Source organism: Microtus oregoni, unplaced genomic scaffold (assembly GCF_018167655.1).
Source record: "Microtus oregoni isolate MIOR12 unplaced genomic scaffold, Mior012 000024F_ref0000369, whole genome shotgun sequence".
Taxonomy (NCBI): domain Eukaryota; kingdom Metazoa; phylum Chordata; class Mammalia; order Rodentia; family Cricetidae; genus Microtus; species Microtus oregoni.
Genome location: NW_024543083.1, coordinates 24,832,954 through 24,903,696, shown reverse-complemented (window position 1 = coordinate 24,903,696; position 70,743 = coordinate 24,832,954). Strand labels below are relative to the sequence as shown.

Below are 70,743 nucleotides of genomic sequence, written 5' to 3'. Positions count from 1 at the left end.
ACCCCACAGGCGTCCCCGCGTCCCCTGACGCCCCTAGGCTCGCCCGGGGCTCGGCACTCTAGGTGCAGATTCCACAGCACGCGGCGCGGGCAGAGAAGCCAGCTTTTGTTTATTTTGGCCGCGCGCGCCCCGCGAGCGTCCGGGGGCGGAGACGCGCAGGCGGACGCCCCGCCCACTGTCCCCGGCCCCGGGCGGACGCAGAGCGCGGCGTCACAAAGCGCCGCCGGAACGCCGAGGCCCAGCCGCACCCGGCGCCGCGCGGCCTCGCAGGGTGGCGGGAGGACGCCTCCCCCTCGTTCGCCTCCTCTCGGCTGCCTCAGCCCCGCCTCGGCCGGGCTCGTCCTGCCTCCGAGTGGCAGGCGGCTCGGCGTCGCCGCAAAGCACCCCGGGAGAACGGGCTGGCGCCGGAAGGACGCGCGAGCGCGCGGCGGCGGCGAGGTGATAAAAGGGAGCGGGCCGGCGGAAGTGGGCGGTTCGTCGGCGCCGTGCTCTGTTGTTTGGGGTTCGGGCTGCCGGGAGGGGCGTTCTCGGGAGGTTCGCCGGTGCAGGCCGCGCTGACAGGGCCGCGCCCCGCCGCTCGGCCGCCCTTGGCTCGGTGCGCTTGCGCTCTCCTCGTCCCGCAGGCCCAACATGGCGCAGGACGTGGCCGAGTACCTGAGCCAGAACCCGCGAGTAGCCGCCTGGGCGGAGACGCTGCGCTGCGAGGGCGAGACGGACAAACACTGGCGCCACCGCCGGGAGTTCCTGCTCCGCAATGCCGGAGACCTGGTCCCCTCGACGCCCGGGGAAGCCGCGGCCGACGCGGAGAGCGGAAGCCGCCGTCGGCAGCTCCAGCAGCTCGTCTCCTTCTCTATGGCCTGGGCAAACCATGTCTTCCTGGGGTGCCGGTGAGTGAGGGAGCGGGAGGCAGCCGTTCCGGGCTGCCCGAGGGGCTCTGCCGGGGATCGGTGTCGCAGCGGAGGGCGGATCGGGAAGCGCGGGAAGTTGTGGCCCTGGCGGCCCTCGGAGGGCGTCCGCGGCAGCGCCGACCTCAGTGTTGGCGGGGGACCCCGGGGTGTGTGCAGCCGACGGTACCCTGGAGACCCCCGGTTTAGGGGGTTCGCCTCCCTAGCGCCGGAGGCATTTGTTTGTGGCATCTCGGGAAATAAAGTCGCACGGTTGGTGCGCTTTGATTGCAGCCAGGAACTGCAGTTTTCCGAGGGCCCGCACCTCGCACACTGCCAGTCGTTCCGCAAAAACACTCCTTGAAAGCGACTTTTTGCTTCTTTTTCAGGTACCCTCAAAAAGTTATGGATAAAATTCTTAGTATGGCTGAAGGCATCAAAGTGACAGATGCTCCAATCCATACCACACGAGATGAACTGGTTGCCAAGGTGAAGAAAAGAGGGATATCGAGTAGCAATGGTTAGCAGATCATAGATGTGAACATACATAGGAGTTTAGAAAATAAGCTTGATATAATTAGGAATTGCTGTCCTTACTAATTTTTAACAAGCCAGAGTTTGTATGATGTATTAATCTAGTTGACATGTTAAAGCTAAACTGTGTGTGTCTGTCTGTTTTCGGTGCTGAATTTGTTAGTTTCCTTTGACTGCTTTAGATTTTAAAGTCCAATGTCTGACGCTGTTAATTTAATATTAGAAATTAATCCTGTTAATACTGTAAGATATTAATGAAGTTTTTTCATGCTTTAAAAGAAGCTAGTCCTGAAATATTTTTATTTGTGCTTTTTATTTATTATTTTGGTTTTTCGAGGCAGGGTTTCACTGTGTAACAGCCCTGACTGTGTTGGAACTTGGCTCTGTAGACCAGACTGCCCTTGAACTCACAGAGACTCGCCTGCTTCTGCCTCAATGCGTGTGCCACCACTACTGCCCAGCTCCTCTTTGTGCTTTCTTTCTTTCTTAAACAATTTATCTAAGCTTATTTTATGTGCCTTGGTGTGAGGGTGTCAGATCACCTGGAACTGGGATTACAGACACTTGTGAGCTGTCGTGTGGGTGCTGGGAATTGAATCCAGGTTCTCTGGAAGAGCAGCTATTGCTCTCAACTAACTAGCCATCTCTCTGGCCCCCCTCTTTGTACTTTTTGGAGGGAAGGTTTCTCTTTGTAACAGCCCTAGCTATCCTGGAACTAGCTCTTGTAGAGCAGGCTGGCCTCAAATGCACAGAGATCCACCTGCCTCTGCCTCCCGAGTGCTGGGATTAAAGGCATATGCTGCCACCATCTGGCCTTTGTGCTTTCTTAATGAATGTTTCTTAATGAATTGACATCTGTGTGGGACTCCTAGTGAAATACTTGTGTTTTTCTTCTTTCTAGAAGGGATAGAAGAGCCATCCAAAAAACGAGTCATAGAAGGAAAAAACAATTCTTCCGTTGAGCGAGATCATGGAAAGAAATCTGCTAAAACAGATCGTTCGTCAGCTCATCAGGAAAACAGTTCGGCATCCACAGAGTCGTCCACCAAGTCAGAGAGTAGTGGGGCGTCAGCTAGGAGCAGCTCTGGTGTCTCTAATCAGAATAGCTCCACAAGTGAAGGAGATAGATCTGTATGCAGCCAAAGCAGCAGCAATTCCTCTCAGGTAACAACAGCAGGGGCTGGAAAAGCTTCTGACCCAGAAGCTGCAGATAAACATGGCTCAGCATCATTTGTTTCTTCGTTGTTGAAATCCAGTATGAATAGTCATGTGGGCCAGTCCACTGATTCCAGACAGCAGAGCGGATCACCTAAAAAGAGTGCTGTGGAAGGTTCTTCCGTCTCGGCTTCTCAGAGCAGCTCTGAGATCGAGGTGCCCTTGTTGGGTTCCTCTGGAAGTTCAGAAGTAGAGTTGCCATTACTGTCTAATAAGTCTAGTTCAGAGACAGCCTCAAGTGGGTTAACATCCAAAACTAATTCAGAGGCAAGTGTTTCACCTACAGTTTCTAAAAACAGTTCCTCGTCAGGCACCTCTCTACTAAATCCCAAGAGCAGTTCAACCAGTTCTTCACTGCTGACTTCCAAAAGCACTTCTCAGGTAGCTGCATCACTGTTAGCTTCCAAGAGCAGCTCCCAGAGCAGTGGCTCTATGGCTTCCAAAAGCACTTCCTTAGCAAGCGTGTCTCAGCTAGCTTCTAAGAGTAGCTCTCAGAGTAGCGCTTCACAGGTGCCTTCCAAAAGTGCCTCACAGTCCAGTGAGAGCTCAGTCAAATTCTCTTGTCGGAAGTTAACCAATGAAGATGTAAAGCAGAAGCAGCCTTTCTTCAATAGACTGTATAAAACAGTGGCGTGGAAGTTGGTAGCTGTTGGTGGCTTTAGCCCCAGCGTGAATCATGGAGAGCTGCTAAATGCAGCTATTGAAGCTCTGAAAGCAACACTGGATGTGTTTTTTGTCCCGTTGAAAGAACTGGCAGATCTGCCTCAAAATAAGAGCTCTCAAGAAAGTATTGTTTGTGAGTTGAGGTGTAAGTCGGTGTATTTGGGCACTGGCTGTGGAAAAAGCAAAGAAAATGCAAAGGCAGTTGCATCGAGAGAAGCACTGAAGTTATTTCTCAAGAAGAAAGTGGTGGTAAAGATATGTAAAAGGAAGTACAGAGGCAGTGAGGTAGAAGATCTAGTACTCCTTGATGAAGAGTCGAGACCTGTAAACTTGCCGCCCGCATTGAAACATCCTCAAGAATTACTGTAATGTCTCCAAGTCACCACTGCATCCAGTAGCTGGTGTTTGAAGAGAACTGGCTTTTATATGATATAAAACACTGGCTTTCACAGATTTTGTATTGCTTTTTTCCAGTTTTGCAGAAAATTTAAATTGTAGTTCTCTTCAGTAAAGTAGAAGTTGTAAATAATTTATGAATGGCAGTACATATTAAAGGGTGTACACTGACAGCATACCAATGTGCTGTTGTATTTGCTGAAGAAAATACCGTCTTCTATTTTTAATGATATATTAGGTACGATGTGTAGTTCTGTAGAACCTTAAATTTTTGTACTACTTCCAATTTGGTGGAAATGTATTAAGTTGTCTACCATGCTTTTTTTCCTCTAACTTGATTAAATCCCATCAAAGAAAAGGGGACCACAGTATTTGAATGTGTGAAAATCTGTAAGACAAGGTTTTAAGAATGTTACTCATAATGTTGAACATCTGTTAAAGAATAAAAGAATGGTTGCCTCAAACTATTTTCATGAGAAGTTGTAAACTTTTTTTTTAGATACAAAACAGTATAAAGTACTTATTGTTATTTTATTCTGATGTTTAAAATTCTCCATGATTTTGACTGCTGCTGATTCTTAAGCAGGTTAATTTATGTTTTGAGGTAAAATGCAATTTACACTTTCTTAAAACAAATGTGGGTTTCTATATTAAGCATATTTTGTGACTACTAATTATTAACAGATTGATTTGTTTAGATATTAAATGCTTTAAGCTATTTTACCTTTTGAAGAAGTTGTGTTTTTTCCCTCCGGCCCTGAAGTCCTAACCCAGCCTTGCCACTTGGTTTCTCACTACTATTCAAGGTAAACTACAACCAAGTAGTTTTCCTAGTGATACATATATTTTTATTGGTAGGGGAGTTAAAGCTTATATCTAGAACCAGGTGGGTTTTGTATTTGCAGATTTCAGAAGAATGTGGAGAAGACTAGAGAGCCATGGTCAGTTCTTTAATGATTGTACCCATGTGAATTGCATCTGTTGGTAATGAAGTAGATAGAATCTCGTTTGTGTCTTAGGTGGTTCCTAGGTAGCCTTTGGCTCTGTAGATGTTGTGCACTGAACAGTAATGGTGATAATATATAGAAAAGAAGAGGCATCTCTTATTCACTAGTTGTTTTGAACTTGGAGGGTTGAAAATAAGCACAATTTAAGTTTGTAAAAGTTATTTTGTAGTTTAGGAATAATAAGGATGCTTAGTTTCCTGTGCTTGAACTGAAATAATCAGGGATGTTTGTATTTTGCCAGATAACCTTTTAAAATTGTTTTTTGGGGATGGCTCATTGGATACTAGGGCAAAATCTATATTCTGTAAGTTGACTATCTTTATATATTGTGGAGAGCAATAACATAAGTAAATTGTAAAACCACCTTCAAGTTTCTTCTGTGCTGTATTTTGTGAACCAATGCTTACCAGAAAAGTGAGCCAGACATTAGAATAAATACATTTCTGAAATACATCTGATTAGATGATTTGGTGATTTTCTAAAATGGCATGTTTCAAGCAAGTTTATGAAGGCTATTGTACTGAAAGTCTTTTAAATTAGAGTAAACTTTGATGTGGGAGAGTCTGCTCTCATAGGCCTGTAATTCCAACTACTGAGGCTGAGTCAGGAAGAACTGAAGTTAAAGGCCTTGGAGCTTCACAGCAGTTTGTGGCTCTGTCTGAAAAAAGTAAAAAGATCTTGGGATATAAGTCCAGTGATCGAGCTGATATAGCACACACCTTTAATCCAAGCACTCGGGAGGCAGAGGCAGGTGACTAAGGCCAGCCTGGTGTACAGAGAGTACTAGGACAGTCAGGGCTACACAGAGAAACCTGCCTAGAAGCCCTCAACCCCAAAATGTAGGTGACAGAATGCCTATTTAGCATGCAAAGAGGCCCCAGATTGGATTTCCAGTATCTCCAAAATGCAAAACATGAATGAAAATGTGATATTTTCCTGGTTTTTGAGAAGGTATGTTATGTAGCCCTGGCTGGTCTTGAACTTACAAAGTATTTACAACACATGTATACTCGTAACAAAAATGTACGAGCTGTGGAGCTGGCTCAGTGAGTAGAACACTTGGTGCTTCCATGTAAACACTGGGTGGCAATGCAGGTCCATGTGTGATTGCAGCACTGGAATAGCAGAGATGGGATCCCAGGGAGCTGCAGGCTCAGTCAGAGACCCAGCCTCTGTAAGACGGAGAGCAATTTAGAAGGATGCTTGAGGTCAATTTGACTTAACATTTACACCTTAATGTGTAAACATACACGTGCAAAAAAGAAAATTCAAGGTCTCTGATTAAAATTTGTAGCTTCCCACTACAGCTGAACAAATTGCCAAGGACACAAATGATGGTTAAAATGCTAAGTTGCACTTTGTGTGGTCTTTAACAAAGACACCTGGGCTTAAATGTGGAATGACCTTGGGCATTTTACAGGGGGATGGGGTGGTAGTGGAACCTCTGAAAGATGGAACCTTACTGGAGGACATGCCTCATTAGAAGTGGGACTTTAGTGTCTTGACCACATTTTCTTTGAGATGGAATCTTAACTGTAACACTAAGTGACTTGGAATTATATAGATATAGATAGGGGGCTGGAGAGATGGCTCAGTGATTAAGAGTACTGCCTGCTCTTCCAGAGGTCCTGAGTTTTATTCCCGGCAACCACATGGTGGCTCACAACCATCTGTAATGAGGTCTGGTGCCCTCTTGTGGCCTGCAGACATCCAGACAGACAGAATATAGTATACATAATATTTTTTTAAAAAAAGATATATCAGGCTGGCTTCTCATGTCCTGTTTCTTCCTGGTTAGATAGATGTGACCTGCTGGCCCGTGCCCTTGCCACTATGCCTTCCCTGCCTAGATGGGTATGTCCCATTGAGCTGTAGGCCAACAAAAGCACTACAGTATTTGGTCATGGCACTGAGAAAGGTAGCCGATATTACACAAATTTAGAATTACATTGCAAAGATCCTAAAAAAGTAAGATGGTAGCACATTTCACTCCAGATTATGTACTTTTACAATAATTACTTTTGCAGTTTCCTTCTGTCTGAAAATAATTTATGAATGACTTTGTTGTTGAAGTTAAGAAGGTGTCTTACATATCATTAGTTTGGGTGGTTTGCAAATGGCTGAAGATGTCATCATTGGGAAAGCTGTGACACACCCGCCGAGTCGTGCCACCTTGAGTACCCATCCAAGTTGTGCTCTGTTGCAAGTTCTTTAAAGATTGATATTATGTATATAGTGTTCTGCCTGCATGTGTCCCTGCAGGCCAGAAGATGGCACTGGATTTTAAGACAGATGGTTGTGAGCCACCATTTTTGCATTTTATTTTGCGTGTGTGAAATAGTGTGTGCAGGTTGTGTGACTCTGTCTTCTGCCATGTTGGTCGCAGGATAGAACTTAGCTCCATCAGACTTGCCATCATACACGTTAGCCACTGAACTTGTCAGTCCCGGATAACAACGCAAACAGCAAAACGAGTTCATACATTCCTGTTAGCTTTAGCAAAGGTGACAGTTTGAATTCTAAGTCATGTTGTTAGAACAGAGATCACTTATCTCTTGAAGTTGACAGATCATGGGACCACAGAATCATATGCACATCATGATCGTAGTTTCATTTTAGACCGTATGACTGGGTATGGGTATGTTGTAATGTTAGCTGCTCACAGAGGCAAGCGCCTTTAGACAAGATCTTGCTATGTAGCTCTGGCTAATCTAGCACTATGTAACCTATGCTGGCCTGAAACTCTGTCCCTCCTGGCTCAGCCTCCTGAGTGTTTGATTTATAGTTGTGTTCCTTATTCCTGGTTCAAACTTATCTATGTTCCTGTTCCCTTGACGTGTTCTTCAAGAAGAGTGTGCACAGAGGCGCTCCTGTCTTCTCCCTACTCCTTTAAATGTGTGCCCCCATGGTCTTGAGGCATGCGCCACCACGCCCAGCAGCTCTACTTTCTTTGACTTTGTACTCACCACAGTTTGAACCTATTGCATCAGATTAGAGTGGGGACAGTTCAAAGTTCTCAGTGCTCCAAGGGTAGCTTTCCTGAGTGAAGCCTTAACTACAAAGGGATGTGTGCTGTGCAGGCCAAAGTAATGCTCAGTGTCAAAATGTGGCCGCTGAGACTTCAGCCAGTGTTTGCCTTCCCCCACACTAGGAAGAGGACCACCAAAGAAAGCCATCTGCACACTCCACATTTTGAGTTTCTCTCCCATCTCACATTCTTTCCTAAGCCCCCAAATTATGCTCCCGAAAGAAAACTAAAGCTTGGCCTATGGCAGAGCTTCCTCTGCTTCCTGTGTTACTTGTCTGCTGGATTTTGAGCTGCTTTCACATCTCAACTTTGCTGCCTAAGCTGCCTGTATGGCAGATCCCTGCTGGTTAAAACATTGGTAAAGTGGCTGCAGAAAAAGGTCAACAATGTTACATGGGCTTTCTTAGTTCCATACGCTAAATTTTCCCCTATCATCACTTTCTGGAGAAGCTGTTCCCACTAGAACTGTGTGTTTCCAATCCAGTAGTTATATGGCAATCACAAACAGAGCATACTCCCTTAAATCTGACTACTTGTGAAAAGAATAAGTCATAGGATCTTCCCTATTATGCCCTTACTGAAAAATTACTTGTGATAGAATGGCTGACCAGTAAGAGACACAGGAATAAACTCATTTAGACAAGGTCACTTCAGTTTTCTTCCACGAGAAAGTCTTAGTATTCTCGGCAATATCCTGTTTAAAAGAGCTAGCTGGAATAAGCAGGCAGCACGCTGGTATTTACTGAGTGTTCATAATACAAATGGGCAAGCAAAAAATCAAAACCATTAAAGGAGCGGTCAAGTGCTTGCATATGATAATTACTGTTAAAATGTTGACCAAAAGTGAAAATGTACCAAGAAGAAAGAAGTTAAACTACTATTAGAAATGACCCAATTGAGATTAAAAAACGAATTTATGCCAGGTATGGTGACTCGTGCCTTTAATCCCAGCACTCAGGAGGCAGAGGCAGCCAATCTGAGTTCAAGGACAGCCTGCTCTACAAAAGCAAGTTCCAGGACAGCCAGAACAGTTATACAAACCCTGTCTCAAAACAAAACAAAACCAAGAACAGAACAAAACAAACACAAATTCACAGTGTATGTATACTAGTTACCAATAGTTGAAATATTAGAATGCTGACATTCAACGTAAGAGTAGGAGGTACCGGAAGATCAGACATGAATATTGATGGTTGTCACTCACATCTCTAGGTCAGGGACATTAGTTGAATGAAAAAGGCTGCTGAGGCTGTAGACAATAACAGAATACACCAAATGTATATCCAAACATCACTCGGACTCCTGAAAAGGCCAAACATCTACTTTTACAAGCACTTATAGGACATTTACTAAATAAACAGTAATTGTTATAGACCACAGGTTCAATGCAATGCAGCTAAATTAGAAATAAGATGTCTTTCAAGATAGAATCTTATTACATTGTCAGAATGACCTCCAATCTAATTCCCAGTTCTACCTGAGCTTCCTGAGTAGCTGAAACAGTAGACATGGGGCACTAAGCTCAGCTTGGCATCTGATTTCATCTGAAATCTTTAGGGACTCTGGAATGAAAGGCAGAGACTACAAATTAGCTAACAAAACGAATACCTTTGAATGTATAGGGCATAGTTCAGGTAATGTCTATACCTCTAATGCTTTGTTAGTGAGCCAAGCATAATATATATATATATATATATATATATATATATATGTGTGTGTGTGTATGTATAACCTCAGCCAAGATGGCCCACGAAAAGGAACTTTAGCTTAGTTTCAGTTAAGAGCAGCAATATACTACAAAGTAAATGTTAATAAACTCTGGCAGTGCATCGAAAGAATGTGTCATGAGCGTCTGAAGTGTCTCAGTAGGTAAGGTGCTTGCCACCAAGACGACCTGAGTGTGATCCCGCAGGACTGACTCACACAGGGAAAGGAGAGAACCGAGGCTTCCACAAGCTGTCCTCTGACCTTTGCACCCACACCGGGGCGTGTGCACACACACACACATACAATAAATGTTCCAAGAAACCAACAAAAAACTGCAGTGTTTTAAAGAATAAGGTCCTAGAAAGATGGCTCAGCAGTTAAGAGCACTTGACAGCTCTTGCAGGGAACCTGGGTTCAGTTCCCAGCGCTCACATGACAGCTCACAACTGCCTGTTACACCAGTTCCGGAGGATCCAACAGCCTCTCGTCTTGGCAGGTACCTGTATGAATGTGGTATACATAAACACACATACACACACATGAATTTACAAAAAAAAAAAACCTTTAGAAAAGTATATCATGATCAAATGGAGCTTATTCTTAGATTCTAAGTTATGTCAACTATTAGTAAATCCGTTTCTACAGAAATATTGTTCATCATAAGAAAAGCTATATACTAAAAATGGCTATTAAATGCATTTTAAAAGTCTCATGTTCTTTTTTTTAAGATTTACTGTTTATTTTAGGTATATGTGTGCTCTGTCTGCTTGTATGCCTTCATGCCAGAAGAGGGCATCAGATCCTACTATAGATGGCTGTGAGCCACCATGTGGTTGCTGGAAATTGAACTCACAACCTCTGGAAGAGCAGCTGGTGCTCTTAACTGCTGAGCCATTTCTCCAGCCCCTCTGTCCCCACCATGTTCATTCTTTGTTTTTATTTTTCCTCTTTTTTTTTTCTTTGAGAACAGGTCTCACTATGCACCTCTGGCTGTCCTGGAACTTGCTGTGTAGACCAGGGTGAGTTTGAAATCACCTCAAACTCACAGACATGCTTGTCTCATGGGCACTAGTAGTAAAGGCACATACCACCTACCACACCCAGCACCACTGACAAACACTCCCAAAGATCCATTTTTTAAAGGAATTATTTCTCTTTTTCTTATGTATATGAGTGTTTTTGCCTGCGTGTGTGTGCACCACGTCTATCAGAGGCCATCAGAGGGTATCAAAATCTCCTGGAATCAGAATTCAGGATGGTTATGAGTGGCCATGGGGATGCTGGGAACCAAGCTAGGGTCCTCTGCAAGAGCAACAAGCATTCTCCAGCCTTGACATAAACTCTTAGTAATAATATACATATATGTGTGTGTGTTCATATGTATTCATATATACATATACATTAACATGATAAAATGGGCTTATCTCAGTCACAGAGACAAAATTTGATTAAGATGGAAATGTTTAAATATTGGAAAGATTAAATTATTTATTAGATTTGATATCATGCTATTCCAATTTTTAAAAAAGTAATAAAATTTAATGAACCTTGTCTGTTTAGTTTGAGTACTTTTAACAAAAAGAGGTTACATTTCTTTAGGGTTATTTTTAAATTTTAATTAGCTTATATTAATTGTACAAGGCGAGGGCTTTTGCTCCATTTTCCATGTACTCACAGTGTAGTTTGATCATGTTTGCCCCCTGGGAGACTCCACCGCCCCTCCCCTTCCCCTTTCCCTTCTCCATTCCACTTCTAGTTTCTCATCCTTTTGTTCCCCTTGTTTCCACGTATAAGAGCGGTCGTGTGCTGGGCAGAAGATGGTGTATCGACCACAGTGTGTGCACAGCGGTGACCTGGAGAGCTTTGCAGATGTTTCTGAGTGCTCTGAAGATAACGGCAACAGAAACTAGCCGGCTCATCAAAGCCCTCACCACCTGAGTCTCGTTGAACAGGTGTCTCTGAGACCTTTAAGAAAATGTGTCTAAGTTAGGACTTCTTAAATGTCTTCCATTTGCAAGACTTGTCTAGAAATTAAATAATAATAATAATATAATAATAATTATATAATATGAAACTTTTAAAAACAGGTAGCCTCCAGCTTACTGAATAGCTGAGGATGACCTTGAATTAACTATATCCCTGATTCTATCCCCTAGTGCTGAAATTACAGATGTGCACCACCATATCTGTTTTATGTGGTGCTGCGGATCAAAACCAAGGATTTGCACATGCTAGGAAAGCATTCTAATACTCTATACCCCAAGCCCTACTGTAAACCCTGGGTATATAGGTATACAGTACTTATACAAATCAAACATTTACTGATAATTACAATTTTATTTTTTCTTTTAAAAAATCTGTGTGTGGGGCTGGAGAGATGGCTCAGTGGTTAAGAACATTGCCTGCTATTCCAGAGGTCCTGAGTTCAATTCCCAGCAACCACATGGTGGCTCACAACCATCTGTAATGAGGTCTGGTGCCCTCTTCTGGCCTGTAGGCATATACACAGAATATTCTATACATAATAAATAAATAAGTAAATAAATAAATATTTTTTAAAAAATCTGTGTGTGTGTGTGTGTGTGTGTGTGATAGTTTCACAGAGAAATGTCCTCCTTAGGGATCTGAACACTTGGTGGTGCTATCTGGAGAGGTTTGGGGGAGGTGCGGCATTACTGGAGCAGGTATGTCATTTGGAGAGGGCAGGAGAAACTTTGAAGTTTTAAGCCTCGCCACTTGCAGTTTGCTCTCTCTGCTTCCTACCTGTATTTGAGCTCTGAGCTTCCTGTTGCTGCTGCCGTGCCTGCCGCTTATAGCTACCTCCCTGCGGTGCCTGACACTTTTATCGCTACCTCCCTACCATGCTGGACTCTTATCTCTCTAGACCCGTAAACCACAATAAACTCCCTTCAGTTCCCTGGTCATGGTGTTTTATCACAGCAACAGAAAAGCAACCAATACAGTTTTTTGTTCTTGTTTTTTTTTAATATTTATTTATTATGCATACAATATTCTGTCTGTGTGTATGCCTGCAGGCCAGAAGAGTGCACCAGACCTCATTACAGATGGTTGTGAGCCACCATGTGGTTGCCGGGAATTGAACTCAGGACCTTTGGAAGAGCAGACAATGGGGCTGGAGAGATGGCTCAGAGGTTAAGAGCGCTGGCTGCTTGCTTATTTTTATAGAAATAAATCTTGGCTAAACGTTTGTTATTGAAGGACACAGACATTCTTCAATAGTTCTCAGGGCTTATCAGTACTTTGATTTTAGAATTGCCAATGCTGAATATACCACTTTACATAAAGATTCCATTGTTTCCCATACTGAAGGGCTTCATGGGGTTAGCTCAAACTGCTCAGCATAGCCCAGGACCAAGGGGGTTAGGGGGCGCACCTGCCGCTGGAGCTGGCAGACTTTGCACCAGCCCTGAGGTACAGCTCTTGCCTTTCCCTTTACCTCAGTCACATTTGACTGCTGAGTGGACCTAAGCTAGGTGAGAATTCACCACTCCAAGCACACATCTTTGCAGAAAGAAATGTACACAGCCCACTCTGAGACTGCGCACTCTGGAGCAAGTCTTTGTTGTTGTTTTGTTGGGGTTTTTTGGTTTTTGTTTTTCGAGACGGGGCTTTCTGTAGCTTTGGAGCCTGTCCTAGACCTGGCTCTTATAGACCAGGCTGGCCTCGAACTCACAGAGATCCATCTGCCTGCCTCTGCCTCCCGAGTGCTGGGATTAAAGGTGTGCGCCACCACCGCCCGGCTCGCAAACTTAGTCTTTTCCCCCTGTGCTGTTTTACTATTTATGCCTTTCATGAACTGTTGCCGGACTTTTAAAGCCTTCCTGAAGCTTATAGGCACAGATAGCATTTGGCTTTCTGTCAAATTTCCTCCTAGCAACTCCTATTGGTGCAAATCTTGCCACATTTGCCTTTGAGTAAGGCCAGATGACCTTTTTGTCTGCTTCTCTATTCTCTTATCACAGGGAATACAACAAAACCACTTATTCCCAAACTAGTCCTGTAGTGGTATGAATGAGAATGGACTATATATATATATATATATATATATATATATATATATATATATTTGGTAGAGTTTTTTTTAAATTTTTTTATTTATTACATCTCCAATGTTCTGCCTGCCGGTATGCCTACAGGCCAGAAGAGGGCACCAGTTCTTATTACAGATGGTTATGAGTCACTATGTGGTTGTTGGGAATTGAACTCAGGGCCTCTGGAAGAGCAGTCAGTGCTCTTAACCCCTGAGCCATCCCTCCAGCCCTGAATACCTGTTCTTGAGAGGTAGAATCGCTTGGGAAGGATTTAGAGGTGTGGCCTCGTTGGAGGAGGTATGCCACTGGAGAAGGACTCTTTCTTCCATTCCCTGTATGTTCTCCGTCTGCCTTCTGTTTATGGGTTGATAGGTGAGCTCTCAGCTCCCGCTGCCACACCTTTGCTCTGCCAGCATAGACTCCAGCCTTCTGGAACTCTAAGCCCAATTAAGCTCTTTCTTTTATAAGTTGCCTTTAGTCCTGGTGTTTTACACAGCCATGAAAAAGTAACTAAGGAAAGTCCCAAGAGGCTCTGCTGAACTATTTTCTTAGTTCTTCTGTGAACAGAATCCTGTCAGGCCCATTGAACTGGGCATCAAAGATTGCTCGTCTCATGTCTATTATTCCATTATGCCTGTACTTCCTTTTCATCTTCCAGTCCCCAGTACTCACGGGGACTTTAGCTAGCAATAACCCCATGTCCTTAACGATTCAGCAGAGACTGAGTTCCTCGTATTGGCTCAGATGATGCACTTTGTATCAAGAGGGATGTGTAGTTTTGCTACTTAACTCCTGTGCTTCTGTGATGCTCACACTGCTTCCATCTGCCTGCACGTCTACAGGCTCACAGGCCAGATGTGAATGTTCTCTACCTCAGAAGCCTTTCCCAGTCCAAGCAGTTCAGTGGTAGAGCCCTGACCAGCGTAGTTTCCTGCCCTAGTCCTTTAGCAAAGCCCTCATCTGTATACTGCATTGCGATTGTCTTGGCTTCCATATTAAGAAGACCTGAGGGCTACCTTCTGTCACTTCTGTCCCATGCCTTCCTTCTTCGCTATCCAATTCTTCCCTCGGGCTCCATGTTTTTGGGTCCCAGCTGGAACTCTCTATTCTCTTTCCACCTTTGCTCCCCACCCTCACCCAGCTGTAGGGAGCAGCAAGCAGGCACCTCTATCTCATCCTCTCTTTTCCATCCACCATTGTATTTGGTAAATGAGAGAATAACGGGGCGGGGGGGGGTAAGGGGGGGTGCTACCCTGTGGTTTAATGTCCCTCTGGCCTGGTGCCAGAGGATAACAAACAACCTCCACTACCCATGAAACCCTGCTGGGTTATACCTGGTCTTCCTTTGTGTTACAAACATCTTTTGTTGTCCTATGTGACTCTTGACTGGGAGTTTCCCATGGATACAAAGCCTATGCAAAACTTGACTTACAGGAAACGGGGGAAAACCGTGGTACCTCATGAATCAGCAGGTATTCGCACCTGGCCTTGTATTGTCAGAAGCTTCTATCAGTTTGTTTTGAGTTATGGAAATCTATTAGCTAAAGTGTAAATACAGGAAAAAATAAAGATGCCAAAAGGCGAAGGGAAAGCTTCAGTTCACTGGGACTGAGCCTGTGGCAGCCACAGAGGCTAGGTCCATTCTCTTGGTGTCTCTGAGACTTCATTTCACGGACCTGCCCGAACCCACTAACCAGCGCCCCATTACATGTGACACTATCCATATGTCCCCTTTGGTACATCCCTTATACGAGCACATCTCCCCTGACAGCCATTTTGTCCTCAGTACCAAGTCCTTTTATTTTTTTTTAATATTTATTTATATATTATGTATACAATATTCTGTCTGTGTGCATGCCTGCAGGTCAGAAATGGGCACCAGACCCCATTACAGATGGTTGTGAGCATCATGTGGTTGCTGGGAATTGAACTCAGGACCTTTGGAAGAGCAGGCAATGTTCTTAACTTCTGAGCCATCTCTCCAGCCCTCAACAAGTCCTTTTATGCCCTGCAGCTGTCACATCAACAGTCACAGTTTCTCATCAGCAATCCCATATTTGATACTTCCAGGGACTGCAATGTATTCTCTTGTCATTCAATCACTTTCAGGGCATCCTCAAACACGTGGTGAACTTCACTCACTGTGGGATCTGTTTGGGTGGAAGCTTCACCTCAGCCCCTGGCATCCATATATTCAAAGAGTCTGGAATGTTTGGATGCTCCATCCTAAGACCCCTCCCCTGGGAGTTGCCTCAGTCCAGACTCCACCTTCAAGAAAGCCTGCCAAAAGGTGACCCCTCCCCAGAGATGCTCAAGACCACTCCCACAGGCTATTTGCCTCCCAGAGAACAAACACGTGGTTCTCTGGTCTTCCTTCCCAGTCTCCTCTCTTGGGAGCTGGAAGGCCACCCAGGAGCACTGGTATCCTTTAAACCTGGGCTTTTTTTAAAAATTCGTTTTGATTTGGTCTGATTTGGATTATTACATCGGCGGAGAGATATATCGGTCTGCAGAAACTTTTCAGGATCCTCTTCATGATACTCCACTTCAATATGGCTTAGTCCTTTTCAGTTGAATGTCTTGCTATCAATAGCAGGGCTCTTGTCACTACTATCATAGCAAGAAAGCATGCCAATATATTCTACATGGGAAGGATGGCCTTATTAGAATATCTCTCACAGGGCTGGAGAGATGGCTCAGTGGTTGAGAGCACTGGCTATTCTTCCAGAGGTCTTGAGTTCAATTCCCAGCACCCACATGGTGGCTCACAGCCATCTGTAATGAGATCTGGCGCCCTCTTTTGGTCTGTAGGCATACATGCAGAGAGAACACTGTATACATAATAAATAAATCTTAAAAAAAAAAAAAAGAATAGGGGGCTGGAGAGATGGCTCAGCAGTTAAGAGCACTGACTGCTCTTCCAGAGGTCCTGAGTTCAATTCCCAGCAACCACATGGTGGCTGACAACCACCTATAATGAGATCTGGTGCCCTCTTCTGGCCTACAGGCAGGATACTGTATAAATAAACAAATAAATCTTTAAAAAAAAAGACTATCTCTCGCAAACACTCTAATCAGTCACATACTTTGCTACCATAACAAGGGCCGTGTGATAACTCCCCCAACTTTATCTTTACTTATGTCATATTATATATTTTGGTGTAGCTGATGGTGTCTCAGTTTGCTTTCTCTTGATGTGAGAAATCCTTATTGTTAAGTTGGGAGCGTATGATAAAAACAACTTGAAGAAGCATTTATTTGGTTTGCACTTCCATACCACAGTCCATGGCTGCTGGAAATCAAGGGAGGAACTCAAGCAGGGCCCTGGAGGCAGAAACTGATGCCCAGGCCCCAGAGGGGTGCTGCTCCCTGGCTGGCTCTTCACGGGGCACTCTGCTTGCTTTCTTATTGAACCCGGGACCACCAGCTCAGGAATATCACTGCCCATGGTGGACGGGGTTCTCAGCCCTCCCACGTCAATCATCAATCCAGAAAATTCACTGCAGACTTTCCCACAGGGCAATCTGAAGGAGGCATCTTCTCAAGTGAAGTTCTTCCCAGACGAATTCAGTTTCTGCCAAGTTGACAAAAAAAAAAAAAAATCAATAAATAACTAGGACAGATGGCTGTTCTACAGAGTGAGTTCCAGGACGGCCAGGGCTGCACAGAGAAACCCTGTCTTGAAAAAAAAAAAAAGAAAAGAAAAGAAAAAGAAAGAAATATTTTACTATTAAGTAGTGGGAATTCTTTTTTTTTAATATTTATTTATTTATTATGTATACAATAATCTGTCTGTACGTCTGCAGGCCAGAAGAGGGCACCAGACCTCATTATAGATGGTTGTGAGCCACCATGTGGTTGCCGGGAATTGAACTCAGGACCTTTGGAAGAGCAGGCAATACTCTTAACCACTGAGCCATCTCTCCAGCCCCCAAGTAGTAGGAATTCTAAGTCTTCCCATACATTCTTAGTTTTAAAAACAGTATTATTGTGTGCGTGTGCGTGTATGTATGTGTGTGTGTGTGTGTGTGTGTTGTCATCCAGGTCCCACAGCACCACTTTGTGGACTCAGTGCTCGCCATCCGCTCATCAAACTGATGCTATCAGGTGTTTGTACCTGCTGAGCCATATTGTAGTAATAAGGGCGGCGGGGCTGCGTTCCCAGCACCCCGGCCGCCTGCACGGCTAGCTTATGCCCAAAATAACAACACACAAGCTGTATTCATTTAAACACTGCTTGGCCCTTTAGCCCTTACAGGCTAATTCTGTTATCCCGATCAACCCATCTCTAATAATCGGTGAGCATCGGTCTTACCGGGAAAGGTTCAGCATGTCTAACCTGGCGGCTTGCTTCATGGCGTGTGTCTGCCCAAGAGCGGGGCATGGCGTCTCTCTCAGGCGTCTGCTCCCGAGAGGAGAGCTGTGGAGTCTAAGCTCACTTCCTCTTCCTCCCAGCGTTCTGTTCTGTTTACCCCTCCCACCTATCTTCTAACCAATAAAATGGGCCAAGACAGTTCCTTTATTAGCCAATGACCTTCCTCCATCACCATATTGCCTCCAATCTCTCCTTAAATCTTTCTGTTCACCTTCTCCTCCCTCCCATCTCTTCACCCCCATCCTGGCTTCGGTCTTCCCATTCCCAGCACCCACCTTTTCTTTCCCATGTGGGCTGCTATTCCCATCCTCTCCTATGGCCTTTCTCCCTCTCTCCCAGGAGCTCTTTCTAGCTTCCTGGTCTCTACAGACACTTCAAATTAAACAAACAAATGTAAACATGAAAACCTGGGCTCGGCATATGAAAGAGGACATTTGGAGCCTGGCTTTCCGGGCCTGAGTTACCTTGGCATAGTTTCATAGCTGCACCTACTTTCCTGTGGATCATTCCTTTAGCCCATCTGTGCTGTCCTGTTTCCTAGCTACTGTAAATAGAGCAGCAGTGATTACGGATGTGTAAGTGACTTTGTAGTAGGATACAGACCCCTTTGGGTACATGTCCAGAGTGGTTCTTTTAGCTTTGTGAGAAATGTCCACACTCTAGTGTCTGCACCAATTTACACACCCGACAGTGGAAAACGGTCCCCCTCTCCCACAGCCACACCAGCTTTTGTTAAAACACCTTTCAACAACTCTGCATGTCTAGGAAGATTCTTTGTTTCTTCTGCTTTGCTGAGAACTTGAATCGTAAAGATATTGTTAGCGACCAGGTGTTCTCCCAGCCTGCCTTCAGCCACTCAGGGTCAGAAATCATATCTTCATCTGCTGCCAAATGCCACACTGATACCCTTTGAAAGGTCCCCACTATCACAGACCACTCAAGCTGTCTGTCTGTCTCTCCCTGTCTCTTGCTGTCTCTCTCTTGAACCTGCTCCAAGATGGACTTTTACTCCCTGCCCCCAATAAATATCTTGTATGAGATCTGTTGTGTGGTGTGATCTCTGTGGCTCAGATCTGCCAAGGTACTCTTCCACATAAACCTTAATTATTACTTATTTTATGTGTTATGGGTGGGTTTTTGTTTGTTGTTGTTGTTTTTTTTTTTTTTTGGTTTTTTGAGACAGGGTTTCTCTGTGGCTTTGGAGCCTGTCCTGGAACTAGCTCTGTAGACCAGGCTGGTCTCGAACTCACAGAGATCCGCCTACCTCTGCCTCCCGAGTGCTGGGATTAAAGGCGTGCGCCACCATCGCCCGGCTGTTTGTTGTTTTGGTTTGGTTTTGGTTTCTTGGAGACAGGGTTTCTCTGTTTAACAGCCCTCGGTGTCCTGGAACTCACTTTGTAGATCAGGCTGGCCGTGAATTCATAAAGAGCCACCTGCCTCTGCCTTATAAGTGCTGGAATAAAAGACATGAGCCACCACTGCCCAACTTTTATAAGAATATATATAATATATATTATAAAAATATGAATATATAAATAATATATCTATAATACACACATATATATGGATGTTTTGTCTGCATGTACATCTATCTGCACATCAGAAGAAGTCAATTGATACCATTAGACTACAGTTATAGATGGTTGTGAGCCATCATGTGGGTGCTGGGAATTGAACTCAGAACCTTTGAATCAGCTGTGTTATGGGTGTTCTGCTTGCATGCATGTTTGCATACCATGAATATGTATGGACCTGGGGAGGCCAGAATAGGGGATGGAACCCCTGAAACTGGAATTGCTGATGCTTGTGAGCTGCCATGCTGAGAATCATACTTAGATCCTCTGGGAAAATATTAATGAATAAATAGTAATAAAAATAGCATTAAAGGATATCGGTAGTGTAGATGAAAAATTAGTTTCAACTCTTTTTATATTTGATTTTCTTATTCTTATCTAATTGCCCTAAAAGACTTACTATTAACATGTTCAGAGGTAATAACTCATGATATGTACTATATAACAAGTGTTATTAGTTTATTAGTAAAAGCAGTTTTCCTCCATATTGAGAACTATAATGAAGTGTTTTGTTTGTTTGGTTTCTGGTTTTTTTTTTTTTTGGTTTTTCGAGACAGGGTTTCTCTATGGTTTTGGAGCCTGTCCTGGAACTAGCTATGTAGACCAGGCCGGTCTCGAACTCACAGAGATCCGCCTGCCTCTGCCTCCCGAGTGCTGGGATTAAAGGCGTGCGCCACCACCGCCCGGCTTGGTTTCTGTTTTTTTGAAACAGGGTTTCTCCATGTAGCCCTGGCTGTCCTGGAGCTTCCTCTGTAGACCGGGCTGGACTTGAACTTACAGAGATCTGCCAGACTCTCTGCTCTTTATTCTTTTTCTTTTCCCCCTCCAGTTTTGGGGGTTGAAATGAGGACTTTACATACACATCACTTTTTTTATTACATGTGTGTGCACACACACACATATGCACACATGCACAAAGAACGTTCTGTGGTAGTCAGAGGACGCCTGCTGTAGCTAGTTCTTCTCTTCTTCCACCCTGTGGGTCCTGTATCTGAGGGAGCAGAAAAGCAAGCGCTGAGATGGCTGCTCCATGGCTGAGGGAACAACAAGACATCCAGGGGCTTCGGGAAGAGTCTGGAGCAGAGAGGCTAGAGGGGACAGAGGGCATCTGAGGCGAGAAGGGCCGGGATGCTAGCTAGTGTGGGGCTTTGAAATGTATAATGGGCACTTGGGACTGAAGGAGCCTGGAGGCCAGCAGGAACTTTGATATGCTGATAGCTGCCACAGGTATAACCAATGAAGAGCCATGTCCCTCTGCCAGAGGCAAGAGAGATGACTCCTTTTGGTAGCATCCTGTTTCATAAGGTTCTGAGGGATGTTGGATTTAATCTAACCATCAGAAATTCTGCTTGGTTTCAGTTCAAGTTCAGCTTGAATGGAGTCTAGACTCAATTTTGGGCCAAGTTAGTAGGCCTGCCCCTTTGTAGGGAAACGGGGTACCCTTTGGACCTGTCAGGTCTCAAGAATGAAACTCACATTGTTGGGTTTAGGATTAAATTCCTTTACACACTGACTCCTCTCACTGGCCTTTTAGTGTTCTTTGTAGGGAAAAAAGACTACACAAAGAGACCCTTGGTTCCCTAGGTTACACTGCCCTGCCCCAAGAAATTCGGGTTTAAGTGGAATGGCCGAAGAGGGATCATTTGGCCATTAGGGGGCACCATACAGGCATGATTTCTCAAATTTTAAACGTAAGGAAAAAGAAGGCCACTTCTTAGGAAAAAAAAAAAAACAAAAAACAAAAACTACATTGGATATACAATGTTCCAAATATATTAGGACTACTTTAACCCTAATATTTTGCTTCCAAAATTACTAATAGTTTAGCCTTTTACCTTTTGAACACATATATTTTTCTCTTATTTCTAGCCTTCATTTCTGCTATTAGTGATATTTTTTTGTTTCTTGTTCTCTTTTTCTTTCTTTCCTTCCTTCCTCCTTCCTTCTTCCTCCCTCCTCCTTTATTTCTTTTTCCTTCCTTCCTTCCTTCCTTCCTTCTTTCCTTTCTCCTCCCCCTCTTCTCCCCCCTCCCCACTTCTCTCTTTCTGGCAGAATCTCACTATGTAGCCTAGGCTGGTGTGAACATGAAGACCAAACAGGCCTTGAACTCCTGGGGATCCTCTTGCTCTCCCTTCCAGTGCTAGGCTCCCCAGCACACTTGGTTGCCTCACTTTTAAGTGGGTGATCGTTTACAGAGGCTCTGTCATGTCCTAAGTGAACAAAATAACTGTCACTCTGGGCCATTCTTTTTTTTTTTTTTTTTTTGCCATTCTTTATTGTAGCTATCGTCCCATCCTTTTCTCCCTGTGACATTGTCAGAACTTGTGTATTTACTCTGGCAGCCTACACAAGCCTGCGCTAATTATCGTCTTGTTCTTGCTAGCGTGTGGCGCAGTCACCTAACCCACCATTTCTTTCAGGCTGCGTATGATCCCGGCTTGTCTAATTGCTTAGCTGTGCTGGCCTCTTCTCTCTGAAAGCATGTAGTCTTTCCGCCTCCCAGGGCTTGGCTCCCCGGAGATCTGTTCTCGTCCCTTAGCTCTCTTCTCAAGAACCAGTATCTACAAGGCCATATGCCATGTAACCTTTTGGTGAAAATTTCAAACTCTTCAATGAAATTATTTTATGTGCAGACTAAATAATTGCACACAAGCTGGCAATACCCTCCCTTTTTCTCTCTCTTTTTTTTTTTTTTTTTTTTTTTTTTTTTTTTGGTTTTTCGAGACAGGGTTTCTCTGTGGCTTTGGAGCCTGTCCTGGAACTAGCTCTTGTAGACCAGGATGGTCTCTTTTATTAATTTCGTAGTCTATAAGTTCTGACTCCTTTATTGGTTCCACAAACTACAAAGCACTTTATAGTACAAGGGTTCGTGCAATGGAGTGGAACATGGGCCGAAAGGTAAGAGTGTCATTGGCTTTGGTAACTGATCAAATACATCATTAGTTCTTTTTGTTGTTGTTGTTGTTTGTTTTGTTTTGTTTTGTTTTTCGAGACAGGGTTTCTCTGTGGCTTTTGGAGCCTGTCCTGGAACTCGCTCTGTAGACCAGGCTGGCCTTGAACTCACAGAGATTCACCTGCCTCTGCCTCCCGAGTGCTGGGATTAAAGACGTGAGTCACCACTGCCCGGCACATCATTGGCTTTTTAGAGATTTACTTTTACTACTTTAAATTATTTGTATGTGTGTGTGGGTACATGCATGTGGCTATAGGTGCCCCTGGAGGCTGGAGGCATCAGATCCCACCCCCCCCACCCCCAAGCTGAAGTTAGAGACGGTTGTGAGCTGCCCAGCAGAGATACTAGGACCTAAACTCAGGTCCTTTGGAAGAATATATGCTCTGAACCACAGAGCTATCTCTCCAACCCATTACAGTCTGTACTATCACATTGTATTTGTTTCATCAGAACATAAAAGGCAATTGCCTCAATCTTGTGTGTGTGCGGGTGCGCGCGCCGATATGCAGGTGCACGTGTCTCTGTAGCACACAGACACAGGAGGACACTGGGTAGCCTGTTTACCATTCTTCACCCTAGTTCCTTGAGAGAGGGTGCTTCACTGACCCCGGGGGCTAGGCTGAGGCCAGCATGACCAGCAATCCCTGCCCCCTGCCCGTTTCCCCTCACCAATACCGGGGTCACGACCAACATTTTAAGTGGGTTCTGGAGATTTGAACTGAGGCCCTCAAGCTTGTGCAGCAAGTATTCTTAGTCCGCTGAGCCATCTTCCTAGTCCAAACTGCCTTAATCTTAACTTAAAAATAACACACTAGACAGCAATTTTTTAAAACTAATTAACCTTCTTAGAAAATTGTGGTAAACCGGGTAGTGAAGCACGACTTTTAATCCCAGCACTGGGGAGGCAGAGGCAGACGGATCTCCGGGAGTTCAAGGCCGGCCTGATCTACAAAGCTAGTTCCAGGACGGCCAGAGTTGTTACAAGAGAAACCCTGTCTCAAAAAACCAAAATAAATAAATAAAATAAATAAATTTTAAAAAAGAAAGAAAGTTGTGTTAGGTCGCCTAATTATAAACTTTTCTCCGAGTTAAAAATCTCACAGGGATGGCGAAAACCTTCGGGAGTTGAATGTCCTGCGAGGTTCCATGGGGCCCGGTGTGGGTACTGGACAAACCGTGTGACGTAGCAGCGGGGAAACAGAAGGGCATGCAAAGCGCCGCACTAAACCCACCGGTTTGTGACAAGACAGGGCACGCTCTCAGGCCATCCTTTGTTCCCTCTGTGAAAGTGTCCCCTCTTTCTTGCCAGGAAAGCAAAACAATCTCCACCACGGAAGGGAGAGACGAGTGCGGACAAGTCTGCCTTAGGAGTCTCACGTTTCACGTGTTTTATTTATCTTTCAGTTATTTACCAGGGCAGTAGTCCAGATGCAAATCCTGGGCTTTTCTTTTAGGTAGGGCTGTGGCTTAGAACCGCAGGGGCCTCTGTGCCAGCAGACCGTGCCACTGAGAAAAATAGGAGATCCCATTGGGCAGAAAACAAAATCACGGTGGGGGTGACAGGAAACAGTCAGACGTGCATGCTGTAGAAAGCCTAGGTGGGATGCCCAGGAGGAAGACAGGAACATCTGAGTGTTCATCAAGGTGTGGAAAGCCTCAAGCGCCCCTAGACATTCTCTTTAAGGGTCCTCCACTAGAGAAATATTCCTAAATATATAAAAATAGGCAAGCATGTGATGGTCATTTAAACCTCATATAAGAAAAACTAAAACCAACCTGGATAACCAAGAAATGGAAAGTAATCGGTACTGTTTTTCAAACGATGGGGTTTTATTTGGCCATCATAAAAAATGCAAATGAATATGTACATTGGCAATCCAATTATTGTCAACGAAAGAAAGTACAGTTGTGAAAGGTGGCTCAGAAAGACCACAGTAGCATAAGTACGGAATTTACTTCATTTTTTTGTTTAAGGTTCTCATGTAGCCCAGGTTTGCCTCAAACTCCCTTTTATTTCTATTTATTCTGCCCTAATCAATGTCATTTTTAGAATCAAAATAATTTTTCATTTATACCAGGATAAGAGTTTAAAATTTTTTTCTAGATTTATTTATATTACTTTGTGTGTGTGAATGTTTTGCCTGCAAGTATGTACCCTACATACATATAAGATCCTCTACAACTGAAGTTACAGCGTTTGTGAGCAGCTGTGTGGGAACAAACTCAGGCCCTCTGCAAGAGCAGTAAGTGCTCTTGACTGCTGAGCCATTGCCCGGCACAGAAAAATAGACTTTTTTTTTTTTTTTTTTTTTTGTTTTCTTAGACAGGGTTTGGGTTTCTCTATGTTACAGTCTTATCTGTCCTGGAACTAGCTTTTGTAGACCAGGGTGGCCTCAAACTCACAGAAATCCTCCTGCCTCTGCCTCCTGAGTGCTGGGATTAAAGGCCTGGCTTGGAAAATAGACTTTTATTAGGAACTGAAGACCTTGTGTATTAGCCGATGTTTGATCAGAGGCACAATCTACTGTGATTTCAGCTGCTGCTGGCTTTTTCTCAGCACACTTAAGAATCCACCTTTGCTTCTCTTTGCCTCAGATGCAAGGCATTTTTGAGCCTAGGAGACAGACGTTATTGGTGAAAGCGCAGCCCAGTGGCAGGAGGGACCCCAGTAGTTTTGGAGATGCCAGCAGCAGGGCACAACCACCAAGGACAGCAGCAGCGGTGGCGTGGAGCCTTCCGAAGCCTTGAGGATAGTTGTATCCTGAGGAGGGCAGGGCCAGAGAAACGGGCCACGCCCCTTGGAGGAGCCAGATTTTCAGTGAATCCTAGACATTGGATGTTGAGTTATTTACACTGCTGGAGTTTGGTTTTGCTTGGCTCAGGCTATGACTGTGCCCTGGTTCCTCCTCTTGAAGTGGGAAGATATTTAACTTAATCTCAATTTTTTTTTTTTTTTTACAGAAGCCCACAGCTCTAAAACTTTGGGTTTTAAAAGAGATTGGATATTTTAAAGAGACTGAAGTTTTGTTTTCTATTTTATTTTTATTATTTTTATGTGCACTGGTGTTTTGTCTGCATGTGTGTCTGTGTGAGGGTGTCAGATTCCTCGGAAGATGGGTGGTGGTGGCGCACGCCTTTAATCCCAGCACTCGGGAGGCAGAGGTAGGCGGATCTCTGTGGGTTCGAGGCCAGCCTGGTCTACAAGAGCTAGTTCCAGGACAGGCTCCAAAGCTACAGAGAAACCCTGTCTCGAAAAACAAAGCAAAAAAAAAAAAAACCAACAAAACCAAAACCAACAGATTCCTTGGAACTGGAGCTACAGACGGTGGTGAGCTGCCATGTGGATGCTGGGAATTGAACCTGGGTGCCCCAGGAGAGCAGCCAGTGCTCTTAACCACTGAACCATCTCTCCAGCCTGAGACTGAAGTTTTAATATGTTTGAATTTGTAAGGACTGTGACTTTTAAAGATATTTATAATTTATATTGTGATACTGATATTCACATGTCATTTGTGGGATACATGAGAAAAGAAAGGTTCTAATTGAAAAGTGAGATGCTGAGCTGGTCCTGATGGTGCATGCCTATAATTTCAGCATCGGGAGGCAGAGGTAGGCAGATTTCTGTGAGTTTGATGCCAGCCTGGTCTACAAATTGAGTTGCAGGACAGTCAAAGCTGCTATACAGAGAAACCCTGTCTCCAAGAAAAGAAAAAAAGAAAAGAAAAGAGAAGCAATGTGTTTGTGTGTCAGCTGACAAGGCTCAGCTGTGCTGGACAGTTTTATGTCAGCTTGACCCAAGCTAGAGTCATCTGATAGGAGGGAACCTCACCTAAGAAAATGCTCCCATAAGATCAGCCCGTGGGCAAGCCTGTAGGGCATTTTCTTAATTAGTTATTAATAGGGGAGGGCCTAGCCCATTGTGAGTGGTTCCATTCCTGAGCTGGTGGCCCTGGGTTCTATAAGAAAGCAGACTGCACACGTCACGAGGAACAAGACATGAGTAGCAAGCCAGTGAGCAGCGCCCCTCCATGGCCTCTGCGTCAGATCCTGCCTCCAGGTTCCTGCCCTGCTTGAGTTCCTGCCCTGACTTCGCTCTATGATGAACTGCAGTGTGGAGGTGGAAGCTGAACACACTCTTTCCCTTCAGTCATGGTGTTTCATAGGAGAAGACGAAATCCTAAGGCACAGGGTCTCACTGTGTAGCCTTGGCTGGCCTGGAGTTGCTATATAGACCAGGCTGCCCTTGAACTCAAAGATCCACCTGTCTCTGCTGAGAGTGCTGGGCATGGCCATTTCTGGTCCAAATTTGTCCATTTCTATGAAAGTTTAAAAGCAGCATTATGTATCATTTGTGTCTGTATGCATGCATGGAGGTCAGAGAACAATCTGGGCTGTCAGTCCAAGCCTTTCACCTTTTTCGAGCCCCTCTTGTGTTCACCTCCCATTTTGTCCGAGGAGTACCAGGATTACAGATGGGGCTTGCTGGCTTTACATGGGTTCTGGGGATCCAAACCCAGGGCCTCGCTAGTGTTTCAGCCACTGAGCCAGCTCCCCAGCCCGTCTATGTAGATTTTAGTAGTCCTATGTGACACTGCCTGGAACCTTCCCTCTTGACTAAATGAGGTTTTTTTTTTTTTAAGTATAATTTTTTTTTGAGACAGGGTTTTTTTTTAAAGTATTTATTTGTTTGTTTGTTTATTTATTATGTATACAATATTCTGTCTGTATGCCTGAAGGCCAGAAGAGGGCGCCAGACCTCATTACAGATGGTTGTGAGCCACCATGTGGTTGCTGGGAATTGAACTCAGGACCTTTGGAAGAGCAGGCAATGCTCTTAAACACTGAGCCATCTCTCCAGCCCCTAAATGAGTTTTTATAGGAAACTCTTGAACAGCCAACTCCTAAGTATAGACTGTTCTCTAGACTCCCCCTTCTTTTTTTCCTCTCCAGGGCCTTTTGGTAGTTTAAATATTTTATAAAGCTTTTTTTATTTGGCCAAGGGTTGATTCCATAGGATCTACTTCGCAATTACTAGAACTTTCAAAGTTTGTTTGTTTATTTATTTATTTTTGAGGCAGGGTCTTAATCTGGGTTATGGGGATTCTCCCTGCAAGGGTTAGGACTGTGTGCAATTAGATGTCAGCAAGCAGTTTAACTAAACTGCTGAAGAAGTTACCAAGTACAATCAATTTACTGATGATAATACGTATTGCTGCCGAGCCTTTGGAATGAGAATATTAATCTGCACCTGAAATTCCTATCTAGAGGGTTCAAAATGTCATCATATGAGATACTAACATTTGGATGTAGTAGGAATTTTGGTTACATACAATTTATTCAAACTTGAATTGGACTCGGGACATATTAAGATCCATGAATTTTTCATTTACATCTTTCACATAGTGCTGAAATGCATACGAGGGAGAAAAGGAAGCTTGGTTCTGTCTATTCTGAGGTCTACCCCTTTCCTGAACCTCACTTCACTCCCCATTTACTCTGTCTTTAGTTCTGTACTTACCGCCAGCGGACTTTTATTTATACTTACACCCATAAGCTTTTTCCCGGTGAGCTCTGCATCCCTATAGATACTTTAAACGTCTCCTGGACGTGGATCAAAACCTTGAATTGAAACTCACACACATTCTCACATGTGGTGACTTTTTCCCCCTTCTCAGTGATTCTATCAAGACTCAGTTGGACACGTAGATTTTTTAATTTATTCTGCCTTATGTATATGGCTGCTTCCTTTGGTGATTCCAGGACTCAAAAGACTCAATAGTTAGTATACATGGCTGGCATTTATTAAAGCGACAGTTACGGAGCTGGGCTGGAGAGACGGCTTGGGAGGACAAGGGCTTGTTTTGCAAGCATGGGGACTTGAGTTTGAATCCTGGAATCCATAGAAAAGCCAGGCATGGTTGCTTCCATCCGTAACATCAGAGCAGGGTGGGACTGAAGGTGGTGGGTGGACACAGGCAGAGCCCTGGAGTCCACGGGCCAACAAACCTAGCTGGATTGGTGAGCTCCAGGCTCAGTGAGAGACCCTGCTTCAAAACACAAGGTGGGAAAACACATTCATGCACACAGTTACCGAGCAGAAACACCAGGAAAAAATATATCAATGGAGATCAGAGAGAGCCAACATAGACTTTATGATGTCCTTTGTCTGAAGCTAGACAGGAGCCCCCCTCCCTCCCTCCTTTTCTTCCTCCCTCCCTCTCAACAAGCTATAGATCTGTGAACACCACTGGGCCACAGCTCCCTTGAGTCTTTTGCAGGGAGCTGCTTTCATGCATTTTCACTACGCAATAAGCGATAACTAAATTACTAATAATCGGAACCTCAGTAATAAAGCCATAATAAATCATAAGTTGAGATTGATGTTTGTGTGAAACAATTTGGCGAGCCAATATGGAGTGGGCCATTTCTCTCTCTCTTATATAATAGTTTTATATATATATTATTAATTATTATCATTAATAATATTCAGAATACTACAGTTTTTTTTCCCACAGGGTCTTTTTTTTTCCCTCGGGGCTGGCTGAGGGTCAAAGGTGGCTCTCTTGGGGACATGCCAAGAGGAAACAACCAGGTCTGTTCAGCCTTGCTTCTCACTACCAATCCTTGCTTCCTATGGGGAATAATATAAAGCTAACGACGTCTGGCACATAGAAGGCAGCCTGCAGACCGCTTGCTGTCTGTTTCCTCTAGCGCCCCTTCTCAGCTCAATGTTCTAGCCTCCAGTTTCTCTGAGTCTTCCTCACAGACAGGTTGCGTACAGGAAATAGTTTATGCTATTTGGAAGAGAACCCCAGAGATGGATAGAACTGGCTGTAAAAACTGCAGGCCTTATCAGTTTTGTATAATTTAATTTCTTTATGTTTTACCTGCAAATTTGCTTTGATGCCTAGATTTTCTATTTTCTCTATCTTTGCTGCTACCTTTGGCTCAACTTAAAACCCTTGAGTTGACATCTTCTCTCTGCTTTTAACTCCAATCACCAAAGCAACGGATGTCACCGCCTGCAAAGGTCCTCAAGTTGCTCTCCTTCCCGCCTGACCTGATAATCTCTCCTTTCTTGCTTCCCCCTTCCCTCCAAGGACGACAGCAGAGTTGGCATCCTCAGCCTTTCCACAATACTGAAAATCACCTCTTACATTCCGAAGTGTCAGAATCACTCAAATCATTTTTATTATGCTCCTGTGTCGCTCCCTGCCGTCCCCCTCCACCGTGCTGGCTAGTTTTATGTCACTATGACACAAGCTGGAGTCATCTGAGAGAGGCATTATTAAGAAAAAGCCTCTAAAAGATCCGGCTGTAGGCAAGCCTGTAGGTCCTTTCCTTGATTAGTGATCGATGTGGGAGGGCCCAGCTCATGTGGGTGGGGCTTGTGGTCCTGCGTTCTCTAAGAAGGCAGGCTGAACAAGACAGTAGCAGCACTCCATAGCAGCACTCCTGCATGGCTCTGCATCAGCTCCTGCCCCAGGTTCCTGCAGTGTTCGAGTGCTTGTCAGTTTCCTTCAGTGATGAACTGTGATTAGCCAACTAAATTTTTTCTTTATTTTTTTTTTTTTACAATGTTGAGGACTGGACCCAGAATCTTAAGTATGCTAGGCAAGCACTCCATTCCTGAGCCACATCCCAGCCAGTCAGTGTCTACCAGTATCTATTTTCTTAGAAAAATAATTTATATTTCAAATTGAAAAAGATGTTCTGTGGGAAACTCAATTTCTTGGAGTTCTGAGTTGTGTAACAAGTAAACGCTGCTTCCTGTGTCCCTTTGCTTTATGACATTTGGAGCTTCTACCTGCCCCTGTCCTTTCCCAGTCACCTTCTTATGATGTCATGCAGTGTCTTGTTTCCTTTCCCAGTCGCCTTCTTATGACATCATGCAATGTCACTTCCCTGTCTATTTCCTTTCCCAGTTGCCTTCTTATGATGTCATGCAGTGTCATCCCCCTATTTCCTTCCCCAGTCACCATTTTATGACACCATACAGTGTCATCTCCCTGTGTGTTTCCTTCCCCAGTTGTCTTATGACATCATTCAGGGTCTTCTCCCTGTCCCCTTCCCCAGCTGCCTTCCTCCGAGTCTTCTTGATTAGATATGCCTGCCAAATTTCATTCCTATAACAAGAGCTCAGTGTACGACTTCAGGAAGAAGTTCTCTGGGGGCAGCTCTATTTCCTAGGTCCCCTCTGAGATGGTAGGTAGCTACAGAAAGCGTAAAGATGTAGCTTCCACCTTAATAGCTACTTAAAGACACGTGACCCACAAAAAGAATAAACCTTTTCAGGTTTTAACTCGAAACCCTGAAAAGAGAGCCCACAAATATTAAACAAGATCTTAACCACAAGTTTGGAATTACACCGAGTCAAAGATTACCTAAAACCTCTCTCAAACTGCTAAAAAAAATGTAGATTTGAAAGAATTTGCCTCCCACATATGCAATTGTAGATTTTTGTCCCTGGATATTGGTACTAAAGCAGAAAGTCCAAATAAATATATTAGTATCAGGGAAATGTTCTGGTATAAGCAGTGGGGATGGGAAGTGTTATCTCCTATTGACCACACTACTTAGGACCCACTGCACGAGAGGCACAGCATCCAGGGGAACGGCCGCCAACAGTGCTGGGCCTGCATGTGATCCAAGTCTATAGTCCTCTATAGAGCGCGGCTGCTTCAGACTTGGTTTGGGGGCTAAAATGAGGTTTGTCTTGCAATGAATGACCTGGCTTTATCAGATGCACATCAAAGAACTGTTTAGACACTGTGTGGCAAGACCGTAGGCAGTGACCATGGTATGGGTGACATCCTACTAAGAGTGTTTTATGTGACTTCTGTAAAATGTAAGAGTGGAGACATGTTTTCAGGAAAATATGGAAATTTTACAAATGATTCCTTGCAGAGATACTCATGTTTCTCAGGCTAAAGACACAGTGCCGAGGACTGAGTTCAGTTCCTAACACCCATATCGGGTGGCTCACAAGTTTGTGTAACTCCAGCTGCAGGGAACCTGATATCCTCTTCTGGACCCTGCAGGCATTGCACCCACATAACCCATACATAGACACACACATATGTACATAACTGAAAATAAATCTTTATTTACTTATTTATTTATTTTGGTTTTTCGAGACAGGGTTTCTCTGTGGCTTTGGAGGCTTTCCTGGAACTAGCTCTTGTAGACCAGGCTGGCCACTAACTCACAGAGATCCTCCTGCCTCTGCCTCCCAAGTGCTGGGATTAAAGGCGTGCACCACCACTACCTGGCTTAAAAAAATGATTCTTACCAGGCAGTAGTGACGCACACTTTTAATCTCAGCACTCAGAAGGCAGAGGCAGGCAGATCTCTGTGAGTTCAAGTCCAACCTAGTCTACAAGAGCTAGTTCCAGGAAGTTAGGGCTGTTACACAGAGAAACCGATCTGTTTTGAAAAACTAAAAACCAAACCCAAACAAACAAACTAACAAACAAAAAACAAAGTTGATTCTCAGTTGTGGTCTTATAAAATCTGTTTTTATAAAACCAGTCCTTTAAAATGGCTGGCTAGGGCTGGCGAGATGGCTCAGCGGCTAAGAGCACTGACTGCTCTTCCAGAGGTCCTGAGTTCAATTCCCAGCAACCACGTGGTGGCTCACAACCACCTATAATGAGATCAGGTGCCCTCTTCTGCCCTAGAGGCAGGATACTGTATAAATAAATAAATAATTAAAAATAAAATAAAATGACTGGCTAAGAAGGTGCAGTGGGTAAGGAGCTCGTGCGAGCATCAGGACCTGAGTCTGGGTCCCGGAAACTCATATCAAAGGTGGACTGCAGTAGCACACGCCTATCATCTGAGAACTCCTACAGCAAGATAAAAGGTGGAGGAGAAGCTTCCAGAAGCCCTGGGGCCAGCTAGCCAGCACACACAGCCAGGAACAATAGGGCCTGTATCAAACAACGTAAACAAAAAGCAAAAATGCTGGCATCTTAGGTTGTCCTTTGACCCCCACACATAAACATGCACTCTCACAAGAATACCCACACATACACACTTGGATTTAAAACATTATTTGACAGCCCGGTGATGGTGGCACACGCCTTTAATCCCGAGCCGAAGCAGGTGGGTCTCTGTGAGTTCAAGGCCAGACTGGTCAACAGAGCCAGTACTGGGACGGAATCCAAAACTACAGAATGAAACCCTATCTTGAAAAACAAAAACAAACAAACAAACAAAATTATTTGATAAAATAAAGCTTAAGGGCTGGAGAGATGGCTCAGTGGTTAAGAGCATTGCCTGTTCTTCCAAAGGTCCTGAGTTCAATTCCCAGCAACCACATGGTGGCTTACAACCATCTGTAAAGAGGTCTGGCGCCCTCTTCTGGCCTTCAGGCATACACACAGAGAGAGAATATTGTATACATAATAAATAAATAAATATTAAAAAAAATTAAAAAAAAAAATAAAGCTTAAACATAATTTCCCAGAAGCCTTTCCTACATATGTTGTATAAGTGACATATACTACTTTCAGGTACAGAAGTTGTTGGGAAATGTCTGTTTATGGAAATAAGTGTTTAATAAGCAGTTTAAAAAATCCTTTTCCTGTGAAAGATATTATTCACCAAAATCTGGATTAATCATGTCAAAAGCAGTCAATGTGACAATAGCTCCAACAAGTAATTCATACCAGCCAGGCGGCGCAGGCCTTTAATCCCAGCACTCGGGAGACAGTGGTGGGTGGGCGGTGTCTGTGAGTTTGAGGCCAGCCTGGTCTACAAGAGCAAGTTCCAGGACAGGCCCCAAAGCAACCCTGTCTCAAAAAAAACAAAACAACAACAACAAAAAAGAATTGATTAAAATTCCCTCTTTAGGTTCTAGAGATTGAGATAGGCCCTCACACACCACTGAGAGTGCACTCCACCTGCGGCCCAATTAGAATAACTTAAAAAGAACAAAAGACTCTAGCTCAGAGCACCTGGCCAATGGTATTAGTTTCGTTTTGTTTGTTTGTTTGTTTGTTTTTTAATTTGCTTGTATGTTTTTGTTTTTCAAGACAGGGTTTTACTGTTTAGCTCTAGCTGTCCTGGAACTAGCTCTTGTAGACCAGGCTGTCCTAGAACTCACAGAGATCCACCTGCCTCTGCCTCCCAGGTGCTGGGATTAAAGGCGTGCGCCACCACCGCCTGGCTTATTAGTTTCATTTTTAAAAGACAAATTTCCAGTTAGGGCTGAAGGCTCTTGAAAATAAGTCTAAGTAATTTTGACTGGTATTTAGACAGGTATTTTCAGTTTAGTGATAGTTTGAAGAGAAAATCGCCCTTTTTGGGTGATTCTGTTAAATTTGCTAGAAGACTTCACAGAAAAAAAAATTCCTAAAATCCCAAGTCCTTAATTTTCTTTCTATTGGTATTTTTCTTTCCAATAATGATTTTCAGCCAGAAAGTCAGATGAAGTTTTGTTTCAGTCTTTTGGTGTATACTTCCTTTATGTACTGCTCTGGGACGCTGGGCGGGTTTACTGTTCTCTGTCCCATCGTCACCTGTACAACATGTCTGGAGGCGACGTGTGTATGAGCACAGGTGTGCACCTGCCAAGGCAAGCTCGTAGGGGTCAGTGGACAGTTCTCAGGGGTCAACTTTCTCTTCTACTTTGTGGGATCTGGAGAGGGAACTCGGGTCCCTGTCAGGGCTTCAAACGCCTCACTTGGCTGAGCCATGGCATCAGTTCACGTAGGCAGTTTTGTAGGGCGATCTTCAAACTCTCCTACTTGACTCCAGGACAGGCACGGTAACTCTGGCAGCTCCTAAGTGAGGCTGCCTGTTAGGTGCACTCTTCTCCACTGAAGAACCAGTGATCCAGAACAAAGGAAGGATGGAAGTGCACTGCAGGCACACCTAACTCAGGGATCATTGCAGAAGAAGGGCCGAAAGACTGCAAGAACCAGAGGACCAGGCTTTGGCTGTGAGGTCAAGTCTCCTAAGAATGTCAAAAGATGCCCCCAGAAGCCGGGCGGTGGTGGCGCACGCCTTTAATCCCAGCACTTGGGAGGCAGAGGCAGGCGGATCTCTGTGAGTTCGAGACCAGCCTGGTCTACAAGAGCTAGTTCCAGGACAGGCTCCAAAACCACAGAGAAACCCTATCTCGAAAAAACCAAAAAAAAAAAAAAAAAAAAAGATGCCCCCACTAAGTCTCACCAACAAGACTGCCTAAAATGTGAGCTAAACAAGGACGACACCAATAGACATGCACAGTGGACAGGGGAAGCCCATGTGGCCTCAAACCTATACAACAAACTATAGGTAACTAAGCAATGCTGGAGCGAGAAAGCTGCTCCAGGAGGGCATACCAATTGCCTATCTAACACCAAGTGGTCAGCCCTGAAAACATACATACATTTTGCAGACTGAACAGTTTGTATTTACGTATTTAGAAATATGTGTGTCTGTACGTATTGTATATAACAACAAAGAATGATAAGAGGTCGTGAATTTGGAAGAGAGCAAGGGGGTTATATGGGGTTGGAGGGAGGAAAGGAAAGGGGGAAATGTGATTATAACAAACAATAAAAGAAATAATTGATGGCATAAGAACAGACAGGAGGACCAATGGAACCAAATAGAAGACCCGGATATCAATTTACACATCTTCGAACACCCGATCTTTGATAAAGAAGCAAAAAATGTCAAATGGAAAAAAGAAAGCATATTTAACAAGTGGTGCTTGGCATAACTGGATATCAACACGTAGAAGAATAAAAATAGACCCATATCTATCACCATGCATAAAACTCAAGTCCAAATGGATCAAAGACCTCAACATAAAGTCAGCCACACTGAACCTTATAGAAGTAAAAGTGGGAAGTACACTTGAACTCATTGGCACAGGGAACCACTTCCTAAATATAACCCCAGCAGCACAGACACTGAGAAAAACAATAAATGGGACCTCCTGAAACTGAAAAGCTTCTGTAAAGCAAAGGACACTGTCAACAAGACAAAACAATAGCCTACAGAATGGGAAGAGATTTTCATTAACCCCACATCAGACAGAGGTTTGATCTCCAAAATATACAAAGAACTCAAGAAACTGAACACCAAAAGATCACATAATCCAAAAATGCAGTACAGACCTAAACAGAGAACTCTCAACAGAGGAATCTAAAATGGCTGAAAGACACTTAAGGAAATGTTCAATATCCTTAGTCATCAAAGAAATGCAAATCAAAACAACTCTGAGATTCCATCTTACACCTATAAGAATGGCCAAAGTCAAAAACACTGATGACAACTTATGCTGGAGAGGTTGTGGGGAAAAAGGAACACTTCTGCATTGCTGGTGGAAATGCGAGCTGGTACAGCCCCTTTGGATGTCAGTGCCGCGATTTCTTAGAAAATTAGGAAACAACCTTCCTCAAGACCCAGCAATACCACTTTTGGGTATATATCCAAAGGATGCTCAATCGTGCCACAAGGACACGTGCTCAACTATGTTCATAGCAGCTTTGTTTATCATAGCCAGAACCTGAAAATAGCCTAAATGCCCCTCAACCAAAGAATGGATAAGAAAAATGTGGTACATTTACGCAATGGAGTACTACACAGCAGAAAAAAAAATAATGACAGCTTGAATTTTGCAAGAAAATGGATGGAGCTAGAAAACATTATTTTGAGTGAGGTAACTCAGACACAGAAAGACAATTAACACATATACTTACTCACAGGTGTTTTTTAAACATAAAGCAAAGAAAGCCAGCCTACAAACCACAATCCCAGAGAATTTAGACAACAATGCAAACACTAAGAGAGACTTACATAGATATAATCTACATGGGAAGTAGAAAGCAGAAAAAGACAAGATCTCCTGACTAAATTGGGGGCATGGGGACTTTGGGGGAGGATTGAAGGGGAGAGGGAAGAGGCAGGGAGGGGAAGAGAAAAATGTAGAGCTCAATAAATATCAATAAAAAAAAAGAAATAATTGAAACAAGAAAGACGTGGAACTGGGAGGGAATGGGAGATAAGGAATGGATCTGGGAGGAGTGGGAATAAATATTATCAAAATATATTGTATGGATATATGACGTTTTCAAAGAATGAATAAAAATGTATTACAAGAAGGATGGCTCTCAGCACAATTCCCTCTGTGGATATGGTAGCACATGCACTTAATCCCAGCCCTTGGGCAGCACAATTCCCTCTGTAGATATGGTAGCACATGCACTTAATCCCAGCCCTTGGAAAGGAACAGACCGATCTCTATGCGTTCCAGGCCACACCATCTAAGAAACAATCAAAAAGCCTCACTCTCTTTCCTCCCCACATGCTTTCATTTCCACTTGATGATATCTGTAGCAAACCACAAGTACACAAGTTAACGAGTCCAAGGCAGTATCAGCATTTCGCAAACGACGGACAGTGTCTCACGGGTATCCTGCCACGCTTTCTCTCAGGCTGTGGAAGAAGGTATGAGAGCCGCAGTTCCCACGTGTACGTCTGACCACTCAGGTCCTCGGGCAGCTACGGGGTGTACAGGTTACTGGCAAAACATCTCCGGAAAGACAGCCTACTGGGATGAAAGGGTTATCGGCAAGGACAGAATGTTCTGGTATCTTTTAAAAAACGGCACTTATGGATCTACTTACTACAAAGTTGAGCAACGCATCTACTATATAAATACTTTGATTTTGGACCAAATTTTAAAGTTTCACAGGCAAAATCAGACCATAATTTCAATTTGAACACACAGCATAAATCTCTCTTCTCTAAATTTCAAACCTTTCCTCTGCTTTTAGGAAACATAATTGCATAATTCAAACTCCTTCAATACTGTGACCTAGTTCCCCCTCTTGATGTTATAAATGGCTCATGTAACTATGGTAACCATCTAGGGAAAATGAATGTTTTTCTGGTCAGCATTATGCAAAGTATAACATATGCGTTATTTTTCTCTGTGTGATAACCAAGGGGACAAAATGTTTGCCTTTTTCATAGTTATGGGAATAGTATGCTTATGCTGAATTTCTGGCTCCTTAATTCACATGTTTTAGGGTAACTTTTTGCTATTAGTAGTTAGTTACCCTAAGTGTTGAACAAACTGCTATATAACCCAAACCTGAAGTAGTTAGACTGCATGTAGCATTTTCAACAGAGTAGCTGGTATTTCCCTAACTTTGTCCTATTCTAGCTAATGTCTTTTCTTATTTTTAGTTTTGGAGCCTGTCCTGGAACCAGCTCCTATAGACCAGGCTGGCCTCAAACTCACAGAGATCCGCCTGCCTCTGCCTCCTGAGTGCTGGGGTTGTTAAAGACATGCACCATCACTGCCCAGCTGTGTTTTCTCAAATGAAAAAAATTCCTGCTAAAATGAAATCACATCTCAAGGGTACACTTCCTTCCTTTACCAAATATGATTAAATCATGACGTCAAGATTTAGTGTAAGCATTTTTTCATTTGCAGACGAGCAGCACAACGTCCAAATGGGTCCAGTCCAATCTCCATTTCCCAGATACAGTGGATTTGGTAAAAAGGACACCAAGTTACATAGAGCTTATTCTTATTGGGTTTTTTTGGGGGGAGGGGCAGTGGGGGACACCACTTGTAAGAGGTTTTGTCAGTTGGTGAAGACTTTTATATAAATATTCTTTTTAATTAACTAGTGTATGTTAGCTGTATTTATAAAGCAACTAACATGTCTTAAAACTGAGCTCAGGGGGCTGAAGAGATGGCTTAGAGGTTAAGAGCATTGCCTGCTCTTCCAAAGGTCCTGAGTACAATTCCCAGCAACCACATGGTGGCTCACAACCATCTGTAATGGGGTCTGGTGCCCTCTTCTTCAGGCATACAAAAAGACAGAATATTATATACATAATAAATAAATAAATAAATAAATAATAAAAAAAACCTGAGCTCAGTCGGACTGTGTTGGCTCACGCCTTTAATCCCAGCACTCGGGAGGCAGAAGCAGGTGGATCTTTGTGAGTTTGAGGCCAGCCTGGTCTACAAGAGCTAGTTCAAAGAAACTTTGTCTCGAAAAACCAAAAAGAAAAAAAAAAAAACTGAGCTTAGTGGAGATCATTAATTCGCAAGTTTATTGGTTGTTTTCTGTAGTGATGAAGTTTTGGGCTTTTCGAGAGAATTTAAAATCTTCACAGGACCATCCAGAACAATTATCTCTAAAATTAATACAAACTTCGAGATTTCAAGGACTCGTTTGCATTAGGTACAAATACATTTCTATGGAAAGTTGTCAACTGGTGGCCTTTATTATGTTTTTTTTTTTTTTTTTTTTCGAGACAGGGTTTCTCTGTGGCTTTGGAGCCTGTCCTGGAACTAGCTCTGTAGACCAGGCTGGTTTCGAACTCACAGAGATCCGCCTGCCACTGCCTCCCGAGTGCTGGGATTAAAGGCGTGCGCCACCACCTCCCGGCTTCTGCCTTTATTATGTTTTGAAGACAAGGCCTCTTTGTGTAGCTGGCCTGGAAATCCCTAAGTAGAAAGGGGCTGACCTTGAACTCACAGACTTTTACCTGTTTGTGCTTCCAAAGTGCTGAGATTAAAGAAGTATGCCACCACACCAGATTTGGTGACCTTTTGATATGAGATTTTATTTACAGTAATTTCTCCCCATGTTTTTAAGAGTGCTTTTCAACCATCCAAATATCAGAAAAACACTGCCGTTTCATTAAACTCAAGAAGGAATTAACTGCTCTTACTTGTTTGGGAAAGACCTCACTAACCAAATGAAATGTTTGAGGCTTGATTGTATTCTGTTAAATCAAATGTGGAAAGATTAAATGAGACAGGAGATAAACACGAAAATTTAAATTATAAAAAAAATGAGTTAGGGTAATAGCAATGTATGTCTAAAATCTTGTTATCTCTTATCTGTTCATAAAGTATTTTCATGTAAGTTTTTTTATTGCACACGTTGGGTATTTTGCTTGCACATATATATGTGCACCATGTGGGTGCCTGGTACCACAGAGGTCAGAAGACGACACTGGCTCCCCCTGGGATTAGAGTTATAGATGACTGTGAGCCACCAACACATACCACGAGATATATTCCCCAAATTTCCATAACAAGCAATTCTTTTTCTACACATCATTTATACAAGACTTTACTGAGGGGAATTTGAGCAGAAAGTAGAAGTAGGGATACAGCAAGGGACCCTAGACTGCTAAGACACTAAACACTTTGGCTGACTGTTCAGGGGTCTTATAGAGGTCCTGCCTTTAAAATTTTTAAAAATTATTTTATGTGTATAAGTGTTTGCCTGCATGAATGTAGGTGCACCCATCGATGCCTGTTGCCCACAGAGGTGAGAGAGGGAGTCAGATTGCCCTGGAACTGGAGCTAGGGGTGATTGTGAATCACCTTGTGGGTACTGGGAATTGAACCCAGGTCCTCCAAGAGCAGTAAGTGCTCTTAACCACTGAGCCAACTCTAGAGCCTCTCACATAAGATTTTAACAATCCACTGAGGGTTAAAAAAGAACAAGGGTTATAGATTAAACAACACAATGACAATGTTGACCGTGGGTGGACGGTATACATACTTTTGTGTTTGGAAGTTTTCATCATAAAAATATTTAAGAACATTAAGCTGGGCTGTAGTGATATTTTGTTTATGTTTTAACAAATAAAGCCTGCCTGAAGATCTGAGTGCAGAACTAAGCCATGAGAGGCCAGGGAGTGGTGACATATACCTTTAATTCTAGGACTCAGGAGACAGAGGCAGAGAGATCTATCTCTGTTAGTTCAAGGCTACCCTGAGCTACACAAGATTGAATCTGTCTAAAAGAGAAACAGAGTTCACACAAAGGTGATCCCCAAATTGGGATCACGGGCCTTTAATCCCAGCACTAGGGAGGTGGAGACAGGAGTGATATGGATGGGTGGAGAGAGGAATATAAGGCAGGAAGAGATGGGAGCTCAGTGCAGTCTGAGGTTTGGCAGAGACAGGATCGCTTTTTCAGTCTGAGGATTTGGAAGAGGTAAAAGGTCTCTCCAGTGACCTAATATCTAACTCCGGGTTTTTATCATTAAGAACAATTAGAATCCAGGCCACACTGTGCACAGTAGCACAAGCCTGTACTTCCGGCACTTGGGAGCTAGACACACCAAGACACCCTCAAGTCTGAGGCCAGCCTGGTCTGTGACACATTTATATGAGGATGGCATGATGAAACCCTTTACTTTGTATACTAACCTAAGAAGCACTGTTAAAAAGCAAAATCCAAAAAGTTAAAAAAAAAATTCAGGGCTGGAGATAAGGCTCAGAGAGTAAGAACTCTTGCTGTTTGTTCTTACAGAGGATCTGGGCTGGTCCCCAGAACTCACACGGTGGCTTACAACTGTTTGAAATTCTAGTCCCACAGGGTCCGACACCCTTTTAGGCCTCCTTGAGCACCAGGTATGTACATGATGAACATCCACGCAGGGAAGACACTTACAAAACTTTAAAAAGGAAAAAAATAAAAAATTAAACAGTAGAAGAAAGGATTTTCTAATTTAATTGGCTTGATTTAAAGCAGAAGCTGATTTTTTTTCCCTAAGAACTTCTTCCTAGTTTGCTTTTAATTAGTTGAGATTGTTCCTCTCATATAATATTAACAAAGGATAGAAATGTTTTATTATAAAGGAAATAGGCTTGGAGACATTTCCCATCAGGGGCCTAATGAATGGTATATACTAGATTTAGTCCAGTAATTTAAAGTCAATTGAACACTAACTTGGGGGCATCAGCTGTTTATCATTTTCAAGGTCAGTATAAGAAAAGAACAGAAGCCAGGCAGTGGTGGTACAAGCCTTTAATCCCAGCACTCGGGAGGCAGAGGCAGGCAGATCTTTGTGAGTTTGAGGCCAGCCTGGTCTACAAGAGCTAGTTCCAGGACAGGCTTCAAAGCTACAGAGAAACCCTGTCTTGAGAGAAAAAAAAAAAAAAAGAACAGAAGACCAAAGAAAAATACCTCCCCCCACCACAATTAAATATGATCAATTTCTATATTGTAGAGAGTGGGGATTTTTTAAATTCTGCATGTGGAAGGGCTAGGAAACAACCCAATTTGAAGAGGCCACATGACTGGCTACTTAGAAGAAAAGGACAATGATAAATTAACTAGGGCCAGGAGTTGGGTTGAGGAACTATGCCCACTTGCCATCCCCAGGCAAGAGCTTTCCCCACACAGGCTGCTAGCAGAAGGAGGCCAGGATGAGATTACCAGTGTAAATACAAATAGCAAGAAAAGTACAGCTGCGGCCATTCACACGTTATTGTATCTGAAGTTCATATACCCGTCCTAGTGGAAACACAACAAGAATGCTTTCCAAATCCTTTCTTGATTCCCAGCTCTTGTTGTTTTTGTCGAATTTGGGAATTCTGCATCACCGACTCACACATCGTAGTCGGCCTGGTGTGTGCAGTGAGCAGGTTGCATAAAATCCATAGGTCCCCAGTGCCTGACTCCAATAAAAAAGAAACACTGCGTCTTGCATTAATTCGATCTTGCAGGGGGATTAGCTGAATCAAATTTGTGAGCAACAAACATCGAGTTCTGGCAAAATCCAAAACAAAACCACCAACTAAATAAACAACAACAAAACCTAAGTCACCTTCAATTCTTAACAATGATGATTTTCAATATGAAAGATTTAAAGACTTGCAGACAGAAAATTCGCCCAAGTCGTCAGAAATTCAATTGTCTGGTTTTTTGTTTGTTTGTTTTTGTTTTTTGGCCTGGGTTGACTTTTAATAATAGAGGGGTCAAAATCCCCGAGTTAAAAGACCACACGAAGCGTTCCCAGTCCTTTACAATATCGCCCTTGTCCTCGGGACGCGGAATTACGTGTTGTGTGTTATGAAATTCAAAATATCCTCCAGACCAGCCCTAGATTTTCACTAGTATGTCAACAGCTGCTTAGCACACACCGCTAGTCGGAAGTGTTCTGAACTGGGCATGCAACAGGTACAGCGCTGCAAACCAGGCAAGGGGACCCAAACTTAGTACTCTTCATTTTCTTTCACTCAAATACTCTGCTCCCAATAGGGCTTACTGGGGGGAGGGGGGCGTTTCATCAAAATTTGGAGAGGACTCCTTCTACTTACACCGGTTTCTTTAAAAAATAAAACTCACTTATTTATATACATCCCGGAAGTGGAGCCGTGATTACAACTCGCTCCTCCGCCTGGCATTTCACTGACAGCAACTCGGAGAGTGAGCCTGAAAATCCGCTCACACAGAAAGCACCGCACTCGCTGGCTCTTTGGATTTTTAATACCATCTGCACTGCTCACCTACTTGTTAGTGACAAAACCGAGTGAAAATAAAATGCCGTGTGAGTCTAAGTGTGTGTGTGTGTGCGTGTACGCGCGAGCGTGTTTCTCATTCCGCGACCAAGCCAGGTCCTCGCCGGCGTTTGATGCTTAAGTGACCCGATCCCTGAAGTTTCCTTAAGGTGGTTTGGGGGGGGGGGGGACAGTCTTGCAAGCTTCTCCCTAAACCACACATGCAAGGCGCTCGGGAAGGGGAGCCGACCCTGCCAGCCACCCCGGCGCTGGGGAAGGGGACCGCACGCCAGGCGGGGACTCAGGGCGCACCGCCTACCTCCGCGGTCAGCCCCCGGTGCTCGGTGAGGCCCGCAGCGGCCGGAGGTGACCGACCACGGCCGCTGGGCGCTCGGCGGGAAGTCGCCGCGCATGCCCGGAGCCGCGCCCGCTGCACCCTGGGTCGCCTTAGTTCCCGCAGGCCTCACTCGGCCGGCAGCGCCCTGGGGCCCCGCTCGCAGTCTCGGAGGCTCGCGAGGGAGGCGCATCCCGGATCCGCCAGATGGAGGCAAGGTCGGTGCCACGGGGTCGAGCGAGCCGGGCCGGCGCTCCCTCATCCCGGTGGGGTACAGAAACGGGAACCCGGCCGCCTGGGCTCTCGGGGGCAACCGTCGGACTTGGGGCGAAGGGGTCGGTGCAGCCATGCGGCCCCTTTAAGAGGGGGCGGGGCGCAGCCTGCCGTTTGGCCACCCTCCGCGCCCTCCCCCCACCCCGGGCGAGAGTTGACAGACCAATCGCCCGGGTGGCGCAGGGAAGGCGGGAGAATGCGAACCCTCCGGTAGGGCGATAGGGGCGGGGCCCCGGCCTTATTAGGAGTGAGTGCCGCGCAGGCGCAGACGCGGCCGCTGGCTTAGGGGCGGGGGCAAGTCCACTGAGACTCCGGCAGGCACCGAGGCTGATAGCGCGGAGAGAGGGCAACGAGGGACTTGTCACGGGGATCTGGGCGACCGGGCAGCTCCGGTAGTGTCTGGGGACTCCCGGGGTGACAGCCCGTGTCACCGCTCGGGAACCCGGCGCCATCGGCCGCGGGGAACCCCGCTGCTCTCTTTTCCCCCCGCGAGGGAGGGGGCCGGAGGGTGCCCAGGTCTCGCCCCGCCCCTGGGCTTGTTCCCGCGGGGGCGGGGAGTGAGGGTTTCTTCTTAGGGGGGAGTGGAGATCGGGGGACTCGGCGGTGCCCTCTCGAGCGGCGGCCGTGTCCCCGCGGCGCCGGGCGGCCGAGCGGAGGAGCGGCGGTCGTGGCTGTTGCATGTGTAGCTGCTGGATGCGGAGGCGGCGGCGGCGGCGGCGGCGAGGAGCAGCAGCAGCAGCGGCGGCGCCAGGATGTTAGGGCAGCAGCAGCAGCTGTACTCGTCGGCCGCGCTCCTGACCGGAGAGCGGAGCCGGCTGCTCACCTGCTACGTGCAAGACTACCTGGAGTGCGTGGAGTCGCTGCCCCACGACATGCAGAGGAACGTGTCGGTGCTGCGGGAGCTGGACAACAAATACCAAGGTACTTTCTCTCTCTCTCTCTCGGGTGACAGTGTCGGGGAAGTGCAGCGAGCGATCGGTGTTGTGGAACCGGGAAGCGGGGGTAGGGGGGGCGACTGCAGACCGGCCTCGCGGCCCTCCCTGTCCTGACTGCGGCTGCCTGGGACTTCCGAGAGCCGCCCCTCAGCCTCCGCTGCTGCATCCCGGGCTGCTGGCTGCAGCTGCCGCGGACGGGAATCAGCCATTTTAAGCGAGCATTTGTTCCGGTGCCCGTCGGCTGGGCTGCCGCACGCTTGTCCTGCCCCGGGCTGGCGAGTGTGCAGTGAGGCGCGGGCTGGGCTGGGTGCTGGGCCTGCTGGCCCCTGCCCGCCGGGTCCCTCCCTCTGCGAGCAGATGCACAGGAACGTGCGGGGGGAGGGGGCGAGAGGACGGCGAAGGTGGACTTGGGTGACGGTCCCCCCCCCCCCCCTCCGGCTCCCGGCGTGGCGCGGGACTGGGACACTCTGTGCTCCCCTCTCGCCCCGGGGAAAGTTCCGGGCCGTCCGGTGCCTCAGCCGTTCCTTGGCTCCTGCCAAATGGTTAAAGGGGAGGGGTCCCCTGCAGGGCCGGGCGGAGAGAGTGTGTGTCTGTATGTGTGTGAGTGTGTATACGTGAGCGTGTCGGTGTGTGTGTGGCGGGGGAGGGCCCCGGTCTAGGGGCGGGGCCTGCAGGTGTGACGTCGTATGGGCGGGGCGCGCGCTCCCGCGGGCCTCGGCACGGCGGACTGCACGCAGGGGCCGGGGTGGACTGAGCTGAGTGCTCGCGGGGCACCTGCTGGGCGGGGCATTAGATGCCTGGGCGGAGTCAGTGTTGTGGGGGTGCTGTTTCAAATCTTTCCCACCCAGTGAATCAAGGCACGGGCACTGCTCTGGGACTGTCGCTGACCCCGGCTCAGCGTAGGTTCCGGGCTGTGTGTCACTTCCGGACCTCTGGAGGAAGTGGGTTCGTTGGCTGGGCAACCACTTGGCGTCCCAGCACCCCTTAGCTTCCTCCTTCACCAAGTTTAAACGAGGAGAAAAGCTTTTTAATTTCTTTTTTAAGGGGGAGGGTGTTTGTCGTCAAAAGAAACTAGGACAGGAAGTCACCTTTAGGGACTGTAGTACCTTTCTGCTCCTAGGACAGAAGATAAGTGGGGATAAGTTCGTCCTTTAGTCAGGGAACAGCCTAGACCTAATGTGGACCGGAAAAACAACTTGTAGCCACTCTGTTTTTCCAGACCTGTCACTAGCCCTGTAACTTAAAACCTCATGGTGACGTTGTTTTTGTATGTTAGAACTCTTTGGTGTCTCAACCAACAACAATTTTGTCTTCTGAGTCTTTGGTAAGAATAATTTGTGGAGCCGGGCGATCACACGCCTTTAATCCCAGCACTCAGGAGGCAGAGGCAAGCGGATCTCTGTGAGTTTGAGACCAGCCTGGTCTACAGAGCTAGTTCCAGAACAGGCTCCAAAGCCACAGAGAAACCCTGTCTCGAAAAACCAAAAAAAAAAAAAAAAAAAAAAAGAATTTGTGGGAAAAGACAGTATTGTTTGTACGGTGTGCCCGTATCTTCACAAGGTTCAACATACAAGGTAAAAAAGAAAGTGACTTTTATAGATAAAATTTACAGTACTAAGGTAATGTATTCAGTTAATTATGTGGAGAATATTTTATTTCAAAGCTATCTTCAAGAACACACGTGTTTGCGAATTGTGTGACTCTTCTCATTGCCAAGGGATTGAATTCAGGGTTCACACAGGATAGGTAGAGGATTTACCACTGTCCTAGAGCCCACCCCACCCCCACCCTTTACGAGCATCATCCTGTGGGTTTTTTTCTATAGACATGGGGGACATACATGAATGGCAACCTAGCAATGGGACGCCTGCTTAAGAATTCTGTGCCAAAATTTGTAGTTTGCCTTATGTTAACGTTGTATTGTATTCTTTAAAGGCACAAAACTGAGACTGTTTTAGGTTGTTAGTGACATAATTTTTTGACAGGAAAGTCTTTGATTCCAGTTCTCTATAATTGTCATCAGTTGCTCAGGTAACATGAGTAGTGAGCCTTAATAGTACTGAAAGGCCTGCACTTAGTTGCTAAGCCTAACTTCATAGTTTTATTTTTGTTAGAAGCTTTATGTATTCTTGTGTTCTTGGCTCAGATTTTATTTTCACTGATTCTTAAGTACTTTCTGATACAGGGGCCAGTGCTTAGTAAAGGAGCCAAAGGAATTGCTCCTTGCCTGTCTGAGTCTGGAATCACTGAACAGTCCATTAAGTAGAGAAATAAAGAAAAAAACAATCAAATTAAATATTCATTGCAGGATATGGTTATTAGAAAACTTGTATGGTTTCCTCAGCCTTTCATTCATAATTTTCTGGGGAAATGGTGACCTTTGAGCTAGACTGTAACATGTAATCCGAGTTCCTGTCATACTGTGTGTGGGAAGTGCTGTAAGATCAGATGTACAGATTTGGCAGTTCTTCTCCTTGTGTAAAAGTGAGGGCATCCTCAAGGGCTTGCGCTGTGTAATTTTGTTAAGTGGCTGTGTATTGATCCCAGGGTCTCACACCTGTATGGCAAGCATTTACCATTGAGTTATCCCAACCCCTCTTTTTACTGTTTATTTTGACTCAGAAGGTCACTGAGGCTGGCCTTGAACTTGTGATCTTTCTGCCTCATTCATTTTCTCAAGTAGCTGGGATTACCAGCCCCAGGCCCAGCCAGATAAAGGAAAAAATCTCTATCTATGGGCTGAGTAAATGATATATTTTTTTAAAATCTCACTGTATAATTCAGGCGCCTTTAAAACATAAATTTTTATTTCATTATAGTGTCAGTGTGCAAGTATATCACAAGGAACTCAGTGATGAGTGCTGTGCATGCATGAGTGCTTATAAACTCATGCGCACACAATGTAAAAATTAATTTACAGCTATGATGTGCAGATAGGAGTACTCTTGGTACCTTCAGCTTTAATGGTAAAATTGTCCATCGAGTATTAATACCTGCAGTTTCCAGGGAGGAGGGAATCCCTAAATATGCTGATTATTTGTGTTTCTTACCTGATTTCAGACAGCCACTATATGTATTTTACTTATTTAACATTTCTGCTCTTTACAATTGGAATATAAAACAATGGTATGGGATATAATAGTAATGACATTGGAGCTAAAACAATGATATGCTACATAGTATTGGAAAGTAGGGTTAATATTTATTTTTTTATCCTCAACAAGACTGATCTCTTTGATATAAGCATTGTGCCTTATATGAGTAAGAAATAGAACAGATTTGAATAAAACTAATTAGATTTTTTTGGCAACTGGTGAAATTGTACATTCTGGTGACTCAGCTCTTGCTTGTTTCAAAAGTGTCCAACTTTTTATACAATTGCCTTAGCAGCTTCCACAAGCATAGACTCAACTGCTGAGTTAGAGACAAAGGTAGAATGACCCAGTGCTGACTTTACTGTAATTTTGGAGTGGCTTGCTCTGTGGATGCCAAGAACAACAGATCTAATCTAGAAATAGTTTTGATTTTCAGAATTTCCCCTGTGATGCTAAAGTCAAAGAGCCATTAAAACTAAGATGACAGGAAGCTAAATGATGCTGATGCCTGTCTTTTGAAAGTGTCCAGGGGTAGGATGTGAAAATTACGGTAATTGTCTTTCTGGAGTCATGTAACAAATCACCGATTGAGCTGTAAATCCTGCAGACATGCGGGTGGGTAATAATCTGTGGTGGAGACGCAGAACCACCTCAAATTTTATGGCTGGAGTTTAGCATGTAAATTTTGTATATAGAGTTGATTTGATGCTCAGATACAGAATAGGCAATAAGGAACTCACATTCTAAATTAGCATGTAATAGTCTTACTTACACAATACTTTTGATTATTAATTTATTACATACCTCTGTGTGTGTGTGTGTGTGTGTGTGTGTGTGTGTGTGTGTGTGTGTGTGTTCTGTGAAGGCCAGACATTGATGTCCCACATGTTCCTTTATTGTTCTCCACCTTGTTTTTTGAGACAGGGTCTCTCACTTGAGCTTGCTGATTCAGCTAGACTGCCTCTGAGCAGCAAACCCTAGGGAGGCTGTCTGCATCCCTGCACTGAGGTTACAGGCATACAGCCACACCGGCCTCTTTTGTTTGTTTGTTTTGTTTTGTTTTTCGAGACAGGGTTTCTCTGTGGCTTTGGAGCCTGTCCTGGGACTAGCTCTGTAGACCAGGCTGGTCTCGAACTCACAGAGATCCGCCTGCCTCTTCCTCCCGAGTGCTGGGATTAAAGGCGTGTGCCACCATCGGGCCACACCGGCCTTTTATGTGGGCGCTAGGAATCACTTAGGTCCTCGTGATTATCTGGCAAGCACTTCACAGACTGGCTGGCCGTTTCCCTCTTCCCCTTACCTTTCGTAATACAGATAAGTACTATTAAGTGTTTATGTTCTTCTTGTTAGTTTACCTCTGTCTCGGGTTTCTGTTGCTGCGGTAAAGCAGTGTCACCAAAAGCAACCGCAGGGAAAGGGTTTGTTTCAGTTCACAACTCTCGGGTCACAGTTCCTGTCTAGGGAAAGTCAGGACAGGAACTCGAGGTCGGAACCTGGAGCAGGAACTAGAGCATAAACCAGCTGCTTACTGCCTTGCTCCTTATAGCTCACTCAGCCTGCTTTCTTATGCAGCTCAAGCCACCTGCCCAGGGTTGAAAATGTCCACAGTGAGCTGGGCTCTCTTTATATCAATCATAATTCAAGAAAATGCCCAAAGGGTGCTCTTATTGAGGCATTTCTCAGTTGAGACATCCTCTTCCTCAATAACTTTAGCTTCTGTCAAGTTAGCAAATTAACCAGAACAAACTTTAAAAGTTTTTAAAATTACTTTTATTTAGCCAGGTGGTGGTAGCACATACCTTTAATCCCAGCACTCGGGAAGCAGAGGCAGGCCAATCTCTCTCTGAGTTCTAGGCCAGCCTGGTGTACAAGAGTTCCAGAACAATCACCAAAGTTACAGAGAAACCCTGTCTGGAAAAAAGAAAAACAACAAAAAGAAAAAAAAAACTTTTATTTATTTTTGTGTGAGAGCATATGGATGCATATGTCGGGGGTCAGGGGACAGTTTGCAGGAGTCAGTTCTGTGCGCCTACAATATCGTGACCCAGGGATCAAACTGAGGTTGTTGGGGTTTGCAGTGGTTAAGAGCACTGGCTGTTCTTCCAGAGGTTCTGGGTTCAATTCCCATTACCCACTTGCAGCTCACACGACAACCTCATACACACATGCATGCAGGAAAAGCACCAACAAACATTCATACATGCATAAATAAATAAGTGAGCGGATGAATAAGTGAATGAATAAATAAGTGAATGAATGAATGACTAACCAATCCAAATTGAGCTTGTCAGGTTGATAGCAAGCTCCTTTGCCTGTGAGCCGTTTGCTCCTGAGTACACTTTTATTAGATGATGGCGAATTTGTTTGAGAGTAATGTTTTTAATGTGTACATGCTGTCAAATGTGCTTTCTGCTTTAATTCTATCTTGAAAATGATGTGTGTGCTAATATGCCATAATAATCTCCTTTTCCCCTCTTTTAGAAACTTTAAAGGAAATTGATGATGTCTATGAAAAATATAAGAAAGAAGATGATTCAAACCAGAAGAAACGCCTACAGCAACATCTGCAGAGAGCGTTGATTAATAGCCAGGAATTAGGAGATGAAAAAATTCAGATTGTCACACAAATGCTCGAATTGGTGGAAAATCGGGCAAGACAAATGGAGCTGCACTCCCAGTGTTTCCAAGATCCTGCTGAAAGTGAACGAGCCTCAGACAAAGGAAAGATGGATTCTGGTCAGCCCGAGCGATCTTCTAGAAGACCTCGAAGACAGCGAACCAGTGAGAGCCGTGATTTATGTCACATGACAAATGGGGTTGAAGACTGTGATGATCAGCCACCAAAAGAAAAGAAATCCAAATCCGCCAAGAAAAAGAAGCGCTCCAAGGCCAAGCAGGAAAGGGAAGCCTCGCCTGTTGAGTTTGCAATAGATCCCAATGAACCTACCTACTGCTTATGTAACCAAGTGTCTTACGGGGAAATGATAGGCTGTGACAATGAACAGTGTCCCATTGAATGGTTCCACTTCTCATGTGTTTCACTCACCTATAAACCAAAGGGGAAATGGTACTGCCCAAAGTGCAGGGGAGACAATGAGAAAACAATGGACAAAAGTACTGAAAAGACAAAAAAGGAGAGAAGAGCGAGGTAGTGAAGGCAGCCATGTTTTAAAAGGGTTGTTTGTCTTTTATATAATTGGTTTACTTTCAGAAAATGTTTTAGGGTAAATGCATAAGACTATGCAATAATTTTTAATCATTAGTATTAATGGTGTATTAAAAGTTCTTGTACTTTGTCTGTGACCTTAATTTTCTGCACTAAATTACCAAATATTTTAAGCCAGGTAGTCCTGAGAGCAGGAAAGAAGGAGAGAGTGGAATGAGCAAACTTCAAGTGGCTTCCCAAACCACGCCTGTTTCATTTTCACCTCAAACTCCCATGCTGTTTTTGGGGTAAACACAAATGTTTGCTAACATCTCAGTTCGGTGTGCTTCAAAATTTTATCTATTGTTGGATTTCTCTGTCAACTTACCTTGGTGATTTCAAATCGCAATGCTATCCTGTTTAGAGATTCTTATTGGCCCCGCGTATCCATATGCTTGTTAAATCTCTAGTCCTCCAGAAACTCTGGGAACTAGGGAGAAGTTATGTGGTTCCAAGTGGAGTAATGCACTCCTCCTGGAGTATTTGCTGCTGGGCTTCCTTGGAGCCTCTGATAACTGTCAGTTGTGGCATCTGTAAATGCCCTGCTGTTTCCGAACAGATGCACTTCAGCTAGTGCTTGATAAGGGGCTGCTTTTGTTTTGATTGGGACAAGTAAGGCTAGTTAGAATACCAAAATTCTGCCATTGGTTCCTACTGGCACGGCATCATGGTTCAAGGCTGAATAGTTTGAGGATGTGTCTTGATATTTCCCATGTGACCCACTGCTGGGATGTGTAGCCACAGACCTGTCAGTGGGAAGAGGGCATGTATGAGTCTCTAAACATTGCCTTTTCTGTCAAACAGTTATTTTAGATAGTTTCACTGGGGGTTAGAATTTATTTCTATCCCAATGAGTAATTATACATTATTTTTAATAATAGTATATTTACCTTAACCTCTGGTATTGGTGCTGTTTGATGTTTTCATGTTTATTGAACTAATTTCATTATAACAATACAATTCATAATGTGTTTGTAAATTGAACTTTCCGGGATTTTGATATTTTCCTTTTGATGAATGTATGTCCTTGCATTGAGCAGGTTTCGGTTGTGGGGGGCAGCAGATGGACTAGTTCTTTAACCCCACGTGTAGTGTGCTTCTTACCATTTCTTCCTAATCTGATGGTCTTGATGCTTTTTGATTAACACATGTGAAAAATCCTGTCTGCTTGTTTGGAAAAAAAAAAAGTTTTTTTTTTCTTCAGGCTCTCTGTGTGACTTGTAGGCATGTCATTTCACCTTATCTGAGCGTCAAGTCATTCACCTGTAAAATGAGTTGGCTTGAATGTCTCCAAGGCTCATTTGAAATCATAGCATTGTACTGTGGGGAAAGATTTTAATAATGCAATCGCTTGCTTTTCCCTTCATTAATGTCCTCCACCCCGAGGCAGGAAGACAGTTTAAGATTAGAGGTGGTAAAGGAACAATATTTTATTTCCGTCCCAAGGCCATGTCGCTTGGTGACTATTGCCAGTGAATATTGAGCAGAATGATAAAGAATTTACTTTTAACTTTGTTGAGTTGTAAAGAAACCTGTTTCCCTCTTGAGTATAGAGTTACAGAATCATGTGAGCAAGCCTCTCCAAAGCCTTGAGGTGTGACTGTGGAGAGCTCACCACTCTGTAATTCATTGCCTCAGCTTATGGGAGAAGAAGAAAGAAACCCCACAACATTTTAATAGAGGCATCCAAATTGGCTTTGGGCTTTGACAGGTAGATGTACCTGGAATGTCTTGTCTTTCAGATTGACTGTTTAAAACATGTTTTATGAATTAACTTTTGTTTTCTATACCATGTGGGGAATAGAAGTCATAAATTTGCATAGCATTATGATTGGGATTTCTTTGTTAAGTATTTATCTCGTGTGCTATCTCATATCACTGTTACCAGCTCATACTATGAGAAAGAGATTCCAAAACTTTATCTCACGTTGGAATTATCTTAGTAAGTTTGAAAGCATTGGTACTTGGGCCCCAACCACATTAACTGCGATATAGAATTCATTTGGAATGTGACTTAAGTATTCGGGTTTTTTTTTAAAGGTCCCCATGCTAACAAATAGAAAAGATTTTAAAACATTGCCCCATTTTGACATTTTCAGCCTACTGAAAACTCCTGGGAGGTTGTCAGCATTCAGGTTCTGTAGCTCCAAATCCACCACCACCAGTTGAGCGCTGTCTCTCTGTGCCGGGTGCGGCTTTACCCTGATGGGACAGGCAAAGAGAAACTCCCTCCAGTGAACCACACATCCTAGTGGAAGGACTAGTTAGCTACCTGATCTAAAACACCAGGTAACTAACTACTTCAGTGGTTAAGTGGAAGCGAAGCACAGTTAACATGGAGAAAGAAGGGGTGAGTTTATCAGTGCAGTGAGTTAGGAAGGGCCTCTAAGGAAGCCGGCAGACCTCAAAACAGAGACAAGGAGGCCACACATCTTTGGGGGCAGTAGGATAAGCTTGAGGAAAGCTAGAAAATGAAGGTTTTGGAAGTCCTGGCAGGCAGTTGAGAAGGCACTGAAAGACTGGGCCACAGTCTGGTTTGTATTTAAAGACCAGTCTGGCTCTTGTGCATAGCTTAGCATCTGTAGGCCCCTGTGGAAGTGGGGCTAGAAGTTCAGGTGGCAGTTTAGGTGTGTGTGCTTAGCTGTAGAAACACTGTCAGAATGGTGTATCTGTATCTTAGAATTCTTTAAGATTATTGATTTATATATGTATGGATGCTGTTTGCTCTTCTGTGTGTATATGGAACGTGTGTGCAGTGCTCAGAGAGGCTAGAAGAGGGCATCCAGTCCCCAGCGCTGGGGTTCTAGACTGAGCTGCCTCGCGAGTGCTGAGAACTGAATTCTGGTCCCCTGGAAGTCAACAGTGTTCTTAACCCCTGAGCCATCTCTCCAGAGTTCTATTTTTTTTTTTATTTTATTTTTTTTTTGGTTTTTTCTTTTTTTCTTTTTTTTTTTTATAGTTATTTATTTATTATGTATACAATATTCTATCTGTGTGTATGTCTGCAGGCCAGAAGAGGGCACCAGACCTCATTCCAGATGGTTGTGAGCCACCATGTGGTTGCTGGGAATTGAACTCAGGACCTTTGGAAGAGCAGGCAATGCTCTTAACCACTGAGCCATCTCTCCAGCCCCCTTTTTTTGGTTTTTTCGAGACAGGGTTTCTCTGTAGCTTTGGAGCCTGTCCTGGAACTAGCTCTTGTAGACCAGGCTGGTCTCACAGAGATCCGCCTGCCTCTGCCTCCCGAGTGCTGGGATTAAAGGCGTGCGCCACCACCGCCCGGCTCTCCAGAGTTCTATTTTAAAAGGCACAGCTGGTGAGATTTTTTTTGCCTAGGGATTAGGAAGCAATCCTTGGTCTGAAAGCTGGGAAGGGGGTAGAGGGTCCCCCACATTTGCAATAGCAACCTGGTTCTGGAAGAGAGAGGTCTTGGCACTCAGGGTTGAAATGCATCACAAATTTCTGGGGTAGCTCAGCATGGAGTCCTGAATATGATACATTTCAGAAGGAGACGGGATAAGCATTTGGAGAGTCACTATGATTGAGTTAGTGTTTCTCAAGTGTCTATATCATCTCCGTTTGTCACACTGCCGTCTGGGTCAGCAGATTGCTTGTAGGGCCCGAGAGTCTGCATTTCCAGCAAGGTGTACCCATGCCAACGCTGTTGTTTAGGGATCCACAACTGAGTAGGAACTAAGTTGTTCCAGAAGAGGGAAGAGTTGTTGGCTCTGAGGTATTCAGACATTTGAAATAGGAAGCACCAGAGATGCTTTCTCAGAGCCGAAAAGTGGTCCAATACTGATTTCTAAATAAAAGTTGTTCTGGGAAGGGTGTCAGCAACTCATTCAGGTGCTGTTCAAGTAAGGTGAGCACAGAGAACGATTTAAGAAGCTGCACATTTTGGGGAGAGGAAGGACCCAAACTTGAGCAGAAGAGGGTTGAAATAGTGCCAGGAGCTCAACTCAAGCTTTGATGCAAAAGCTTGGAGCAATGCTGTCCACGTGATTCAAATATTTACTGATTGCAGGATTGGGGGGTGGTGGATAAGGCTGTGAGTAAGGACAATCTGACTTTTGAGGTGCTGAGATTCTGAAATTCAGGGGTGCAGTAGATAGGTGAATATGGGTATGGGGAGCATGAGGTTGTACTTCACCAGGCCGGGGAGTGGGGGTGAAGAGCCAAGGAGAGAGAGGATGTTAGACATCAGTAGGAACTAAAGATATGTGTGTGAAATGTCAGGCAGGGAAGGGAAACGAGTGGTCCAGGAAAGTCAGTGTGAGCCACGGATGTTTCAGGGGTTTGAGTCCTGTCTTCAGATGAGCCGGTTGCAGATTGCCTGGGTTGTAAGGATGAAAAAGTGACAACACAAATAACTTCACCCCCGAATCCCTAAGCCAGCAAAGTTGCACTTCCCCAGCCATTTTTGTATGCCCACTAGTGATGTCCTCTGCAGCGTCTGGCCTCATTGCCCTGCTGGACGGAGAGGCGCAGCCCTTCCAGGGGCAGCTGCTGGGAGGGAACCGGGTGGGCTGTGCTGCACTTGGAGTCAAGCCCTTGGGCTTTGATGCAGTACCAGCTGGGTTTTCAGTAGTGGGTGGCAGTTTGGACTCATCCTTCCTGTGATTGCTTGACCTCGGTACATTAGTTGTGGAAACCAGCTTCTTTACCCCTTCCTGTTGGAGTGTGCATGCCATGCTCTGAATAGGATTCCAGACTTTGTCTGTGAGCAGGGGCGGGCCGCTATCCTTGGCCTGCAGTTTGTTTAGATGGAAAATGAGCGAGGTGGGATGGTTACTGGGAAAGCTGCTGATATTCTTGTCTCTGGGAGGTTTGAGGGAAGAGTGTTCCTGGCCTTGAGTTTACTATCTAAGCTTCTGAATGAACAGATTTTAATCCACATATGTGATAACTAGACTTTAAAGCAGAATTTAATTTAATTTAATTCCTTTTTTTTCCCTTTTCTGTTTGTTTTTTGAGACAGACATTCCTTTCAGTCCAGGAACGCACTCTAGACCAGGCTGGCCTTGAACGCACAGAGATCCACCTGTCTTTGCCTCCCAAGTGTAGGATTAAAGGTGTGTGCTACCGCCTGGTTAAAGCAGAATTTTCTAAGCATCAGACTCTAGGAAGAACTCAACAGATTTAGCCATTTCCATGTGCTCTTTGAATCATTTTATAAAATACTGCCCAATATTTTTTGAATTGGCTCACTTTATATAAATTTATTTTATAAATACAAAACTAGTATCATATGTCTGTGTTTGTGTGTGTGTGAGAGAGAGAGAGAGGGAGAGATTAATATAACAAACCAAAGCAGTGGCATTAAATTCTACTGGGTGAGATTCCTTACAAGAACAAAGTCCACCTTATTAGTTGATGTGATTCATTAATACTAGGTAAGGATGGAAGACAGAAATACAAAGGAATAAAAATGCTTAGAGAATCTTCTTGAATATTTTTTACCATCCTACTCTAAGAAAATAACTTTAACAGCAAAAGCTAACCATTGTCCTTTTCCCTACATTCAAATGAACGTTTTCTTGTCCACTGTGATCCACATCTGTAATCTCAGCACTTGGGAGGTGGAGACAGAAGGATAGGAGTTCAAGATCAGCCTGGCTTACTTAGTGACTTGGAAGTCAGCCTGGGATATGTGATGCATTTACCTCAAATAAATAAATAAAAATATTTGTTTTTCTTAAAGCTACACGCCATGAGGTTTCTGTAAAATCTGCGGGATACTAACCAACATTATCCATGTGAGCGCTCTATAGTCCAATCAGAAACCACTATTCTGACCCATAGGGGTTTCTAGGGTAGCCTGTTTTCTGATCTGAGAAGTCTCCCAACCCCAGTGCTTCATTTAGAAGTTGACAGACATTTCTTTCCCCTGAGACAGTGTTTCTCTGTGTAGTCCTGGCAGGAGAGAGATTTCTTGGACCAGCCTTATACCATTACTTTGGGACCCAGCAGTCCAGAGTTGAAAAAAAAATATGAAAGTTATCTACAAGCCGGGCGGTGGTGGCGCACGCCTTTAATCCCAGCACTCGGGAGGCAGAGGCAGGCGGATCTCTGGGAGTTCGAGGCCAGCCTGGTCTACAAGAGCTAGTTCCGGCACAGGCACCAAAGCTACAGAGAAACCCTGTCTCGAAAAACCAAAAAAATAAAAGTTATCTACATAATTTTCTTAGTTATCTGCTCTCAGTATAGGTGTTCTTACCAAAGTAGGATTTCAGTTCCTTACAGATTGGGTAATAACATGACCATGTTCACCATAAGCACCGAAGGAGGGAGATTTTAGTAGGCTAGTGGATTTGGGGTAGCTGTGTGCCCCATAAATACTAAAGCATTTCTTACAAATTTTAAGAGTATTGGGAAAGAGTTGTCCTTCTTAAATATGTCCTTAGTCATCTTAGCATTTCATGGTATGTAAGCAATGTGTTGGCCACTGTGACTCGGCGCGTGATGACACACTGCCCTTAGACCCCACTCTAGTCAGGAGGACCCTTTGCTTCTGGACTTTGCCTCAGGCTCGTTTGAAAAATGTTTTTCTTCTTTTCTGTAAAAGCTGCTTAGCAGCTTATATCCCCTGTCCATTTGTTGTGTCTTGGAAAAAGCATTTGATTAGATTTTTATCTAGCTTAAAAATAAATAGAATTTGAGATTCTTGAGTGCCAAGGCTTAGGTTTTGAATATGTGGGATTATAAGTAGGGTTTTATTTGTTTTTTACTTTCTTTTTATGAGACAGGGCTTCACTGTATTCTTGGCTAGCCTGGAACTCACTGTGTAGACCAGGCTGGCCTTGCACCCACAGTGATCCAGCTTCCTTCCTCTGCCTCCAGAGTTCTCCGATTAAAAGTGTGTGCCATCATTTCCTACCAATGTGCGGTTTTAAACAACGTGTTCTCAGCTGTGCTTAGAGAACAGCGCTTTACCCCTAGTAAAGACTTTTATGCTAGTAAGACTTTCCTGTAGTCTTCCTTTGAAGATCACAATCTGATTACATTGTTTTACCATAGGCTTTAACTTCCTCTTCTGGTGTGCTAACATTAGGAACAGTCCACCTGAAGCAAGAGTGTAATCAGCTGGCTAGTGTTCTCTCCAGAGAACACTAGGTTAGCCCAGAAATGTGGAATCCTGCCCTCAGTGGCAAGTAATAATTTGCCTATCAAGAGTGTAAAATGGCAGCATATAGCACTTCCCAGCCCAGAAGATGGGTTTTAATGTTTTGTTGTTGGTGGTTTGTGTGTGTGAGTGTGTGTGTGTGTGTGTGTGTGATGACTAATGCCACAAGTAGCAAAAACTTCCTTCCACAATCGTGATTACATTTCACTTTTTTTGTTAAAAAACTTGAATTTGAAAAGGGCGAATTCTCATAGATTAAAGAAAAGATCGAAGTGTGCGAGTATTTTCCATGCGGTCATTGTATTAACATTTATCTTTAAATGCATTTTATTTTTTTTAATATTTATTTATTTATTATGTATTCAATATTCTGTCTGTGTGTATGTCTGCAGGCCAGAAGAGGGCACCAGACCTCATTACAGATGGTTGTGAGCCACCATGTGGTTGCCGGGAATTGAACTCAGGACCTTTGGAAGAGCATGCAATGCTCTTAACCACTGAGCCATCTCTCCAGCCCTAACATTTATCTTTAATTAGGTTTCTTTCCAGTAGTAGATTAAATGCTTGATAGTCTGGAATTGACAAGTTAAATTTGCACCATTCTCATGTGATCTTATCTCCTAAAAGATAACTTGTCATCCTTTTACATTAGCAATGAACTTAGACTTCAGAAGCCCCACTGAGGGGGTGCTTTGTGTGAGGAGTCTGCAGACCCTGCCTACTGCTCCCAGCAGAGGCTGCTGCAGTGCAGACAGTGGCTCCAGTCGTCTCCATGTGTACAGAGTGCAGGTGGCTGGATCACTGTGTCCCTTTGCTTTCACGAGAAACTCCTGTCTCTGATTTGCTTCTTCTCCACTGAGTACTCCCCTGCCAAGCAACAAGGGAGGTAGAAACCGTCCTCTGAGACGATCACCTATACAACCCTCACCTGAAAGTTGACTGTCATGTTGTCTGACAGGTTTTTTTCAGATAGACCTTCCTTACTTCGACTTTGGACCTTGATGAGAAAATCCAAAGATATAATTTAGGTGGAATGTGGAGAAGGAATTTGTAAAAGTATGCCACATAGAACTGGAATTCCCATGAGAACTGGTGGTCATCCGGCATGGGATAAGATTATGCCTTAACCAGTTTCCCAAAGTATTCTCTAGGCTCTGAAGGGTTACTCTGCCTAAGAGAGGGGATTGCTTACATGTTTCCCTCTTCTTGGGGGTCCAGAGCTTCATATGTGCTAGAAGGATCTACAGGTTTGAGAATACTGTGGTAAACTAGATCTTGAAAAACTGGATCGGATTCTAGCATGCGGGGTAATCAGACTATTGGCAGCCACACACCAGCCCCTTACTTTTCTATAGCCCCAGACTGGGGTCTTGATGTCATTTGGACCATTGTTTAAAGGCTTTAGTCTTCGTGATTGTTAAACAGTGATAATTAGATGCAGATGTTAATAGGAATGTTTTTGTTTGCAGCCTCCCTGAACAGATCAGATACAGTTGATGGTAATACAGTTCAGTAAGGTGTGCATGCGCTACCTCCCTGAACAGATCAGATACAGTTGGTGGTAATACAGTTCAGTAAGGTGTGCATGCGCTAGCAGCTCACTCCAAAAGCAAATTAATTGCTTCAGCTTCTTGGTAAGTAAAAGCAGCCTAGGTTTTGTAGCCATAAATTCTGTAGCCTTCATTTCTGATCAGAGAAACTTGAGAGGAGACCACTGTTAGTCTTGGGCTCATTTCTGGGAAACTAAGCATGGCAGGAGGCAAGTGATAACGAGAATCTTAATTTAGTTCACGCTTTATTGTTACCAAATGAGCCACGAGGTGCCGTGAGCTGTGACCCCCGGGCAGCAGTCGTATGTTCCCAGTGATGGCTGAAGTTTATTAGGATCAAGTGTCGTGACGTTCCTTTGGCTTGGGAATCTATAAAGTTTTACACTCTTCCTTGGAGAATTCATTGTTATTTCCAAGTAATGACTGTGAACTGTTTCTGCAAAATGCATTTACAGGAAAGGCCGGATTGCTGAGCCAGTGTCAGTCAAATGTGTCTATGGAAGAGTAGAGAAATACCAAGTGTGGCTGGAACCCACGCCTAAGGAACCGAGTCACAGAGCCTGCAGGGAAAGGGGCAATAGGTAGCTGCTTCCCTGCAAGTTAAAACAGGAAGACTCTTGGGGTTCCAGATTTGCCATTCTGTATAGGTTAATGGGGAAGGACATTTATCGTTTAGGGTTTTTTCACCTCTTTAGTTGGTATTTCAAGAACATAATCAAATTGTTCCTGGGACTAAAGTTTTTTTTTTCTTGGATTTTTCGAGACAGGGTTTCTCCGTAGCTTTTGGTTCCTGTCCTGGAACTAGCTCTTGTAGACCAGGCTGGCCTCGAACTCACAGAGATCCGCCTGTCTCTGCCTCCCGAGTGCTGGGATTAAAGGCGTGTGCCACCACCGCCCGGCTTGTTTTTTTTTTTTTTAAATATACTAAATATTGTTTGTCTGTTGGTTTCTCTGTGTAGCCCTGGCTGTCCTGGAACTTGCTTTTTAGACCAGCCTGGACCTGAACTCAGAGATCTGCCTGCCTCTGCCTGCAGAGTGCTGGGATTAAAGGTGTGAACCACTACCACCAGACTTCATATACTAGTTTTTAAAGATTTTGTGTGTGTATGGGGGGCGGTGTATTTCACCTGAATGTAAGCTTTTATACCATGTATATGTCTGGTGCCTGTGGAGGCCTGACGAGGACGACAAGGTCAGAAGAGGGTGTCAGATCCCCTGGAACAGGGGTTACAGGCAGTTGTTAGCCACCACGTTTGTTCTCTAAAGAGCAGCCTGTGCCTTAGGCAGCTTAGCGTCTCTAGCCCTTAGAGCTGAAGGTTTAGCTTAGGGCGATCGTAGACACACTGGTGTCTGTATGAGAAGCTAGCTTCCTGTCCATCTCCCAGAGAGGTTGTTAACGCTGCTTTTGAAAATAGTGAGCGCTTGTTCAGAAGAGGATGGAGTGTCCTCAGAATGCAGATGACATGCAAAGGGAGACTTTCCCTTGCAGAATCATCTTTAAGAAAGAAGGCGAAGCTTCCTACCTGTGCTGTCTCCCTGTGCATCATCTCAAGACCTGCGTACTGCTATGAGTTGGGAAGATCAGCTTCGACTGTCATTGCTTTGTTACAGTCTTTTTTTTTTGGGGGGGGGGGGGGGCGTTCGAGACAAGGTTTCTCCGTAGTTTTGGAGCCTGTCCTGGAACTAGCTCTTGTAGACCAGGCTGGCCTCAAACTCACAGAAATCCCCTGCCTCTGCTTCCTGAGTGCTGGGATTAAAGGCGAGCGCCACCACCGCCCGGCCTTCGTTATAGTCTTAAATACCAGGCTGATCACAGAGCATCCCCCTTACTGCCCTGGGTATTTTTCTTGAGGGATGGAGTGTTTGGCATTCTAGGGATGGAGCCCAGGACCTCGTGCATGCCAAGCACGTACTGTTCTACCTCTGAACTGCACCCCAGCTACTGCTTCAGGCTTTCAAAGTCTTAGGAAACAGATAAAATAGAGTGAACAATATTTTCTCAAGTAACTTCAGAATTAACCCAGGCATTATTTTTATAACGATTTGACAAAATGAGTTAAAAAACAATGACCAATTATTTTTGATGATGTATGATGTCTTTAAATTGTTAACTAATAGTATTAATATTAACTTCAAAAGATTCTTTATAGTTTGGTTACACAGTACTATAACAGGGCTCAACAGTAGAAACACATTATTAGGGAGCGTGTGGAGAAGTGGGTAGAGTACCAGGAAAGCAATGCTAGCACTGTATTCACAGCTACCTTAGAGATCTGTGGTCTGGTGTGTATCTCATTGACTGGTGCAGTTTTAAGTGGTTTGCTTTATTTTGAAATGACACTATAAAATGTATCAGAAATTACGTTTTTAAAATCGTGTCAACTTATTGATCTATGTGCGAGAACACAATAGGTTTTTCAAGACAGAGTTTCTCTGTGTAGCCCTGGCTGTCCTGGGACTCGCTCTGTAGACCAGGTTGGCCTCAAACTCACAGAGAATTGCCTGCCTCTCCCCGGGATTAAAGGTGTGCACCACCACTGTTCTGCTGGTTTATTTATTTATTTTTTTCAATCTTAGAGGATGTGAAAGCAAAATTTTGTTAGAAACAAGTGGCATAAACAGTCCACTCATTGCTCGTGTTCTGGACTTTTTTTTGCCTTAAGCTGCCATTCCACTGCGCCCTCCCTCTTTCTTCATGTTCCTTAGACATTACAGCTGCCATTTCTGTGACCGCGATTTGCTCTTGCTCTCCTTCAGACCTCAGTTCTTCCAAGATGACGAACTCAGTTGTTTCACTCAAAACAAGAGACCAAAGTTCATCAGAGTTCTCTACTGCTGCTTCGTGTGTGTGTGTGTGTGTGTGTGTGTGTACTTGTGGAAGCCCTGAAGTTGATGCTGTGTCTTCTATTTCATTCCACTTTGTTATTGAGGCAGGGTCTCTCACTGAACCCGGAACTTGCCGAGATTCTGGCTAATCTCTCTGGCCGGCTTGCCTCAGGGCCCCTTGTCTCTACCCCTAGAGTGCTAGGATTATACAGCTGGCCTGCACACCTGCCTGGTTTTTCTGCGGGGCCTGGGAATATGCATTCTGGTCCTCATGTTTGCACAGCAAGCCATTGAGCCACTGTGCCACCTCCCCAGGCCCTCCACCTGCTGCTTCCGCTGGTGCTACCTACCTCTTAATAGGTTCAAACTCTGCTTGTGTTTAGGTACTTCATTCCTGAAACTGTTTTCTCTCTAAGTTGTCTACGTTTCTCTTCCTATGGGATTTTTCCTTTGTACTGTTTTGTTTCTAATCTTAAAAACCAGAAGGAACAAACAATGACGGTAATAGCTCCGCATCCTATGCTAAATGCTTTTCACGTGTGTGTGGGATGCCTGACTTGACGGGTTTTTGATTTGTTTGTTTAATCTGAGGAGCTGAAGAGATGGCTTACAGGGTTAAGAACAGCACTTGCTGCTCTCCCAGAAGCCCTGGGTTTGATTCCCAGCACCCACTGGCTGCTCACAGTTTGTAATTCCAGTTCCATGGCATCTAATGCCTACACTCACACAGACTTACACACATACGTATAAACAACAACAACAAGATCTTTCTCTTTCCCCACTTTGTCTCTGGAGTGGCCGTCTCCAGTAAACTAAATGAACCCGCTTTCGCATGATCGAATTTGACACCAGACACGCTCTCGCTCTTCTGAACATGTTCTCTCATCCTCCAGAGTTTAAACTGCTTCCATTTTCAGGGGTTACATCTCATTCTGCTCTGCCAAGTCTTCTCTCTCTCCTAAGTGCTGCGGTGTTCTAGGCTAAGCCTTCAGAACAGTCTACAGTCAGCTCTCGGCTGGCTCCAATACTTCCCAGGCGCTGGCGGGCGACTCCCACAGGCGACTCCCACAGGCCTGTCAGCCAGCGTCCCAGCTCGCACACTCGCCTGCCCCCAGCATTTCTTCCTCATGGCCATTGGACGTCACACAGGATTTTCATTTTCCTCTTACACACCTGTGCTTCTGTCTTGTTTATGGAGAATGACAATTCCACCTTTGGTTTCTCAGACTAAAATCTACGAAGTCAGCTTTCACTCCCTTTTCTCCTTAGAGTCTCAAACTATTTCGTGGACACATTCTCTCAGCCCATCAGAATATATTCAGCAGCCTGCCATCTCGCTCCTTCCCTCATCTGGACTACCACCAGTCTCTTCTGCCAGGCTGTCACGATAGGTCAGTTTCTCTGCTTCCACGCTGTTCTGTTGGATTATCAGCTAAACAGATTTTGTTTTTGTTTTCTGAGACGGGGTTTCTCTGTAGCTTTGGAGCCTGTCCTGGAGCTAGCTCTTGTAGACCAGGCTGGCCTAGAACTCACAGAGATCCACCTGCCTCTGCCTCCCGAGTGCTGGGATTAAAGGCAAGTGCCATGCACGCCCAGCTGGCTAAACAGATTTGACCGAACCATTCTTTTCTCCCTGCAATGACTTCTTTTTTTTTTTTTTGGTTTTTCGAGACAGGGTTTCTCTGTAGCTTTGGAGCCTGTTCTGGTACTAGCTCTTGTAGACCAGGCTGGCCTCGAACTCACAGAAATTCATCTACCTCTGCCTCCCGAGTGCTGGGATTAAAGGCGTGCGCCACCACCGCCCAGCATGCAATGACTTCTTATGTAAAACCCAGAGGTCTTGTGGTGGTCTCTACAGCCCCCTTTGGTCAGGCTTCCAGCCTTGACTTCTAACACTCTCCTTTTGTCCAGCCTGTGCAGCTCCAGGGCTCTCCAGCCACAGGGCTGTCCTTACCTTCCCTCTCCTCCAACACCTTCGTCTCTGATTTCTATTTTGCTTGCTCCTTCTGAGGCCACAAACACTTATGCTCACAGTGCTCTACGTTCCTCTAACCCATGCAACCTCAGGCAGCCTCGTCTGTGATTGGAGGAAGATCCTAACCCTGTGTTCTAACCAGAGGATGGCTATCTGAACTTTACCTCCTTGGAGAATTTAGTATTTTAGTTCAGCCAGAATGATGAGTCTAAAGTTTGTGTAAGTTTGAGAGAGTGAATAAAGACATAAAAAAAAAAAAACTTTCCAAGGACCTGTTGTTTACCTTCTCCTTTTCCTCATTTTTTTTTTTTTGGTAAGTTTCTTATTTGAATGTCTCCCCCAAATAAAATGTAAGCTCCTTGAGAGCAGGAACTGTGCCCCCCGCACAGCTGTATTTTCAATGACACACAGTTGGTTCTTAATAAATATGTTTTGAAGAAGTGTGACGGTACATTTATTAATCGAGTCCGGTGTCTAAGGTTCCTTTGAATAAGGAAGCAGACAGAACGGCACGCGAGTTCTTGTATATAATATTCAGTAGAACTGAATGACTCGGAGTGCCTCTCGTTAGGGGTCAGGGCATCTTAGGTGTCGACCATGGCTTTGAAAGCTACTTAAAGAAGAAAGGGTTTACCTGGCTCCCAATTCCAGGTTAAGGTTCATCCTTGAGGTTCCCCTCAAGAGAGCAGAAAGGCAAAATAGAAGTCGCTTGATAACCGTCAGAGCAGAGAACAAGGAATTAATGCATGCATGCCAGGATCCAGCTCACCTTCTCCAGGCATGCGATTCAGGACCCCCTGTCCAGGGAATTGGTGCTGTTTACATTCAGTGATGTACTCCTGATCCCAACCCAACTGAGATCCCGCACAGGTATAAATAACCACATGCCCACCTAATCTAGACGGTTCCTCAGTGAGACTCCCTTACCAGGTGATGCTAGACTCTGTCAAACTGGCAAAACCAACCCCACGTGCTCTTTCTTCATGAGATTCTTTCATGTGTTCCCCCCAATTTGATGGCTTTCCAATGGCCTTTTTGTGCTCTTCCCGCTCCCCTCCTTCCTTGCCAGCTCCACCTCTGCTTCCATGTCACATGACCTCCAATGCGCCCTTCAGATCTCTTTCCCTCCTCAGGGTCCTATCTAAGATTCACGACCTATTTCCTCCTACACACATATTCATATCTAGTAACTAGAGCCTGGATCTGCATATGAGAGGAAGCATTTGTCTTTCTGAGTCTGAGATATTTCACCTCACATGATTTACAGTCCTGAAAATTTGATTGCACTCTTTTTTTCTGGCTAAATAAAATTCCCCTATCTGCTCGTCGTCAATGGACACCCAGGCTGCTCCGATGCCGTTCCTTCTTTAGAAGCGGGGATGGCTCAATGCTTATGAGCACTTGCTCTGGCAGAAGACTGGGACTCCGTTCCCAGTGCCCACCCAGCAGCTCACAACTGCTCCGCATCTCCAATTCCGGGGAACCCAGTGCCCTCTTCTGGCCTCCATTGGGACCAGATGTGCATGCGGTACACATGCACACTCTACACACGTACAGGCAAAACAGTCATGCATGTAAAATTTAAAAATATTAATTTTTAAAAAGGTGATTCATTAATTTCAAATGAAAAAAAAAACCTCCAAATATTTATGACTCCAAAGCAAAGAGCTATGTTGCTAAGAAGAGGAAATGAGAAGCTAATTAATTTTAATCTTTTTTTTTTTAAACCTGTCAGTCACGTTTTATTGGACACAAATTCTTAGGACATGAAGATCCAGCTGCAGTTGAATTCTTCAGGGATGGCTTATGCTCAGGTGTGCAGTCCCCTCATGGTGGCCCTTCTTCGGTGGTACTTGTGTCGCTGCTCCTGTTTGAGTTCCTTGTAAGAAATGCAGTAGCTGAAAACCACATAGGCTGCCAGCACCATGTTAACCCTTTCCACACAGTGACGCACTTGGAATACCGGTCATAACCTCTCTGAAAGGCTCCCACAATGCCACTGGGGTGAAATCCCGCCTCAATATCCAGCTTGGCAGCTCTCCAAGTTCAACCTCCATAAGCTTCTTCTCCTTCAGCGGCATGAGCAACGCCATCTTGCAGCCCTGGTGTCTGCAAAGCCGCTAATTTTAATCTTATTTTTAAAGGAACCATGTGTAACTATCCCATCCTGGGTGCATTAGATGAATAATAAACCATCACAAATAGTACTGCCTAGTGGGCACCTTGCTTGAAGTGAAGGAAGATGGGACTCTCTGAAGTTTTGCTTGAACAATTGGCAAAAAAACAAAACAACAACAACAAAACCTTGTCATACTCTGTAACACTCAGGTCATCTGTCCAGGGATTGGGATTGCCACATCCCATGTGACAAGATGAAGGGTCGATTTGCTACCCTTTCCTTCCTGTGTTAAATTGTAGATAACAATCATCTCCTATCCAAAAGTGAAAACTGTACGCCTTTAACACAGAGGACTTCTCCAGCATTGTCTCCATCACTATACAGATGCTTTCTCTTCCAGAGTGCTCTTTTCCGTCCGAAGAAGCTGAAGACAAGCCAGGCAGTGGTGGCGCACGCCTTTAATCCCAGCAGAGGCAGGCGGATCTCTGGGAGTTTGAGGCCAACCTGGTCTAAAAGAGCTAGTTCCGGGTCAGGCACCAAAGCTACAGAGAAACCCTGTCTCGAAAAACAGAACAACAACAACAACAAAAAAAAAAAAAAAAAAAAAAAAAGAAGCTGAAGACACACAAACAGCTGGGCCAAGTTCTCTGGTAGAGGTTAAAAAACGCTACCTCCCCCAATGATGAGGACTGGTCACAGTCTTGCGTGATTCTGGGAAAGGGAAAGGGAAACAACCGAGTGCTGGCAGCTAGGTACCCATGGCAAATAGAGCTGAGTTTCTTCATGGCGTTCTGCTGGCTTCCACCAGCCTCCAGTGGTCTTCCTCGGCACTTGCCTTTAAGTAGCCAACATTGGTTGGTTAGCATTAACACTGAACATCAAAATCACTTCTTGTCACTGTTCTGATGGATCACTAAAGATTCTTGGGGTTGAGGCAGATGGTAAAATGTTTGTAAGCATGAGGCTCTGAGTTTAATCCCCAGTACCACTAAATAATAAAAAATAAATAAGGTTTAAAATATATTCCAGATCCCAGGAGGCAGGGAGATGGTTTAGTAAGTAAATGCCACACAGCATGAGGACCTGAATTTGATCCCCAGTACCTATGAGAAGAACTGGATGTGGTGGCAGAAGTTTGTGGTTCCATGACTGGGAGATAGACAGGCAGATCCTGGAGCTTGCTGGCCAGCCAGCCAGCCAGCCTACTTGGTAAGGTCTAGGTTAGTGAGAGACTGACTCAAAAACCCAAAGTGGGGCCGGGTGGTGGTGGCCCACGTCTTTAATCCCAGCACTGCGGAGGCAAAGGAGGGCAGATCCCTGAGTTCAAGGCCAAGCTGGCCTACAGGACAGCCAGGGCTACACAGAGAAACCCTGTCTCGAAAACCCCAAACCATACCAACCAAACAACAACAGCAAACACCAAGGTGGGTTGCTCTTGGGGTGCAGCACGTAAGGTTGACCTCTGGCCTCTCTACGCAGCCTCACGCACACACGTACCCACAATCCCCCCCACCCCAACAGCAGAAACACGTACAAGATTAAATTTTGTCTTTCCTGACAGTGATTCTACTTTCTGACTGTGATTCTTTGGTAACAAATCTGCTAAATGTAAACAAGTTATTGTCACTTGGGGCAGGCTGGGTCGGACAGGATCTGCAAGGAGAAATTTACCTTTCGCCTTTGTGCTGAATGTGTTCTGCTGCTGGGTATTTTCTCTCTTTCTCTGTGAGTAGTGAAGTCCTTGACTTTTGGGGGGTTAGTTTGAGTTGGGAAAGTCGAAACCAGCACTCCTGAGTTTGATCCCATAATAAATGGGCAACATGGATTCATGACCAACACACGGCATCAGGTGAGAAGTACAAGTCATCCCATCATCAAAAGCTGGGATCTGAGGACCACATGTGGCATTCTTAATATACTCTAAAATGCTTTCTCGTCCTTCTCGACTCTTGTGACGCCTGACAGTATTAGTTAGTGTTCCTCTAAACCTCCTGATTTTGCTTTAGTTGAAGCCCGTCCTTTTCACTTCTCTGGGCCCTTATCTACGTTAGTCAGCTTTTTTCTCTGGCTTCGTACCTGGAAGTGTCGCCTGATGTCACTGCAGCCTTGCTCTTCTGCTGCCTTCTCCACGCTCTTCTGAAACCACACTATTTAAATGGGCAGCCACCGCCTTGCAAACCTACACAATCAGTGGCGGGACATCCGTGCGGTCTCAGTCCGACTCCACTAGCTGGTTCCGGTAACAGCACACACCAACATCCATTCTGACACAGCAGTTCTCTCCCAGTAGCCATACACTCCTGGAATCCCAACACTTGGGAGTCTGGGGCAGGAAGATTGGACAAGTTCAAAGCCAACCTGGCCTACATAATAAGACCCAATCTTAGAAAAAGTTATTAGTCCAACTTTTATATTTGAATCCTCTCTTTGTTGCATGCTACAAAATTTGGATAAGCTTGAAATTCATTTGAATGAATAATTGCACAACTAACAGGGCTCAAGTCTAGCCTAGGGGAAGATGTTGAACCGGAGGACCTTAGAGCATCCTGGAGCATACCTCATAGATCTCTGTGGGTAGCTATGACAACCTAGAGCATGACCATGTAGATTTTTTTTTAATTTATTTATTTGTTATGTATACAATAGCCTATCTGTGTGTATGCCTGCAGGCCAAAAGAGGGCACCAGACCTTATTACAGATGGTTGTGAGCCACCATGTGGTTGCTGGGAATTGAACTCAGGACCTTTGGAAGAGCAGGCAATGCTCTTAACCACTGAGCCATCTCTCCAGCCCCGACCATGTAGATCTTTGTGCTTAGCTCTGCACTAGGTGAGAGCTATATAGTGGCCTCAAGAGAATGTGTGGTTTGCCAGCAAGGACTGTAGATTCCTATCTACCCACCTCTGTACAATAGCGGTTTATCATGTGAACTGCCTGGGACCAGGTAGGAGATGGCGTCCAATCCAAGGCTCAAGATTACTAGACCACAGCCATATTTTCCGTCTGCTTAATAACATTAGAGCTGGCGTTTCAATCTTCATTTGCCTAGCTCTTGCTTTTTACGTCTCTGTTAGTTCGAGATTGGGTGGAAAAACAAAGGTGTTATTTATTCATCCCTCCTAAAGCTTCCAGACTTAGTTAATAATTAGTCTTCAACAAAAAGCTACTGAGTAACTGAAAAACTTCCATTGTACAAACTCTCACCCTATCTCATTTGGCTCTGTCCGAGTGAGGGCCCATTGGTCTTGAGGTGGGGAGGGGGGGGGGCAGAGAGGAGATGTGTGTGGTAAGATGGCCCAGCAGGTAGTAGCAGTAGTAGAGTTTGATCCCTGAGATCAACAGGCCAATTCCAGCGAGTTGCTTCCTGACCTCCGCATGCACGTACACGTGGCACACAAACACTTTGGTGTCCCTTGTCACTTTTTTTTTTTTAAAGATTTTATTTATTTATTATGTATACAACATTCTGCCTGCATGAAGAGGGCGCCAGATCTCATTACAGATGGTTGTGAGCCACCATGTGGCTCCCGGAAGAGCAGCCAGTGCTCTTAACCACTGAGCCATTTCTCCAGCCCATCCCTTGTCACTTTTGTTTTAAAGCCAGGGAGCAAGGCACAACCCAGATGGTCTCTGGGAGGGATTAGTGGCCAGTGGGCCTGCTCTCCAGGCTCCTTCCTCACACGTCCTGTCAGAGCTGTCAGGGTCTGCGGCAAAGGGAGACAAGGGCAGAGTTTGTATCAAGGGGCACTCTGTTCTTGTCCGGATCCACTCATTGTAACTTACGTCAACCAGCACAAAAGAACTCCAGGATAATTTCCCCTGTTTCTGTAACACTGTTTTGTTTGTTTGGTTTTGGTTTTGGAGGCAGAGTTTCTCTGTGTAACAGCCCCCAAACTGTCATATTTTGTAGGTTACTCCATTCTCTGGTTCTACTTTTCTTTCATTTCCTATCTCGAGGTTTCCAAGACGCTGAAACCGTGCAAAGGTTGAGAGGAGGCAGAGGAAAGTGATTGACAACGGCCCAGGAAGTCTAACTGGTATTGCCATACAAGTCTAGAATGTGCAGAATCAGCCACGGGTGTTGATAAAGTAAGCAGGACTCCAACACCGTGATCTCAAAAGTGCCCCACACACATCTGGCCTCCAGTCTAAGGAACTGGCCTGATGAAGGTCTTCTTTAGTGACAGGTTAGTGATTCTGCTCCTCTACTGCCACAAATCTGGGATTCCTGTCATTCCAGACTTTGTTTACTTCCTGACTTTATCAACACAGTGACTGTTTTCATAGACAAGACTGATTTAGGGAGTCTCAGTTTCCAAGGGATTTAAGGTGGAGTTTTGAGGTCACCCTGTGGTCTTTGCCGAAATTTTGACATGGAGATCCAGTGCTCGCTCAGAGATCATGAAATACACCAAGGTAATGCAATGTTTGTCCACCTCAAGGATAGGCTTCCCAGAGTATCATCTTAGCCATTATGGAGTCACTTTTTAGGAACTGTACCACGCCAGGGGGTGATTGACGTCGCAATCATTCCTAACAGTGAGCTCGGGCTACCTCAAGGGTGAAAGGCATTTGCTTCCAAGCCTGACAACCCAAGGTCAATCCCTAGAATCTACAGGGCAGCGGGAAAGAACTGACTCCCTG

General features: G+C 44.6%; 3 protein-coding genes and 1 pseudogene across 4 annotated transcripts; 2 read left to right on the top strand and 2 right to left on the bottom strand.

Moving 5' to 3' along the window:
* The first annotated feature begins 429 nt into the window (after positions 1-429).
* LOC121462384 (CDKN2A interacting protein) lies at positions 430-3,960 on the top strand. Of its 2 annotated transcripts, none has more exons than XM_041673938.1 (3): positions 430-887; positions 1,274-1,373; positions 2,320-2,450. In XM_041673938.1, exons 1-3 carry the CDS (start codon positions 631-633, stop codon positions 2,326-2,328), a joined length of 366 nt encoding a protein of 121 aa, XP_041529872.1. In that variant the 5' UTR covers positions 430-630; the 3' UTR covers positions 2,329-2,450. The 2 variants fall into 2 exon arrangements, with proteins under 2 accessions (XP_041529872.1, XP_041529871.1); XM_041673937.1 differs by having other exon boundaries at positions 462-887; positions 1,274-1,404; positions 2,320-3,960.
* Positions 3,961-16,733: 12,773 nt separating this feature from the next.
* Positions 16,734-43,730, bottom strand: LOC121462324 (collagen alpha-2(I) chain-like). The gene is made up of 2 exons (XM_041673852.1): positions 42,980-43,730; positions 16,734-17,060 (listed from the first exon to the last, which is right to left on the bottom strand). Exons 1-2 carry the CDS (start codon positions 43,341-43,343, stop codon positions 16,984-16,986), a joined length of 441 nt encoding a protein of 146 aa, XP_041529786.1. The 5' UTR covers positions 43,344-43,730; the 3' UTR covers positions 16,734-16,983.
* Ing2 (inhibitor of growth family member 2) lies at positions 43,090-52,322 on the top strand. The gene is made up of 3 exons (XM_041673851.1): positions 43,090-43,212; positions 43,843-44,188; positions 49,779-52,322. The coding sequence occupies exons 2-3, from the start codon at positions 44,020-44,022 to the stop codon at positions 50,447-50,449; spliced, it is 840 nt and encodes a 279-aa protein (XP_041529785.1). The 5' UTR covers positions 43,090-43,212; positions 43,843-44,019; the 3' UTR covers positions 50,450-52,322.
* A 13,467-nt stretch (positions 52,323-65,789) lies between these two features.
* LOC121462162 lies at positions 65,790-66,072 on the bottom strand (annotated as a pseudogene).
* Between the last annotated feature and the right edge of the window lie 4,671 nt (positions 66,073-70,743).

Bases quoted from the DNA above. Each gene is read 5' to 3' on its own strand.
- Ing2 (XM_041673851.1), top strand. From the start codon at position 44,020: ATGTTAGGGCAGCAGCAGCAGCTGTACTCGTCGGCCGCGCTCCTGACC. The intron at 44,189-49,778 runs GTACTTTCTCTC...CCCCTCTTTTAG, and splicing joins GCTGGACAACAAATACCAAG to AAACTTTAAAGGAAATTGAT.
- LOC121462324 (XM_041673852.1), bottom strand. From the start codon at position 43,343: ATGGCTGCACCGACCCCTTCGCCCCAAGTCCGACGGTTGCCCCCGAGA. The intron at 17,061-42,979 runs GTAGGCGGTGCG...TCAACTTGGCAG, and splicing joins ACCGGGGGCTGACCGCGGAG to AAACTGAATTCGTCTGGGAA.
- LOC121462384 (XM_041673937.1), top strand. From the start codon at position 631: ATGGCGCAGGACGTGGCCGAGTACCTGAGCCAGAACCCGCGAGTAGCC. The intron at 888-1,273 runs GTGAGTGAGGGA...CTTCTTTTTCAG, and splicing joins CATGTCTTCCTGGGGTGCCG to GTACCCTCAAAAAGTTATGG. The intron at 1,405-2,319 runs GTTAGCAGATCA...TCTTCTTTCTAG, and splicing joins AGGGATATCGAGTAGCAATG to AAGGGATAGAAGAGCCATCC.